At 48.9% G+C, this 70506-nt stretch overlaps 2 protein-coding genes across 6 annotated transcripts in view; one reads left to right on the forward strand and one right to left on the reverse strand.

Annotated features, from left to right (window-relative positions):
* The first annotated feature begins 14919 nt into the window (after positions 1–14919).
* Positions 14920–50069, forward strand: SMOX (spermine oxidase). 5 transcript variants are annotated; one of them, XM_033095055.1, is made up of 8 exons: positions 14920–15127; positions 38368–38601; positions 41158–41384; positions 45244–45417; positions 45583–46342; positions 47025–47185; positions 49035–49124; positions 49580–50069. In XM_033095055.1, the coding sequence occupies exons 2-8, from the start codon at positions 38394–38396 to the stop codon at positions 49715–49717; spliced, it is 1758 nt and encodes a 585-aa protein (XP_032950946.1). In that variant the 5' UTR covers positions 14920–15127; positions 38368–38393; the 3' UTR covers positions 49718–50069. The 5 variants fall into 5 exon arrangements, with proteins under 5 accessions (XP_032950946.1, XP_032950950.1, XP_032950949.1 ...); XM_033095057.1 differs by lacking the exon at positions 14920–15127 and adding an exon at positions 20062–20199 and having other exon boundaries at positions 49580–50040; XM_033095056.1 differs by lacking the exon at positions 14920–15127 and adding an exon at positions 21245–21513 and having other exon boundaries at positions 49580–50040.
* Positions 50070–65805: 15736 nt separating this feature from the next.
* Positions 65806–70506, reverse strand: part of ADRA1D (adrenoceptor alpha 1D) — a 23552-nt gene continuing 18851 nt past the window's right edge. The window contains exon 2 of the mRNA XM_033095337.1: positions 65806–69770. Within this exon, the coding sequence (XP_032951228.1) occupies positions 69169–69770 (602 nt within the window). The 3' untranslated portion in view covers positions 65806–69168. The remainder of the gene's footprint in view (positions 69771–70506) is intronic.

Consider the following 70506-nt stretch of genomic DNA (forward strand, 5'->3'; position numbering starts at 1 on the left):
CTATATAGGTCTTTTCGATCAAGCTTACTAATACTATTGTTCAAATCGCCTATGGTCTTTAAAAACTTTTAATTACCTATTTCTCAATTATTGAAAGAAGTTTGTTGAAAATTTATGTGAAGATCATGGATTTGTCAATTTCTTTTCATAATGCTATCAAATTTTGTTTTACCGTATTTTTAAGTGCACATTTCCCCCCACATTTTAACATTTCTGTTATTGGGATATATTCACAATTGAGAGTAACTTATGATTAGTTTTAGCTAGGTGAAGGTCATGATAAAGTTGTCATTGCATGAGCATAGATGAACTTGGTCATAGTTGTTCATATTGTCATCATTTCATTTGAGTGATATACATATTGGCATATCACATGTGGAAGTTATTGACCATTGTACATTTCCCAACAATATTACATTAATGCAGCATTGAAATGAAAGTTATGTACATTTTATGTACAGAAAGAGAACAGCAAAGCAAAAGCATCTATATAATGTTGAAGTTATTAATATTACTCTAATTCTATTTGTTTTTAAAACAGAGCAGCTACCAGGGATTTTATGAAATAAAATAAAGAAACCCATAAAGAGATGAACCTGTGTTATAGCTAAAAAGCTTGCCTGTCACTCATCAAGCAATACAACTAAAGGCAGGAGACCTTCCCAAAACCCTCAAATTGGATGAAGGACACTTCAAAACATTGAGAAGCTGATATGAGTGATATGTGATGTGGGAACTATTGCCGAAGCTTTGAAAATCAGTTGCCCAGAAGCTTTCTTTGACTTTGAACAGAAGCTGTTTAATTTCTGGTGACCTGATTCAATTGGGGAAAAAAACTGTACATTTACTCAAATAGAGAAGGATGACAAAATCACACATTGTTTCAGTACTTCAAAATTGTACTGTTAATTTTAAAAGCACTAAAGAAAATATTGTAAGCACACGTGACCAAAAGAAGCAAATCACTGTGATGATATACATATGTAGCTGCTACTAACAAAAGATGCCATGATATGTAATATGACTAAGGCGTTCATATACCGTGTTTCCCTGAAAATAAGTCCTAACCAGACAATCAATTCTAATGCGTCTTTTGGAGCAAAAATTAATATAAGACCCGGTCTTATTTTACTATACTATAAGACCGGGTCTTATAATAATTTTTGCTCCAAGAGACCCATTAGAGTTCATTGTCCAGCTAGGTCTTATTTTCGCGGAAACTCGGTAGTTTAATTTCCAAAACAGAATACTTATGAGAGTGAAAGAGGGAGTTGTAGATATTTATGTAAGGATAGAGGGACTGTCCTAAGTAAACTGAGTCACCCTAATTTTCAATTATAAAGCAATTTCTGAGAATGACATTTCCCCCCCAAATGTTATTGTGGCTGTGTAAAATACTGGATGGATGCTAGCTGGGCCAACGAAGGATTAGCTAAAAGTCATCTAGAGTAGATGTAAATGAGCCATGGGCGACCAATCTACCCAGTACATTAGTCTTGATACATTTTGTGGGCATTTATTTAAAAATGAGATGATAAGCTCAAGAGACAAAAAGAAGGAAAACACAGATAAGAGGGCCAGAGACTGAGAGAACACAGTGATAAGTTCAAATACATATTTAATCAAAGTTCCAGAAATTGAAGGGCAAGAGAGAAGATGGGGACAAAGCAATATCTGAAGACATAATAGCTGAAAAATTTCTGAAACTATTCGAAGATACCAGTCCACAGATTTAAGAAGCTCAATTCCAAACAGCATTCATAAAAAGGAACCTGCACCTAGACACATCATAGTGAAACTACAGAGGACCAAAGACACACAGAAAAATTTTGACAGCAACTAGAGAGAAAAAAAGACAGATTATTTTTAGTTAGATGGCAATGGAAGTGAGAAGAAAATGGAATGATATTTTCAATGTGTTGGAAAAAAATCCATAGAATTCTACTCCTAGCTAAAACATCTTTCCATTAAAAAAAAGTAAATATGTTAATGTGTTTTTTTTCCATTGTATTCATTTCCCAGCACCAGACACAGTTCCTTGTTATGGCTATGCCGCTTGCCCAATTCTCAGGAGCATCTGAAGTGGAAAATAAAACCAATGCTACCAAATGTTTTAGGGGGTTGAGAAAAAAGTAATTTCAAGCCTGGAGTATTTGCTACCATCAGGAAGACTATGACTACCTTTATTTTGAAATACATGACGGAAACCACAGCTCTCTGTGGCTTAAAGGAAACATGATGAAATCATTTCTAGGCTCTTCTCCTGTTTAAAACCTGGGATATAAAAAGAACTCAATGATAAAACAAACAACCCAATAAAAATGGGCAAAGCATTTGAACACACGCTTCACAAAAGAAGATATACAGATGACAAAAAAGCACATACAAGATGCTCAACATCATTAGTTTTTATGGAAATGCAACTACAATGAAATGTCACTATACACCTACTATATGACCCAGTAATCCAACTTCTAGGTATTTGTCCAAATGAAATAAAAACTTACGTCCATACATAAATCTGTACGCAAATGTTTATAGCAGTTTTATTCAGAATCTCCCAAACAAGAAAACCCAAATGTCCTTCAACTAGTGAGTGGATAACCTGTGGTATAATTACATAATGGAATAGTACTCATCAATAAAAAAGGAATGAACTATTAATATACCCAGCAACATGGATGGATTTCAAATGCATTAGGCTAAGTGAAAGAAGTCAGATTCAAAAGGCTACATGCTGTATGATTTATTTTTTCCAGAAGAGCAAAACTATAGTGTCAGAAAACAGATCTGTGATTTCCAAGGCTGGAGGAGGCAGAAGGGCTGACTACCAAGGAGCAAGGGGGAATATTTTGGGGTGGTAGAGCTGTTTTATATATTGATTACTGTGGTGATAACACAACTATATGGGTTTTTCAAAACTGCACACTAAAAAGGGTGAGCATTACCATATGTAATTTATACCTTAAAAAAGAAGAAAACAAAAAAGAAAAAAAGTGAAAAAAAACAAAAAGAAAGAAAAGAAAAGAAAGAAAAAATGCAGGCATCCTCAGGGTGTTTTATAATCTCACTCTCTTTGACATGTAAGTAAATGCTGTACACATACACACACACACACACCCAAAACATTGGTGGTTGTCATATCAAATTTCCAGGACCATTTCCTCCAGACTTCTTTCTCTTTTAGTAGATGACTTTCCTGTCTATATATCCAAGAAGTATCAGATTAGATGAACACACTTGACTTTTCTCTCCTCTATCTAAATTATCTCTCCTTATTCTTATGAGGATTCAGGATAATCTTTTAAGCATTTCAGGGCATCTGCATTCTAGTGTGGAAAATAATGTTTAAAATTATTAAAAAGTTGAATAAGTTCAACAAATTATAGTGACTTGGTGATATGACCAGACACTGGCATCCCTTGATGTTTCAGGGATCAACCTATTTGTGGACGAATTAACCAGTTAAGGCTAAGTGGAAGAAGCCAATGTGAAAAGCTTTATGATTCCAACTATATGACATTCTGCAAAGGGCAAAACTATGGAGACAGTGAAAAGATCAGTGATTGCCAGGGGTTTAGAAGGAGAGAGGGGAGAATCGATGGAGCACAGAGGATTTTTTGGGCACTGAGACTTATTCCGTATGATACTGTAATGGTGGATACATGTCATTATACATTTGTCAAACCCATAAAATGTACAATTCCAAAAGTGAACCCTAATGTAAATAATGGGCTTTAGTTAATCATAATGTATTAATATTGGCTTGTCAGTTATAGCAAATGTACCACAATAATGCAAGATGTGAAAAATTGGGAAAATTGGGAGGGAGGGTGAAGGGGTACATGAGAACTCTGTAGTTTTTGTTCAAATTTTTCTGTAAACCTAAAACTGTTTTAAAAAAATCTATTAATTATAAATAAAGTGATGCGGAAGAGTTGAACTTTAGATGTGAAATTTTCAGAATACTTAAGCAATTTTGTTTTGCTTGAAATTTCCTTTTATGTATGCACAAGAGTGATAAGCTATAATTTATTGATCCTAAGACACACAATTTAAAAAATCTCTGAATTGGGATGTGTCTTAAAATGGATGACATTTTAGATTTGATAAAATATATATGTTTAAATAAGTTGAAAGGAGTTCTTTCAATAAGTATTAAATAAAACCTAAGATTAGAAAGTGTTGTGTCATAGTTTAATAGGTAGTGTTTTTCTTTTTAAGTGGTGCTTAAAATAATAGTGCATCTTATAATTGATGTGTTTCCGATTAGATGAAACATAAGTACACACTATAAAAATTGGCTAGATGATGCATATTTAATTTATCTGTTATTGCCTTTGGTGATGAGAGTTAAAGGGTGATGACAATTTGAATTGTAATGCTTTATTTATTGTATTTAAAAATGATACAGCAACTGATATAAAATATTAACGATTAAATCTGAGAAATAGGAGCATGGTGTTATGTCTTTCTTGGCTACTTTATTTTCTACATTTAATATTTTAAACAAAACAGAAACACCTGAAAAAATAAAATGGAAGAACAACAGCTCAGAAACTTATTTTATTTGCTTGGGAGTATTCTTGGGCAATTAGGGGATGGCAAAACTAGAGGGAGGAAAAAGCTGGGCAGGCAGACACAAAAAGACAAATATTACATGATTCCACTTATATGAGATACCTACAATAGTTAAATTCATAGATACAGAAATCAGAATAGTGGTCACCAGGGGTTGATGGTGGGGAGGTGGAGGGAAGGGGGTGTTTTTATTGAATGGGTACAGCGTTTCAGTTTGGGATGATGATAAAGTTCTGGAAATGCATGGTGGTGATGGTTGCACAATATTGTGAATGTACTTAATGCCACTGTGAACTGTACACTTAAATATGGTTGAAATGGTAAATTTTCTGTTATGCATATTTTAAAACACACATACACACACGCACACACACACACAAGTTGAGCAGGGGAAATCAAGAGTCTTATTTTGGGCATGTTGAGTTTGAGATGCTCAAAGGTAGTTGGATAAAAATCCAAACGCAGAGGAGTGATCGTGGGCTATAGATGCAGATATGGCAGATGCCATGTTAGAGCTGTGGTTGCCAGAAAATATGGGGACGGGGAGGCAGTCAGTTCCAAGACCAGGGCTCTCCAACCCTCAGAGGAGGTGCATCCAGTGAGGTAGGAGGAAAACCAGGAGAGGTGGGGCCCAGGAAGCCAAAAGCAGAAAGCCTTCCTAGCAGGAGACAGTGGTCAGCAGTCTGGACTCTTTCTGAGAGACGTGAGAGAGGTGAGGACCCCTGGATTTGGATTTGGTAGTGACGGAGTTGTTGGGGTTTCAGTAATGTGCTAAGGAAGGAAGGCAGACTGAGGTGGGTTGTGAAGGGAGGAAGAAGTGATGGAAACTATCCACATATTTTGAAATTTTGCTGTGAATATTAGGTGAGGAATGGGGTGGTAGCGGGAGGCAGATAAGGAAGTCCAGGAGAAAGTCTCTTTTTTTTTTTTTTTAAAGATGAGCAATGATGGAAGACATTTGTATGCTTGTGGAAATGGTCCACTATTCCCAGAACAGAGGGAGCGAGGGAAGAGAAAGGAGAGAAAGGAGAACTGAAGGAGGAGGGATAAAAGTGGTGTGAGTGGCCTTGGGAGGGAGCAGGATACCTCCATCTCGGAGAGGAGAAGGGGTAGAGAGAGTGGGCCCCAAGTATGTGGGTCTGAAGTTTTGGTGGTGGGAATATGATGGTGTCTGTTTCTTCAATGAGGAGTGAAGCAATGAAGAGGATGGCTTCTGTTCCCTCACCAGCTGAGCTGGGCACAAGAGGAGGTGTTGGAGGTTTGAGGACAGAGGAGAAAATGCGAACAAGTCATAGCAAAGAGTAGGAAAGGCTACACCCATAGGAAGTGCGGTGGGCCTGTGAGCCCTGGATATAAGGGGAGGCCAGTGACAAGGCTGAATGACTTTCTCTAGTGGTGAGTACAGTCAGGTTGGTATAACTCAGTTATAATTCTTAAAGTATACTTCAGAGACCAGTATCATCTGGGAACTTGTTAAACATGGAAATGTCAGGTACCACCCCTAACCTATTAAGTCAGAAACTCTGGGGTGGGGCCCATCCATCTGTATTTTTCACAAGCTCTCCAGGTGATTTGGAAAGTCTGAGACGCTCTGAACTGGAGTGAAGGAACCAAGGGCATTGGGGATAATCTGCAACTTGTAAGAGCCAACAGGTGCCATTCTCCGGGGCAGAAGTTCGAAGTGCTATGAGCTGTGGGTGTGTCTTCTCCCTGGATTAGTGACAGATCTATAAGCACACCCTGGAAACTGCCCAACAATGGATTGACACTTACAGGAACTTGGAGCTTTCTAACGAAAGATTATTTTGAAAGACAAATACCATCTTTCAAATACACCTTTTTTTTTTCTTTCCCCTGAATCTGAATTTGAATATTGAGTTTCCTATGTCTTGGTCTCTTCTGCCCACCATGTTGTGGAGGACCCTGGACTTTCCCTGCTCTCCCCAGGTCACATCTTCCAGGGTCGTCACAAGGCCCTTCCTTGGGACTGCTCTGTCTTTCCACATGGCTCACTTCTAATTTTCAAGTGTGTGGAGAAACAAGGATGAACTAACTGGTCATTCTCCTATGTGTGAAGACGTTTCCTCCTGAACTAAAATAAAGACAGGGATGAGTCAGCCTCTCCCAAGCTCCAGGATCTCTCAGTGACTCAGAGGAGGGTCTGTTTAATGGGCGAGTGCTCCTCCCAGGAAGTTGGCAGCCCCAGCCTCCCCCTGTCTGAGTCACCAGCCCTGGCTGCTCCTTGCCACACATTGCCACCAGGATCTGGGGAGACAGACCAAGAAAGATCAGAGATAAGTGGACCAGGAAGGAGGATGGAGTTGAAAGGCTAGTCTATAGGAAGCTAAATTAGTTCCTCATTTGCTGGTGGCCTTGGGTGAACCCACAAAGGGCTCAGTGTCCCTTTTTAGAAAGTAGGAGAAATCGTGTATCCTACAATGTGAGTAGACCCAGTAGTGGCCAAAAAGGAGAGAAGATGAGCCCTCTGGGAATATATCTGGTTGGCGACACACTATGGAACTTTTCTGTGCAAAAGGAAGGGAGCCGTAGGGGTGGTTCATCCTTGAGGATTTCTAAGACAAACTGTAACTTGAGCATAGTCTGTAGGATGGTGCAGGAGCCTCCATGGGAGGAGGGGCAGGAGGTCAGATGTGGGGAGGCTGGCCCCAGACAGGGGAGCTTGGCAAGTAGAGGCACCAGTGGGACACCTGTGGGAACGTAGAACAGCTGGTAGAAACACAGCAGCCCAAGTCCTTGGTTTTGGTACTGCCTGAGTTGCTGGCTCTGGCTTTCTTCTCTGTCTCTTTCACTGTCTGTCTGCCCATCTCTGTTTCTCTTTATTTGTCTCCTCCTCTGTCTCCTACATCACAGAGAGTAATGAAGGCCCCCCTTCTTCATGGGTCAAGTGTTTTCTTTCCTGTTTAGATGGTGACTGGCATTTGCTTGTGGAGGCAGCAATCAACCCATCCTGTTTACTTATCACTGACACAGCCTGTTGTGGTCAGAGAGGCTGTCCGCCGCAGCCTCCCAGGGTGGGGCGAGGACCAGGATTCTGACACACACAGGCACACACACTCAGCCATGCCCAGGTCAGTCTGCCCCATAGAGCCAGCAGGTCCTGGGCTGTCCCACTTTGATGTCTTGGATGCTGTGAGACAGTCAGCTGGGCTGAGGTCACCTACTCTGCTGCTGACGTCCGATGGCCCAGCATGCTTGGCACGGACTCAGGTTTCAGAAAAGATCTGACCGAAGCTGAGTACACAGTGCACAGCTCCTCAGAGGGTGGGGGAGTTCTCAGAAGGGAGAAGGGCAGCACCCGGAGGGCAAAATGTTAGAAGGCATCTTGCTCAGAGTTCCCATTTCTACGTGAAGGAATTAGGACCACATAGAAGGCAAAGAGCTTGCAGAATCGGTTACCACATCCCCTCTCTGCTCCGTCTCGCCTGGTTGGGCCCCTCTTTCTTTAATTCATGTGTTTTGAAACACTTTTAAGTTTGTTTTTCTTAGTTTCTCCAAATTCTGTGCAGTGTGTGCTGTTCAGAGTTAGGCTGGAGATTGACAAGTTTTCCGGAAATTGGTGGTATGAGTGGGGAAAGGGCGGGAGCAAGGCCAGATCTGTGGGGGGACAGATGGTGGTGGTGATGGACATTTTAATAGAGGGAAGGAGGAACCAAGGCTGAGAAGATGGTGCTTTATGTTATCAAGGGCTTACCTAAAACCTGGCTCATAAACTCAGAGTCTATAAGGGCTCAAGCAGACAAAGAGTGTCAGTGAAAATGACCAAGGAACATGGAAAACCTACATAAGCCGAGAATCTAGATGGATGACCTTTGATATTTTGAGGGTTTTTCAGAATTCCTGTGGTCATGTGGAGTTTGCCAGGGTCTGCCTCATGGCCTGATTGTACTCCAACTGTGATGGTGAAGAGTCAGATAGACATGGGCTTGGTGGCGGGGCAACTCTACCTCTCCATGCTGTGTGACTGGGGCACATGCTTTACTAGGACATTATTCGTTTTCTGAAGTTCAGATTGGACTGAGTGTCTTGCATTTTCATTTACTAAATCTGGCAACCCTTCTAAGCCCTCCAAAGGTCAGCCCCCACACCCGAGGCCATCAGCAGCAAACCCAAATTACTTTGAAGTCTGAGATTTCACCTGAAAAACTCACATAAAGTTTAAGGGTATCTCCAAGTTTCTATCCTTATTTTGTTATAAAGCAGGTATTAAATTATCCTGGTTAGAAGGCAAACATTTCCCACCTATTTATGTTTGATTGTGGATTAGTTAAGGCCCTGCTTATCCTGATGGCTGACTTTCCAGGTGGATCGTAGGAGGATCTGGGGGTGGAGTCCTGGGGGTGTTTGCACTGGGCACCAGTGAGCGAGGAAAGGAAGAGTTGGGGAGTGAGATTTTTACAAGGTCACATTTGTTCAATTTAAAGGACTCCATTTTTGCCTTCCATTTTGCCTTTTTGGTATGTGTTTGTCTCTTCTTTCACAAAATGAAGAGTATTTTAGTTAAAAAAATATAAATTCTCTTACTTTGTAAAATAAAGGGTGGGCAGGAAGAGAAAGCCAGAGCCTCTGGAAAAGTGGGGAGGAGGCAGGAGGGTACAAACTCCTGAAAACAGCAAAGGGTGTTTTCAGAACAGTAGCTACATGTTGGAATAACTAGGAGGCCAGGTGGCACCCCAGACCCTCTGCATCAGAAATTTTGGGGGTGGCAGTGCTTTTTAAAGCTTCCCAGTTTATTGCAATGTGCAGCTGAGGTTGATGCCACAGCTTTGCTACCCAAACTCTGGCCTGAGGACCAGTGGCATTAGCCTTCCCTGGGGGCTGGTTAGAAATGCAGAATCTTAGGCCCCTCCTGCTGCATCAGAACCTGCCTTCCAACAAGGTCCCCAGGTGCTTCATCAGCAGTCTGAGAAGACCCGCTTTAGTGGACCAGTCAGGAGCCTCATCTTGATGGGGTAGTCTCAGCAGGAGCTGGCCTATTCACTGGGGACCTGAAGGCCACGGGTGCTATCTCTCCATCAAGCCTGCTACAGTATCTCCCATTCCTGGGTGTATGAAGTTGAAGCCCTGCCCATAGTATTGGAACTTGTATCCTTTCTTTGGGTCTGTTAGTGTCTTTTCACCAATACATCATTTGTTCCATCAAGACAGCCATACAGCAACCAAGGATGTTGGCTGCAGATCAGGGAGTCCTGTTCTGGTGGAGAAACATAAGCACACCCGTCAGGATATGTGGAGAGGACTAGAGGGAGTATACAGTGTGGCCTTGACTTCAGATGCAATCTTTATTTACTGCATGGCCATGCAGGCCTGGTTTTGAGCTATGTACTCTCTTGTTTTCTACCTCTTTCTTCAATCAGATGGAATTGACATAAATTAGGAAAACACTGGGTGAGCGAGGATACTTTTTATTTGTCTTTATCTGTCAGATGTTGTCACAACAGTGCTTTGTAACAACCGTGAAACCTCAGTGGCGTACAACAATTAGTATTTATTTCTCGTGTGTGTGGTTTGGCTGGGATGGCTCTGCTGATCTCATGTGCTTACAGGGTGGGTGGGTGTTGGCTGATGTAGACTGAGATCAGGTAGGGTCTTTAAGACAATGGTCTGGGTGAGTTTGGCTCTGAGTGCTGGGTTGAACTCTGGGCTGCTCCTCATGTGTTCATTCTATGGCTCCAGGCTGAAGGGCAGCAGCTATCTAAGGGAGCATTTCTAATGGAGATGGCAAAAGCACAATAAGGAAGTGGAAATGTGCAGGAACTCTTAAAACTGAGGCTCAAAATGGACACACTCCCACTTCTCCATTTCATTGGCCAGAGGAAATCACATGGTTGAGCCCAACATCAGTAGGTGGGAAAACATACTCCATCTCTCTGAGTCCATGGTAAGACTATGCATGCAAAATGCTACACAGAGAAGTGAAGAGTCGTGGCCAGTAGGTCAACCTACTACATCCTCCCACCTGGAACACTTCCTTGGGGATATATGACCCATTCCTTCTAGAACTTCTTTACAAACTCTCTCATGGCAGAGACTGCAGCCTGTTACTCCCAAATCACTTTCCTACCTTTCCTGTGTTCATAGCTAGAACACATTTCCCAGCCTCTCTTGTAGTAAGGTATGATTATGTGACTGGTTTTGGCCAATGGTATGTGAGTAGAAATAATGTCATTTTTCAAGCTGAGGCTTTCCAATGCTGCTGGCTTTCCAATAACTACAGACCCTAATGGTTGCTGGAGGCACAGGTTGGAATGAACCTAGATCACTGAATATGGAGGAAAGCCGTTATCAAATGGGAACGCCTCTTTATTGTGTGGATAAGAAATGAATTTCTATTATGTTTGAACCATTGTATTCTTGGATCTCTTTGTTACAGCATTACTATAAGTAACACACTTCTTAAAGCCCTTATTTGTTACTCTGCCCTCATAGCGTAGGGCAACCCAGCTCCCTGTGATGGAGATTGTGGAAGTGCTTTGTAAACTGTGAAGTGTTCCACACACGAGAAGTCTGAATGTGATTAGTGCTTTCCTAATGTTTTAACAGAAAAATGGGATCTAAGTCAGCTATACTGATGTAGCAGAGACGGATGCTAATAATTACTTCTAGAGGGGGTATGACATCACTTTCCACACACTTTATTCTTTTTAATCTTCATCGGTTTAGACATCACTTTCACACACTTTATTCTTTTTAATCTTCATCGCAATCCTGAGTGGTAGGTTTTTTATCTTTACCTCCGTTTTAAGGATGACAAAAGGGCATCTGCCAAACTTGCTCAGGGCCTCACAGCTTGTCAGGTGCCTGAACCTGACCTTTCCCTCCTTGTTGTTCTGGGACGAAACAATGAAGGATTGTTTTAGCTCTAATCCGTTTCGCACCAATCAGGCTCCAAAGGGTCCCTTGAGGGGATAGGAAAACAGGTTTCACCCAAGGCTGCTGACGCTGGTGATGTGATTTGTAAGAAGTGTTTAAATTTGGGGACCTAGTTGAACCTGCCTACCTCAGGAGTCTGTTCTTAAGAATAAGAGGGAGGTATTCTTTGGTGTTTCTACTTTGTGGTCCATGGCTAACGAGGAGTCCCTCCTTTCCTGTGTGCTAATTTATTATAGGTTGAATCATGCCCGCCTCCCCTCCCCCGCATAGACAGGTTGAATATGTTGGAGGTATGTTGGAGTCCTAACCCCCAGTACCTCAACATGTGACCTTATTTGGAGAAAGGGTCTTTATAAAGGTAATCAAGTTAAAATGAAGTCATTAGGGTGGGCCCTAATCCACTGGTGGGCTTTTAAAAAAGGGGAAATTTGGACACAGAGCTAGGGACTTGCACACAGGGAGAACTCATGTGAAGATGAAGGGATGAAGGCAGAAATTGGGGTGATGCATCAACAAGCCAATGGACACCAAAGATTGCCAGCAAACCACCCGAGCCAGGAGAGAGGAATGGAATTCTCCCTCACAGGACGAACAACCCCAGATGACACGTTGACCTTGGATTTCCAGCCTCCAGAACTGTGAGACAGTACATTTCTGTTGATTAAGCCACCCAGTTTATGGGACTTTGTTGTAGCCGCCCTAGCAGACTAATACCACACTCCACTCTTCCTAACAAGACATGGAGTCAATTCACCCTCTCCTTAAATCTAGGCTGGCTTTGTGACTTTCTTTAGCCTGTAGTATGTGGCAGAAATCATATATTGGCAGTGCTGGGCTTAGGTTTAAGATGCCTAGCAGCTTCCAACTTTACCCTCCGGGAAGCAAGGCTGCCATGTAGTAAGAAGTCTAGGTCATCCTGTTGGAGAGTCACATGCAGAGAGAATCCATTTGGACTATTCCAGGCCCACCCATGTTTCCAGTTGTTGTCCTTAGTCAACGTCACATACAGCAGAAGAACTGTCTAGCTGAGTCCAATCAACCCAAAGAGTTGTGAGAAATAAGAAATCATTGTTGTTTTAAGGTACTAAGTTTTGAGGGTTGTTTGTTGGGTAACAATGGACAACTGAAATGTATTTTGGCAAGTACTCCAGCACCTCTGTCACTGTTGAAAGTTCTCCCAAGAAAGAAGGATGTTCCAAAGATACTGGGCATCCCTGAAACCCGACGAAGGTCCCCAACAATGGCCTATATATTTTTTGTGAACTTACTGTTTGTTTGGCACACAGCTCTGGGTCCATTCACCTTCTGATTGTATACAGTACCCTGATACCACCCTTCCTCACTCTCCATCGCTGTGGTTTGGATGGGAGTGACGTCAGGGTTGGGCATGTGATTCAGGCCCAAACAATGATATGTGATCCAGTCAGAGCCAACTTGGTGTAACCTTGGCTTATTGCTGGGACAGCTGAAAGAAATGTGGACTTGGGCTGTGAAGATGGAGCTGCTGGCAGCCATCTTGCTGCTGCAAGAAACAGAGAAAAGAGATGAGGAGAGGAAGACTAAGTCTTGGTATTTTTTGAGCCTCTTGATACCAGGATCAGTCATACCATTGGAGTCTTTGCTTCTGTGAGCATATAAAATTCCTGTTTGCTTACACCAAGACAACGTGAGTGGTTTCCCATCATTTGTAATCCATCAAGTCTATACTGATGTTCTTATTTAATACTCACAACTCTTTGGAGTAGGTACTACTTATTAACCCCATTTTACAGATAAGGAAACTGAAGCACAGGGAGGGCACATAGAGGCAGAATTCAAATCCTGGAAATGTAATCCTGAGAGCCCACTCATAGACATTTTGCTTTCCTTGGTGACGGGGAAGGATTCACAGAAGAGGGTGTGACATTTAACTCCAAGGGAATACATGGGCTTGTCAGGAGCAGGGAGGAAGACTTCTAGGTGGAGGGAATAGCTTGGACAATGACAAGGCTTTTTCTGCTGAGAAGAAACCTCAACTGGAATTCACCATACACGTGCCCTACAGCCTATTGTGGAGGAGAGACTGTTCTGTGATGTGACTGCTGCCAGACCCACCGGATAGATCTGAAACAGGAATTGCTTCCTAAAAATCCCCTCAGAGAGCTCTCCCCTTCCTCTGTGCCCCAGATGTGCTGGTTCCGGAACAGGCCTTTGCCCTACCAAGTACATAAGGCTTTTCCCACTGTCCAGAGCGAGTCACGTATCAGTACCCTTATCTTTTCTGCCCCATTCTCTATATAATTCTTAGGGCCTGCCATGTCGCCCAGAGAATATCCACGTCATTTTGCTGCTGCCCACGAGGAGCCTCATGTGTAAATTCCCTTGCGTTTGCCTGGAGAAAATTTTCCAACACCTGAACCCAAGTGGGTCCTTTCTGCGGGGGAGCATCAAATTCCAGTACTGCTGGGACGCCTCTGTCCTCCTGGTCTCTGGACCCATGGGGACCTATGCTCTGTCCTGGGGCCTGTGGGTCCCCTGTGGAGTCTGGGTTAGGTGAGGCACTTTCCTCAGCCTGAAAGACAGTTCAGGGCAGGGGCCTGGCTTCCACTGAAGACTTGCTCTCCTAGGACTGGGTCTCTATCAGCTCCAGGAAGCCCTGGAGATGCTCACTGGGTTAAATAGAAGGCAATTGTCAGAGACCGAGCGATCCCTCTCTCCCTTTACCCCCTTAAACTAGAACAAATGAAAAACGGTACAGGGACCAGAGCAGTGCTTGCAGAACCTCAAACCGAAAACAAATAATTTTTATTATTTATTTATTTTTTTTTTAAGGAAAAGAAAGGGACCCTCACACTTGTATTTGCTTCGGTTTTTATTCGAGGATGAGGCAGTGGGTGCCAGTGAAAGATATTTTCTTAAAGAGGCTACTTCCACTGACAGCCCATGGGCTGCGAAGGGACAGGCTGTGGCGATTTGAGTGCCCTCCTACCCCCTGCTGTTGCCGGTTTGAGATTGATTCTAGGAGGCTAGGGGGTGGGGTGGTAGATACGGCAGCGCTGTTGGGGAGAAAATGAGATTGCGGGTGGCCCCAAACCCTGGTCTGAGGGAGTGAAGACAACTCTGGGACGAGAGAGGTGCGCCCCTTCCTTTCGAAAGGGCGATTCCAAACTCTGCGGGTAAACTGAGGCCCCCGTCCTAGCGCTGTTGGATGCCTCGATCCAACCGCTGTTGGATGCCCAGGGTGGGCAGGGCTGGGTCCGCTACTTTTCTTTCCGGGATGGGTGGGGACGTTTGGCGCTCAGCTTGACGGCAGTAGAGGGCTGTGGGGCCCTGGTGGGAAGCGCCACGCTGGGGATCGGAGGCCCGGGCACCATGGTCCGCGGTCCCGGCGGCCACCAGCTTCCCCGCCTCCGGCGGGGCGGGCCCGGGGAGGAGCTGGGTGCGTTCCCGCCCCGAGGCGGAGCGGGGGCCGGGCCGGAGCGGACCGGGCGGGGTGGGCTGGGGACACTAGGCGGAGCGGGGCCCCACACAGGCCGCGGCGGCTGGCTCGGGCCCCTACGGTCCCGGTGGCGGCTGGAGGAGGAAGCCAGGCGGTTGAAGAAGGAGGGGAGGCGGAGGAGGCCGAGGCTGGAGCGCCGCTCGCGGCAGACTCACTTCCCGGGCTCAGCAGGGAAAGGTACGGCGCGCCGGCTCTCCGGCCCCAGCCCCCGGCACCCGGCCCTCGTTGGGGGTAGGCAGGGGCTGCGGCAGTGACCGGGGGTGAGGGCCCCGGAGCAGCCCCGAAGGCTCGGCCGGCCCGGGGCTCCGGCAGCCAGCGCGGTGCTGGGGCCGGAGGGCTAGGTGCGCGGCGTTCCCCGAGGCTTGCGGAGAGCTGTGGGCGCCGCGCCCACCTCGCCGGCGTCGGGGGAGGCGGTGGTCGGACCCCAGGGACCGTGATCTCGGGAGGGGGCTGCGCGAGCCCGGCTAGCGCGCCGGGGTGGAGGGCAGGCCGGCCCCTGCGAGCTACGTGCGGCTGGGGAGCGCCCCGGGCGCTCGGCAGGCGCGCTCCGTGGGCGCAGACAAAGCCGGGCGCCGACGCCCCGCGACGACTCGGGCGGTCCAGAGGGTGGGCGCTGGGGAGAGAAGAGAAGGCTGCGGGGCGACGGCTGGGACACGGGTTGAGGCTGGGCGGCCCTCCCTCCGGACGTACGGGTAGTCTCCTCGCGGGCGCTGCGGTGGGGAGCAGCTCTCTCCAATGGGCCAACTAAGGGCTCACGGGCTGCGCCAGGCTTGGTGATAACCACGCTCGGAAAGGGATAGTGTGTTCGAGAGCTCACTTTGGGGGAGGGGCTGAGGGAGGTCACTGCTCTGGGTTGGGGGCTGAGGCCCTGATGGAGCCGGTGAGGGTCCCGTGGACCCCTTCCGAGCTTGCACCAGGATGGGGCGCCGCCTGATGAAGTAAGCACAGTGGCTGGACCGTATGGTAAGATGTGTCCACAGGTTGTTTGCAGAACCTGCTGGTGCTGGCACATCCCATGCCAGTCCGTGGGAGGGCCACTTGTCCAAGCAGTGAAACAAGGCAGGTGCCTCAGGGGTCACTGGAGTGGGCACGAATGGAGGGTGTAGGCGTGCATCTGAAAACGTGTACAGTGAAGGCCCCACATGTGTATTCTGCTTCCTTGGCCCCGCTTCCTCTCTCCTTCTCCCTTGTTAGGGGTAGGAAGCATCCCAATTCCTGCCACAGGCCCATGCCTCCACTGGGCCCCAACATGGTCCACTCCCACTCCCGTTTTCTTCAGTTACTTCTCTCTCTCGTGTAAGAAGTGGCTTCTTTCCCTCTTAATCATTCACAACAGTATAAGAACATACTTTGGCGCCCCCCTCCATCCCCACCCCCTATTTCATAGTCCCCTTTTTGCCTTTGTTCCTCATTCTCCCCCAGCAACAGACCCACTTCTCCACTCCTCACAGCAAAGCTTCTCCAGGGAGCTGTCTGTACTTGCTCCTCGGAAGCACATCCCTTTGGTGCCTCAGCCTACTTGACCTGGCTTCTGTCCCACCACTTCACTGAAGCTGCCCCAGTCAAGGTCTCGAGTGATTCTCTTCCCACTCCCACCAGGTCTTCCTTGACCTCCCTTTGTCTTGTTGGTCATTCTCTTCTTCTAGAACCAGTAATCTCTCTCGGCTTCTCCTGGTTTTCTTCTCTTTCCCTGGCTAGTTCTTTCTTAGTCCTCTTTGGGGACAACTTAACTCAGCTCCGAATGTTGGAGGATCTCAGGGCTCTCTCCTCAGCCCCCTCATCTTTCCTGGCTCCCTTCTCTTACATATCCCACATGTTCTCATTCTTTCTTAGGATTTTTAAAATCAAGCATTAATTTACAACAATACAGATCCTAAATGTCCATCATTTTCATTCTTCTGATTTTAAGTAGCAAATTTTATCCCTAGCCTCTCTATCCAACGACCCATCTGATGATTTATGGTGTCCTGGATGTGTCATAGGTATGAAAAACTTCACACGGATGAAACAGAAGCCTGACTGCTCTCCCCAAACATGACCCTCCTCAAGCCTTCTCATCTCAGTAAACACACTCAGCTTTAAAGACAGGAAACAAGGTGGCATCAGCTCCCCGCTTTGTCTCCCTCCTCACATCCAGTCCAACAGCAAATCCTTTTGGTTCTTTCTGCAAAATCTATCTCAGGCCTGTTCATCAAACTCTGACTCCACTTCTACCACCCTCGGCTACTGCCACAGGCCAAGCTACCTTTTATGTCTTGCCTGAATGTTGTTAGTAGTTGCTGTCTGCTTTCCCTAAGTCCGCACTTGCCCTCCTCTAATCCATTTCAACAGAGAAGTATGTAGGAAAATATTGATGAGATAATCTCATTCCTCTAAATAGCCCTCCATAACTCTCTGTTGCACTTGGAATAAAATTTCAAAACTTTCCCAAGGCCTATCAGACCCTCCATGATCTGGACCCTTTTGACCTCTTCCAGCCTTGTCCTTTTGCATTCTTCCTGTCAGCCACACCTGAATCACTTTGCCTTTGAACTTCCGAAACCTTTTCCTGCCCTAGGGCCTTTGCTTGTGCTGTTTTCTCTGCGAAGAATGTTCTTCCAGAGTTTTCTACTGGGCTAGCTTGGCTCCTCCTTATTTTTCAGGTCTCACCTTAAATATGCCTTTCTCATATGCCTTCCCAGTCTTGGTAGAGGGTCCCTCTCTGGCCTGTAATTAATTCATCATAGCACCTGCTTTACTTTCTTCCTTAGATTTATCACAGTCCGTAACCATTTGTTATAGTTGTCGTTTTACTTCGTCCGGCTTCTCAAGGGCTAGAACCTTGACCGAACGGCCCACTGCTGTATCTGGAGCATCTAACACAGTACCTGGCACGTAGCTGCTGTTCAGGAAATCTTGCGCCAGGTAGGAAGGTCTCGGCTGGGCTGGGCAAAAAGAGGGGGGTATTGCCATCAGCTCAGGAGCCCCCTTTAAACCTCAAGTGACAATGAGGATTTTTATTTTTTTTCCACAAAAACAGTTGTGCAAATGGCTGCAAGAATCCGAGGGGGCCAGTCGGGTGTGGAAAAGGGAAGTGAAGAAGGTACAAGTGTCTTGAAGGCAGGCCCGTATGCCTAGGGGGAAATTGGGGACCTGGGGGATGTGGAGTGGTGTGGGTAGCTGTGGGTTGGGAATAAATGACTTCCTTTGCTTTCTTTGGTGGAAATCCAGGCTGGGTTAACAGAGGGGTGTGTGTGTTCTCTAACTCAGGAGATGAGAGCGGCCTGGGCAGCTGGGGATTTATTTCAGGCTACTTTCTTGGGTGACTGCTGGGTGCCTAGCCTTGGGGGACAGGGAGTTGAAAGGGAGGAAGAAGCGGGGACTGGGTATCTCTCTATAGACCCTTGTCTTTCTACCTACAGCTCTCTTCTTTGCATAGAGGAACCAGCTGAGAATTGAATTGTGTGGCTGGTGCTGTCAGAATGGAGGGCTGAGAGCCAGGAGACCTCAGATCTGGGAGGGAGGGGAACTGGGTGCTGGCCAGGCAGACTGGTGATGGACCAAGATGGTGAGCACTGAAACTAGGGGATGGAGGTCCAGATCTAGAATTGGGCTGGCATGCCTAGGAAAGGCTTTGAACTGGGACAGGTGGGAGCAAGGAGGGTATCCTGGGTGGGAGAAATCAGGTAGAGGCTAAGAGGCTGGGCCAGGGCTCTCGTCTATTCAGTGGGTGCCAGACAATGTTCTAAGGACTGTGCAAGTATTAACTGCTTTAATCATCTTAACAGTTCTCTAGGGTAGGTCTTATTCCCATTTAACAGACGGGAAGACTGAAGCACAGTAATACAACACAGTAGCGACAGAGCGAGGATTTGAACCCACTCAATCTGGCTCCAGAATCCAAGCTCTAAAGCACCTCATTCTACTACTACTCTCTTGCCTCTCAGATACGGCCCAGCTGAAGTCGTCTTAACAAACAAGTGGTTTTCCCAGACTTCCTGAGATGCCTGGCCTTGGGGACTGGGGAGGTAGGAAAGAAGTCATGCCCTCTAAAGTAGAAGGGGTCCTTGCTCAGAGTGGGCAGCTGAGTTTCTCTGTTTCGTGTACTACCTTTTCTTCCAAGAGGGGCGTAGGCCCAGGCCGAGTAGTTGGGTATCATGCACATTGTGATTTCAGGGTGCTGGGGAGGTCAACTGCTTCTGGTACAAAAACAACTCTGCTTGAGATGCTACCATTACCATGTTTCCCTGAAAATAAAACCTAGCCAGACAGTCAGCTCTAATGCGTCTTTTGGAGCAAAAATTAATATATTATATTATATTATATTATATTATATTATATTATATAGACTGGGTCTTATACTAAAATAAGACTAGGTCTTATATTAATTTTTGCTCCAAATCATTAGAGCTGATTGTCCGGCTAGGTCTTATTTTCGGGGAAACACGGTAGAATGTCACCCCTCTGGGTATAGCATTGCCTCACTTCTCTCTTCGTCTGCCTCCAGCGAGCCAGGGAGGTCAGGTAGGAGCTCTGCAGATAAACTGGCCTGTTTTGGATTCCGTCTAGGATATCGTGAGGTTAAATTTCAGACTTGGCCTTGGGAAGCCTGGATGGGGGTCAGGGTGGGGATGGGTTGAATGTGGGAGCTGAGCTGGGGGAACAGAGAACTGGGACCTGCTGAGAGCTTACTGTACCTCACTGGTGGTCCTGTCCTTACCTCTTTTAGTCTGTCTGTAAAATGGGATTAGGAGGCTTTCTCCCCGTTTTCCCCAGAGGTTGTGGAAGCCGGGAACTCCTTAAGGTGACGTGCTTGAGCGTCTTCTTACAGACCCAGTGTGAAGGACTTCGCATGGGACACCAGCCCTGAGGAACAGGGCCAGGAAGGAGGGAGCCAAGAGGAAGGTGTGGCAGCCCTGTCCTGCGAGGCTTTCCTGTTTGGTCACGAGAATGCCTCTGGGCAGGTGACTTGGGCTCCCAGGGGCCTGGCTGGCGGGCCGAGTGACGATTTGCTGAACACACAAGGATGGAGTCTCTTCGTTCCACATTCTGAACCCAGAGTTTAAGGGATCTGCTTATCTATCTTGATAGATTCTGCCAGCCCTCCAGGAAAAGAGGGAGACAGAGTTGGTGGCTTCTCTTCTGCATTTTGGGAAACTGAGGCACAGAGCAAGGACATTGCTGCTGGAAGCTCAACTGGCCCATGGTTCTGGCAGGGAGTATGCAGGAGGCTTAGCCACGCTGCCCAAGTCTCTGTCTGCTGCTTTGAGATGAAGGTTGTGGCAGAGCTAGAAGCTGGCAGGCTAGAGCGGAGGGTGGGCTTCTTGACAACTGGATGCTGGGCCTTGTTACCTTTGGTCATCATCTGGCATCTCTAATGCCCCGGCTTGGTACTCACAGCCACTGGGAACACAGGACAGGATCCCCACTCTGTAAGAAATAAGAGTGAGCCATGCTGGGTGTGATATAATAAGGTGCAGTTCAGACCAGCTTCCTGGAGGAGGAGGTAGTGCTTTTAGAGGGTCCTGAAATCTTGGGTGGCTTTGGCTGACAGTGGTGGTGATGACATTCCCAAGACAGAGGGGAAGCCCAAGCCTGAAGAAGTGGGTTAAAGCCAGGCTGGGGAAGGCCTTGACTGCTAAGCTGCTGAGTCTGGACTTGATTCACTAGGCCCTAGGGAGCCATTGAAGGTTATAGGCTCCGGGTGCAATGACTTGATTGGAACAGTGGCCTATAAAAGTGCTTCTCAAACTCTAACATACACAGGGATGACCTAGGCAGCTTGTTAAAATGCAGATTCTAATTCAGCAGGTCTAGGGTGGGGCCTGAGACTCTGCATTTCTAACAAGCTCCAGGGTGGTGCGATGCTGCTGGCCCATGGGCCTTCTTTGTGTAGCAAAGGTTAAGGCTGGCAATTTGAGGGCCAGGCAGGTGCAGGTCGGGTGGGACCTGGAACAGGCAAAGAGGCCTGTCCTGGCTCCTATGGACTGTGTTTGGGGAGGTGCACAGACTGTTTGTGTTGGGCCTGAGGTGGGAGCAGGGCAGAGGGGAGTGTGTAGAGGGTGTGGGAAGCAGGGGGCTGCTCTACTGGTAGGTGGGGCTAGGTGAGGGGTCTCTGGGCCCTTGGGTCTCAGGCCAGGAGACAGGCTTGATTTCCGGGGCACCTGACTGTGAGGAACTCACAAGATAACGGGAGGGTATCTTAGGTAACTGCCCCAGGGCAGGATGACAGGCAGGAGGCACATAGGCCATCTTATCTTTGCCCACAGCTGAACCCAGCCCTGTGGGTAGCTGATCTGGGGTGAGCACTCTTCCTCCAGCCATTCACGGTGGGGCCAGGGAGATTGGGTAAACAGCTGACTTTAGCCCGACATGCCATCTTCTAAAAGCCCCCAAATTCTACTCAGCTGCTGAGCTGTACCCGGTGTCCTTTACCCCAGCCTGTGTGAGTCCTTGTAGCCACTGCCGATGGTTACCTGAGCCACTGTTGGGATCTTCTTCCACCAGGCAGCCTCCCTGGTACACCTGGACGTGGGAAGGCCCAGATGCTTCTCTCTGCTCTGCCCCTGGCTGGGCCACTACAGGCAAGTGACTGCTCCCTGCTTAGGCCACAGTTTCCTGTAAATTGAGGGATTTAGTCCTTGACCTGGGGAGCAGGGGAGAGGGTCATAGGGTTTGTTGGGGGGGGGGGAGGGGCACTGCTTCTTCCCAGAATGGCAGCTTAATACTTTTTAATTTTGTTTTAATATTAAAACTTGAATGCTAATGATAGAGTAGAATGAGCAATTTGCATGGAAGAACTGTCTAGCTTGCTTTGGGGTCTCCCAAGGTCCCTCGTTCTCTGAGCTCAGCATGGCCTGGGGAGTGGTATCTGAGGGCACTGGAGAGATGAGGTCCCTCTAGACATTGGCAGGAGAGTCGGCAGTCACCTCACCCCAAGTAAAGTGGGAAGGGCAGACACGAGGGCAAAGGTTCTGCAGCCCTGGGCAGTGCCAAGAGGGGCTCTCAGGCTAAGTTCCCCAAATGTACCACACGCCTACTAAAAGGACCGCAGGGCCCAGTGCCTGCCTGTGTGGCATTTCTCAAAGACTGTTCTGAGAAACCGCAAGGGTTCAGAGAAGAAATAAGGATAGAAACTGGGAAATTCACTCCACTGCTGGGTGGGAGATTCAAAATGCTTTTAAGAGAATTAAAGGCTCTGACAAGCCCTGCAGAAAAAAAAAATTATTTGATGTTTCCCAAATTGATTTGACCATAGAAATCTTTTTTTTTTTTTTTAAATACTTCCTAATAATATCTCTCTGACCAGGAAAACACCCAGGGGGAAGAGTTGATGTGGAAGGATGCTGCCCCACTAAAGACCACAAACGAGTGATGGGTGGGCCCAGAAGTGCCAGGGAAGGAAGGGAAGGTGGATGGATAGCTTCTTGGGGGAGGTGGACTTGGTACGATGGGTACCATTTGGAGGGTCAGTGGAAGAAAAGGGCACTGCAGAGGGAGGGACAGCCTGGAGAGGACTGGGGCCCAGAGCCAGCCCTGGGTTCTTGTGGCAACTGTTCGGCTTCACTGGGTGGGTGAGGAGGGACCTCAGAGGACCTGTCTGCTGCCTAAGACCCAATGGTAACCAGGCCCTGATCTTTGGGATTCTGGGAGTGCCTCCCACCCCACCACTCCTACCATCTCCTTGCTCTACAAATTCTCTCCCAGCTGTTCATCTCAGAGAGCAGGGTTGTGACCTCTCAGTGCCTCAGTTTCCTCATTTGTACTGTGGGAATAACATTATTTCCCTCGTAGGGTCATTGTGATATCAAATATCTCTATTGGCTGCTCTTAGTGTGACTGACATGGCTGCAGGTGGTGTCTCCAGGAGGGACCCAGGGAACCGGACAGGGGTCAGAGTCATGAGAGGCATAAAAGCCAGCCGAGAGCATGAGGAGCCTTGAGGTGGGCCCTAATTAGACCAGAAGAGTTATCTTCTGGAGAGGAGAAGAAAAGTGTGGGCGGGGGGAGCCAGGACTGACTTCCTAGAGGAGTGGCTGGCAGGATCAGGAGATTTGGGCAGAATGAAGGAATTTCTCAGGCCACTCTGGCCTCTGTGGGCCTCGTCTGAGTGTGGATTTCAGAGCCTCATGTGGGGTGCAGAAGACCGAGAGACTGAGGGCAGGGAGGAGGTGTCAGGGCTCTACCTTCATTCATTAGGCCATGGGGAGTCATCGAAGGTTTTCGAGCGGGGCAGTGGTTTGATGAGAGCAGCGCTTTAGTGAGAAACGTGGCAGGGCTGTGACGGTGGATGGGGGGGGGGGCAGGACCTCCATTGGCCTTCCTCATAGAATAGTTTGTGCCCCTTCACAACTCAAAGCACGGGCCGGGGTCGGGTTGCTTATATGACCCTTATCTTTAGATTCTCAGAGCTCTGAGTCATTTTCTCCCAAAGGTTGGGAATTTCATCCTGTTGCCTTCCTGGCAGGGTGTTGCAAGTGCAGGAAGGGGGTGGGGGGAGTTCCAGGGCCCCTGCTCCGTTCCCCACCTCCTCCCCTGTGGCGGAGGGCCTCAGTGAGTCCACCGCGCCTTGTCCCTTGCCACACCTCATTTCCTCTGAAGTGTGAGGACTCTTTGTTCAGCAGCTCAGGTGGGGGTGACAGCGTGTGGCATTTCAAACAGTGACCCAGGAGAAGTTGCTCTCCTGGTTCAGAGTTGGGCAGACAGGAGGGCCCTGGCAGAGGATGCTCAGTGAGCTTGCTTAGCCAGCACAGCTACACTCTGCTGTCCTCCCTCGCCCTCCTCCTCGTTTTTCTTCCTCTTTTCTTCCTCAAACAGTTGGAGCCCAGGGCTTTTCCTGCTGTCTCTAAAAAGGCTGGGAGGACAGGGGAGGAAGTAAAGCATTTGGGTGAGCCAGAGGAGGGTGTCCTGGACTGGGGAGGGCAGCACCCCTGCACCCTCAGTCCAGATTCCTTTATCTTCTAGCTACTTCTTGGAGGAGGGTGTTAAGGAAGGTGTGATTTAAGCCCAGGAGAAGAAGCACTTGGAAATGAACTGTAATTTATTAGAAAACAGAACAAAGAACCTAGCCACTCTCTGCCAATTTGGGGCCAAGCCTTGGCAGATCCATAGTTCCTGCCTCAGAAACTATGGCCCCATAGAGCCCGAGCTATTACCCCATTTCATAGACGGGGACACTGGGAGTGCCAGCGAATGGAATGACTGGGTCTCCAACCCCAGTTCTAGGCTATCTGGTCAGGGGCCTGTTCTTCACTTCACAGACCCCTCGGAGCCTCCCCACCACGACCAGAACTTCCCCCCCAAGCCAGGCCAGCCCAGCTCCCCGAACTCCTGACCTCAGGGAGAAGGTGCTGATGGGTGCTTTTGGACTGGCAAAAAACTAGACCTTGAGTCAGCTAGATTTTAAGATGACTCAGGCAGAGACACTCAGGACCATCAATGGACGAACGTTCTCAGGAAAGATTTTTAAATGAGGCCTTTCAATGTTAAACATACAGATCCCTTCTACTCTCTTTGAAAATTTTGGAAAAATTGATTTAAAAAATCATACACAATCAATGGAAAACTTTTGACTTAATCTGGAAAAGTAACTCAAGACAATGAACTTACTTAACTCATTCCTTGGTTTTAAAATAATGTGAAGTCTGAGCCTTAGTATTTTACTAAGTGAATTTTGGAGCGCCTTATGTCAGATGGCAGGTATGGGACCTCTCTGAACCTTGGTTTCCTCCTCTGTAGGATGAAGGTATTGACATGAGGATTCACTGATATATTCCACGTGAAATGCTTAGCTCTCTGTTCTGTACCTCAGACGTTCTCAGGGAAAAATAGTGATAACAATGATGATAAAATTGTAAGAACAAGCGTTTCTTGACTTCAAAAGCTGGCGAATTATTGAGTCTCTCTGTGAACTCAACCAAAGGACTTGAAGAATATATTTATTGTACAGGCTCAGTGTCTTAACTGTAGGTGTTTTATAGATTAAATCGTGGGGTCAGGCCCCACGTGTGCGTTTTGAAATGAACACCATTGGCTTTTCAGACTTGGTTCCAGCTCTTGCTGGAGTTCTGCTTCAGGGTTGAACTTGATGGAGAGGCCTTTATTGGGTGATCCTACGTTAGGAGATCCTGTGTTACCGTGTTTCCCCGAAAATAAGACTGGGTCTCATATTAAGTTTTGCTCCAAAAGACGCATTAGAGCTTATGTTCAGGGGATGCCCTCTTAAAAAATCATGCGAGGTCTTATTTTCCGGTCCGGTCTTATTTCCGGGGAAACACGGTAGGATTTGTTAGAAGAGCACAGTGACACCATCCTGAAGTTACCAGGTGGGTAAAATCTTGGGCCACTGAGAGCGGTGACAATCTAGAGGGAAGTATGAGTTAGTTGCTCTTAGAATTTGTGTGTGTGTGTGTGTGTGTGTGCAGGCACAGCAATTAGACCACTGTCCCTGTCCCTGTTTATGGAGGATGAAGCCAAGGGCAGAGGCCTGTGGCCTGGCGTAGTGTAGTGCCTGGCAAGCCTTGAGCCAGTCCCCATGGGGCAGGGAGACTCGGGTGGCCTGAAGCCGACCCCACCATCACCCTGAGCAGGAGGCAGGTGGCCTCCCCTTGGCAGCCCTAGGTTTTGGTGGAGCAGCCAGGCTTGGGGACACCTCATGCAGGGCAGCCCCAAGTGCTTGGCACAATGTGTGTAGTGTCAGTGTGTGGGGAGGGGTGGGACAGGAGAAGTGGCAGGCCAGGGCTTTCCTCGTGCCTGCTGCCCCTGGAGGCTGATGGGGGCCTGAGAACCGAGGAAGTGCTGGGGAGAAAGAGACGAGCTCTCAATGTTGTCCAGCCCTGCTCTGCCTTCACTCTGTCCGGGTGGCCTCCATCACATAAGTGAACCTCTGTGAGCCTGTTCCCTTCTCTGTAAAATGGGTCCCCGGGTGTTTGGGAGTATTAAATGATGGCATGAACAGAGGCTGCTCAGCACGGGGCCTGGTGCAGGAAGGACTCAATAAACAGAAGTTTGCTATGAGGTTCATATGGTACCTACATTTTGGGGAGATGCTTTTGTTTTCCTTTTTGCCTTTTGTTATCATGCGTGCCACCTTCACTCTGTGATAAACTGTGCTGAGTGGGGGCCATAGGAGAGGGAGCTTTATGAGAAAAGAGTTTACAGTGGAGGGGACCCCTTCCCACAAAACCTGCCTGGAATCAGCAAGCCTTGGACACTCAGCTCTCCAGTCAGGGCTGCAGTGTCTCGTTGGGGGCAGGGAGCACGGGTCCTGGGCTGGGCAGAGTGGGGACCCCGTGGCTCTGGAGAGAGGATGGGCTTGCAGGAGAGCTCCCTCCTCCTGGGGGCTGGAGCTGAAGCACAGACAGGCTTTGTGCAGAGTCACGAGGGGCCAGCAAGGGGGAACTGCGCCCGGGCTTGAGTTTGTCTCACAAGCCTCAGTTCTTGTCAGTGGTTTTGAAAGAGTCGGTGGAAAGTGCTGACTGGGCAGCCCCCTTCACCCTGGAATTGTGGGGCTGTGGCTCCTGGCAGGGAGAGGGGAGAAACCTGGCAGGGAAGCCACCTCCTCCTCTGCCAGCTTACACCTCCCTGGCTTCAAGTGCTCCAGGTGCAGAATAGGTGGGGACGCTAACCCAAGTCATGGGCCGGTCAGGGTGGTGCCTGCAGGTGATGCCGGAAGAAGGGGGCTGGGCGCGGGGCTCTGGACCATGTGTTTGGGGGTGTGCTGGGCACTGCAATGAGAGGTGGCCTGGAAAAGCATTCTCAATGCTGGTGATAGCCCTGAGGAGAGAACTGGGCTCTGGAATTAGACCACCTGGGCCCTCCTCCCACCTGCAGGTTTTATACCAAGTTATTTGGCCTCAGTTTCTCGTCTTTCTTACCCCGCAGGCTTGTTGTCAAGGGGAAAAGGGGATAACCAGTTGACACAGAACTCGACAGGGTTTGTCCTTGAGGTGTCATGACTGGTCACCCAAGTCATCCTGACCCTGCTCTTGCTCTCACCCCCACATCCTGTCCTTCAGCACGTTCCCAGGGGGTCACCATAGCACTGTCACCCTCTGATCCCCTCCTGCCTGTCACTTCCTCTGCTCCGTTGTCACCTTATCAGAGAGGCTTCCCTGACGTCCCCACACAGAGCAGCTGCCTCTCCCCTCAACCTGCTTTTCTTGTAGCACCTGTCATCCCCGAGCTGTTAGATCCTCCATGGGGAGCCCTCTGGCTGCTGCTGTATTCTGAGTGCCCGAGTAGTACTCACTAAACTTTTTGTTGTTGTTCTTGTTGTTTCTATTGTGGGAAAATGTACATAACATCACAGTTACCATTTTAACCATTTTTAAGTGTACAGTAGTTCCCCCATTATCCACAGGGGATATGTTCCAAGACTCCCAGTGTTTGTCTGAAACCAGAGATTGTACCAAGCCGTCTGTTACTATGTTTTTTTTCCTTATACATACATATCTATGATAGAGTTTAATTTATAAATTAGACACACTAAGAGATTAACAACAATAACTAATAATAGAATAATTATAACAAAATATTATCATAAAAGTTTGTGAATGTGGTCTCTCTCTCCCTGTCAAATATCTTATTGTGCTATACGTACAGTGTGGATGTAGTGGACAAAGGGATGATTCACATCCCAGGCAGGATGGAATGGGACGGCGTGAAATTTCATCACACTGCTCAGAACAACGCACAATTTAAAACTTATGAATTGTTTACTTCTGGAATTTTCCATTAAATATTTTTGGATTGCTGTTGACCATAGGTAACTGAAACTGGGAAAGCAAAATTGTGGATAAGGCGGGACCCCATGATGTCATGTGTCCACCCAGACTTCTCACTGCACTGTGCACTGGCCCTACAGTGCCTGCACTGTTTGCTGAGTGACTGTGTGACCGTTCTGCCCACCCCCTCCCACTTTGTCTGGAGAGTTGGGACTGCAGGTGATACCTGATGAAATGGGGTTGGGAGAGGGGCCACACTCCACACTGCACTGCCTGTGAGGTCTTGTGTTCTCTGGGGACCTGGGGCCACTTTGCCCTTTCTCCTGGGCGTGCCCCTACAAGGGTGAGCTTACGTGTGTGGCTGACTTACTTGGGGAAGCTCAGAGCAAGCCCTCCAGGCCCGCACTGTAGCTTGGGTGGTGGCTGCTGCAACTGCAGAGGAATGTCAGGTGAGACTGACATTCAGCAGGTTGAGTCCTGGAGGGAGGGAAAAGCGATGTTGAGAATTGATCTTGTAAGCAACGCCTCTGAGCCTTTGCACATGCCATTCCCACCGCCTGGAACTCATTTCTCATGTCTCTCGTGGAAATCTCATCTGACCCCTCTCCCTGCCCCCATTAAGTGCCCCTTCTTATCTTCCTCCACATTCTCTGTCACAATCCATCCTTATCAAGTCCTTATCACTATGTTGTACTTATGAGTTAACTGGCTGTGGCCTTGTTTGTTTAATTCATTGCTGTATTCTCCCCAGGGCTGTGTCTTGGGGGAGACAACACATATAAATCTTTCTAAAGATACCTAGGACCCCAGAGAGCGCAGAGCAGGTATGATGGCAATTCCCATTTTACAGATGAGGAAACAGAGTCTTCCCCAAGATCACTCAGAGCTAGACCCCATCCTGTACCCGGAGTCCTCTCCAAGGGCAGAGGTTGTCCCTATCTGGCTTGAGGTGCATTACAGGTATGGAATGAAGAGCGCTTAGGGAGCTGGGCAGCTGCAGGGGAGTAGGGATAGAGGGAGACCCTCAGTTTAAGGGGATTGGGGGAGTGGACCTTGGGCACTTCCTGTCCTGCTGCTCTCTCTGCCTCCTCCTCTCCTGCACAGGCGAACACCTTGTTTTTGGGCTAGCCTGGAGCCTGCCTTTGGAGCCTGCTGCAGAGTAGTGATTCTTAACCTTGGATATATGTCACCATCATCTAGGGCCCTTAAAAAAATATCCACAATAGGACCCACTCCCAAAGAGTCTGATTTAGATGACTCAGAGTGGGGGTTGGGTATCAGTCTTTTATACTAATCTCTAGTTGCGTCTAATGCACTGGCTAGGGAAGGAGCTCCTGTCCTCTGGGCCTTGTAAGCCTGGCCCAGGCCCTCTACTCACTCCACCCCAGTCCCGAATTTCAGAAAAGAGGGAGCTGGGCCCTGAGTGAAATGGGGGGTTTACCTGAGGGTCCCCACCCTGGGGGGTTCCCCAGGGAGAGAGAACTGATGACTGTATAAGTTACCTATTGTTGCGTAATAAACTATCCTAAAACTTAGTGGGTTAAAATAGCAATAAACATTTATTATCCTCATAGTTTTTGGGAGCAGTTTAGTTGGGTGTTTCTGGTTCAGGGCCTCTCAGGGGTTTGCAGTCAAAATGGTGGCTGGAGCTGCAGTCATGTGAGGGCTTGACTGGGGCCAGAGTGTTTGCTTCCAGGGTGGTTCACTCACATGCTTTGCTAAGTGGTTTGGCTGTTGGTTGGAGGACTCAGTTTCTTGCCTGAGGAGCATCTCCACAGGGTTGCTTGAGTGTCCTCATGATGTGGTGACTGGTTTCCCCTTTAGCAAGCAGTCGAAGAGAGCAAGGTGGAAGCCACAATGTGTTTTATGAACTAGTTTCGGAAGCCACACTCCATCATTTTTACAACATCCTATTGGTTACACAGGTCCGTCTGGAAGGAGGCTGTATTAGGGCACAAGTATTAGGAGGCAAGGGTCATTGAGGGCCATCTTGGAGGGTGGTGACCACACAGATCATCCTGTCATTGCACTTACAGCGTCACAATGTTACCTGGGAGGAGCAAGCACCCCCAGTTAATGGAGGGGCCCTTCTTTCCTAACCTCTGTTCCTCCCCTGTCATCAGACCATAGCAATGTCACTGCAGGGTGGCTGGTTTCTCCGGGGCCTTCAGGTCTTGCTCTGGAGTCATCATGCGGCCCAGGGGGTGGGGGGGAGGTGTCTATGACCTCTTAATTGGCTGGATTTTCCCTAGCCCCTACAACATCTGGTGTCCTGGTCCAGCCCTCCCCACAGTCACCCCACGAGTGTGCAGAGTTGGGCCTGTAGGAATATAAAAACTACTGCGGCTACGTGCCTGGCTGTGGGCTAAGCACTCTGCATTGTCACACTTAACCCTGAGGCCGGTACTCTTTATCTTCATTGTACTGATGAGGAAACTGAGGCTCAGGTCACTCATTTAATATGTGGTAGAGATTCAAACCACTGGTGTTCAAAAACAAGTGATCTGACCCCAGACCCTATATGAAAACCATTGTGCTATAAAGTGTCCCCAAAGGAGGGGACTATTTATCAAGCAGGATCATCAAGCAAAACATAGCAAAGTATGTTTTTGTGATTATGTTTGTGTGTGTATGTGTGTGTGAGAGAGTGACGTGTATCTTTCTGAGATTTCTCAAGGGCCATGGTCTCAGAACAGGGCTGGTACTTTGTTTTGAGGCTGTTTTATTTTTCTCTAGGTCCAGCCCTTTTACGGGAACTTCCTCCCAGGGAAGTGAGTGACTGAGAGCTCCATTTCCCATCGGCCCTCTCCTGCTCACGGCCTGGTCTGCTATCCCCAAGGGCAGTCTCACACCAACATAGTCACCAGGATAATGGCCAGCTCTGTGGACTCTTGTAATTCTGTGGTTGATGACTTCCTAGAGGGGAGTCAGAGTTGGGGTGTCAGGTCCTGCTTAGAGTGAGGGAATCTAGGTCATGGAGTCTCATCCTAAGGGTTGCTAAAGGGAGCCACAGTGAAACCTGTGCCTTTAGGACTTTTCTGGGGAACACAGGAAGCTGGCTAACAGGGTCTGGGCTCGGGCCTCACTCAGGGTAGGGGTAATTATTCCCGTTTTACAGATGGGGAAACTGAGGCTCAAGTGCCAATGGACTTTCCAAAGGCCACACTGATTAGGGGCAGAGGCTACTGGCTGGGCAGTTTCATCTTCTCCAGGAGTGTCCAGGAGTGGCATAGTTATCATGTCAGACCCTGACCGCTCTCTGGGCTGAAAGGGCCTGGGGTCTGTCTGCCTCTGTAAGATCTGGGATTGAGGGGAAGAATGTGGGCCGTGCTGGCTAAGGGGTAACTGCCTACTTTGCCAGACAGGACATATGCAAGAAGACAAAGATGGGAAACCAGGGCGTGGGGTGTGACAAGCTGGGGTTGGAGATGGAAGCGGAGCTGTGCGGCTGGCCCAGAATTTGAAAGGTTCATAGGAGGTGTTTAGAACCATTATGATTGCCACCTGGTCTGATCTATTGTCAGAGCATGATCTATTCACTTGTTTTTGCTGAAGGTGGGATCTCTAAGGTGGAGTGTGGGGTAAAGCTGTTTGCGGGAGGCTATGGAGGCAGGAATGCAGTCCTCGGCTCTGTCCTGGCCCATCTCCACCTCTGTTTCTCTTTCTGGCTGCACAGTCATCAAAGCTGCCAGCTGAGCATTATTTTTGCCCATCAGAAAGACCTTACCTTTTCTCTGGCTTCTTTCTGTATTCTCTTCCCTTCTCCACCCCAACTAACCTTAATAGCCAGAGGCAGGTGGTCTCCAGGGTCTCTTCCTGCAGGCAGCTGGGGTCCTGGAACAATCCACCTGGGTCTGTTCCATCTTGCAGAGCATCGTGGGAAGTAGACGGTGCACACAGTGCTCACCTCTCCAAGAATCCCTCCCCCTCTGCCACCAGGGCCTGTGTGGGCCAAGCGTTGGATCTGTCCCCTCAAATACCCTGTCTAGCTGCGTCTCTCCATGCAGTGTAAGCTCCCCTTTTCTGAAAAGGCTCACAAAGCCTTTAAAGTTGTGCTTTTAGGGACTTTACGCATCTGGTTGTGGGGAAGAGATGTGTGGCTGACAAAAATGGAGAGAAGTCTAAGTTCCAAGAAGGAAGATGGGGCCGCCCAGAGCCCTTTCCTCACCTTGGCCCGTGAGGGCCAGTGAATATTGCTGGTGGGAGGCCTCTGAGGAATGAGGCACCCATGCCTTGTCCCTTTTATGAGCTTGGGGATGGCTGGCTAATGGCCCTCATCTCTGATGCCTGTCCCTACCCCCACAACTGGGTAGGATGGTCCGGCTGAGACAGTATTGAGGGCAGTGTGATGGACGTCAGGGTCAAAGTCCAGTCTGATTTTAGGGCTGGGGCCATGGCTGAGGCTGGGATCTGAGTTCAGGTGAAAACTGGGGTTCTTCAAACGAACTGGAGCTCTGGGCCGTGGGAGAGGTGGCACCCACATCTGTACTAGTCTCTCTGGGTCACTTCCTCCTTCTCCTTCCCTTTCTGAGGTGGCTCTCGCAAGTAGCCATACCTTCTGCTTGTGCTATCATTTCATCTTCCCAGCAGTCCCACCAGGTAGCTCTACCTGACCCCATTTTACAGATGGGAAAGCTTGAAGTCTAAAGGAGGCCGTGAAGCATCCTATGGGGTTTAGACAAGTGAGTCCAGGAGGCGGGGTACAGATGCTGTGTCCTTGGAGTGGGTTCAGAGGTTTTGGCCAGGTGGGGCCCAGAGAAAGGGTCATCTGTCAAGGAAGCGACTGAGCTGGGACCTGGGACTCTGGGCACCCAGGCCAGTGTTCCCTCTCCATCCCTGTGTCTCTTTGGCTGGCAGGCTGCTCTTGTCCTGTCCCCCACCCCCTGTGACCGGCCAGGCCTGGCTCTGCTTTCCTGCCTCTTTACTTCCTGGCTGGCTGGTCTGGGGAAGGAGGGCTGGGGAGGGTCTGGCTGGGAGGAGTTCAGGCCCAGCCCCTTCCTGGGGCTGAGGGGTAGGAGGAGCCACGCTGGCAGACACAGAGCCCCTTTGTCTGGGCTGCCCGTGCAAAGCAGCTGGTCTGGGATTTCTGGGCGTTTTTTACATTTGAAGAATAATTGCATTGTCTGGGGGGCCCCTTGAGAATCCAAATCCCTCCCCAGACCAGCCAGGCAGTCCAGAGAGATTACCCCTGAAATTCCCCCTCCCCTTAGATATCTGAGGCAGAGGGGTCCCTCCAGGGAAACTGAGGTAGGGCTGCTGCCCTCAAGCACTAGGAGTATCTGTTGGGAGGAGAGACTTAGTCCCCAAGGTTGGTTGGGGAGGGTTCAGGTGGCCCCCAGAGCCCTGAGCAGGGCTGAGAGGTGGGGAGGAGCCTGCTGATTGGAAGGGGTGGGCTCATTTTGGAGCGGAGTCTGAACCCTAAGGAGTGAGGTGAGGTGAGCCAGATGGGCTAACCGCCTTGTCATACTCTTCTCCTCTGGGACATGGGTCATTCACCTGGGTGACCTTGAGAAAAGGAGAAGGAGGCAGACACATTGGGGAGTAGCCTGTGTTCAGGGGTGAGCCAAGAATGGGTAGAAGTTTTTTTGTTCCTTGTGATGGGTGACTTTGGAAGGGGGTGGGGCATCTGGGAAGCTGGCCCTTCGTGGCATCATTTTTTGTTGTCATGGCGACTGTTGGGGAGGGAAGTGACCTGCTGCTTGCTGGGTGAGCAGAAGTGGACTCCAGTGCTGAAGAGGAAGGGGCACTCGTGCTGAGCTGGGCCACTGACCTTCTTTGGAGTTCAGTCCTAGGCTTGGCGAGGGGTCACCAGGCTAGCCTGGGACCCTGGCCCTGCTCAGTGATCATGGCGCTGCAGTCTCACTCCAGAATAATAGGCAACAGGATTTCCTGGGGGCGAGATGCCTATGCTTTGGGAACAGGCAGTGTCTGGGCGGTGGTGGTTGCAGAACAGAACCAGTGAAGGAACTCACACTGCCAGGGTGTCTGTTGCTTCAGGAAACATCAGGGGAACAGGCCTTCCTGGTGGTTCAAGCAATAGACAGCCGTGCAGTCACACAGCTGCACAACCACAGTACGCTACACAAGGGTGTGCGTTTACGAGAACCCAGCCGGCTTCTCTGACGTGTGTGGGACGGGTGTTTCCCATAGGCCTTCAGCGGGGCTGCACTGGGGATGCTCAAGACTACTGAAGTTGGGGTATTTGTGCACGTTTGAGGGGGTGTGAATAAAAACTGAAGCCAGAACGGTCAGCTAGGTCCAGAGGGTCAATGGCTGAGGCCTGCCTAATACCTGGTACGTTGTAGATCCTCCGTGAATTGCTGGATATTATTCCCGGTCAATGAGGGGCCCGGCCAGCGTTGCCTTTGAGGGGGTGGCTGAGCAATTCTGTAGGGGTGCAGTTCAGATGGAGGAGGCAGGCCGCTGCCTGGGGAAGTTGAGTGTAGAGGCAACAGTGATTTGGGCTGTGGGGTTGATGTTGTGACCCAATGGATACGGGCAGGTCTTTCACGAAGGATGCCTTCAGTTTTGAGCCCGGGAGTGCTTGGTGCTCCAGCCGTTTTTAATGGAGATGGGGAAAGCATAAGGAGATGCACGGTGCCCCCAGCTCAGTTCTGGGCATTTCCAAGAGGGGCTGAGCAGGGTCATTTGTGGGAGGCCAGGATTGAAACGTATCTCTTGTATGTGGCAGTTAGGAGGTACTTTGTGAAGAGTAAATCTCAGGGTGTCAAATGAAACAAGTGAGGATGTTGTGAAAACGTGGGTGGGGAAGTGGACGCGCTGGGGTGCCGGTGCCCACTCCTGTGGCATGGCCTCCTCGTCTTCATCCATTCTTCTTCGGTGACTCTGCCATGGGACAGGATCTTTCGTCCCTCTTTGCGTCTCTCCCCTGCTGCCCTCTTCTTTTCAGTTTGGCTTCTTGGGCAGCTCAGTCACGGCATTGTTGGCTCTGTGCAGCAGGGGGAGGCCGGGGCCTGCAGGCCGGAGTGGGAAGGAGGCTGGGGAGGGTAGTGGGGCATCGTGAATGGCAGTGAGACACTCATGCCATCGCTGACGTTACCAGGCTTGGCCTGCCTGGGGACGTGGGGGCCCGAGGCTCCCACCCCCATTTTGCCATGGAGGCAGGAGCAAGAAGGCAAGTGCTATTGCCCTGTCCCTCCTGCCTCCCTCCTCCCCTACCCCTTCTCCTCTCTGTCCTCCTCCTCCTCCTGCCCCCTCCCTGCCTGGCTGAGCCAGCACTTTTTTCTTCTCTCCTTTATCTGCTAGAAAAGTACAGGGCGTTCTGTTTCTCCTGTGCATACAGATCAGGGAGCGGATGTTATTTATTTATTTATTTCCCAAAGTTGAGAGAAGGGCAGGCAGGCACCAAGGAGCATTAAGAAAGTCTTCCTAAGTCAGGCATTTTCTCATAAAACTAAAAAAAAAATGTTGGAAAGGAAAACATGACACAAACCAATAGAAAACAAGTTGTCTCCCCAATCAGATAAAAGCACCTGAAGATCCAGTTCAGCATTTAGCTGAGGGCCCCGCACACAGTAGGTATCGCTGCACATGGCTTTCTCCCTTTCAGTTTGGATCCCAAGGCCTGTTGGCTCCAAGGGCCGATATGGGGGGCATGGCAGACACTTCATCTCTCTCTGCCTTCTGTGGGCTATGCTAGTGGCTTCTGTGGCTTCTTGGGGGCCCCAGGGGTTGATGGGCCCATCTGAGACAAAGCCTGTGGAAGGACAGGCCTGGGGGATTAGCTGTGAGGGCCAGGGGCACCGGCGACCTACATGACCCCACTTGCTGCTTCCACGTTGGCACCCCATGAGTGATGTCTGTCTCTGATACTTGGGAACTCGGGGTACTTTTCTGTGTTCATCTGAAAGGCAAGCTGCCCGCCTATACTTCTCAAAATCCATTCCTGAACCCCTTCCCAAAGACAATGTGCTCATAATTTAGCTACAGAACTTCACAAATGATGTTTACACGCACAGCTCTTGAAAAGGCCGACAGTCTTGTGACATCCACATAGGGCCTTATTGGACTTCACAACGATGTAGTGAGGACAAGCTGACCATTTGCGACAGAAGGAAGTTCAGGAAGGGCTGGGAAAGTGCTGCTGCCCCAAGCATTCTTTCCCTAGGCCTGCTTCCCAAGGTAGCTTCTTACATAGACCGCAGGTTTTTAGAGGTAATGCCCCAGGGAACCTGTGATGAGACTTCAGTGGGGGCAGGACCCCCGCTTCATCCAAGGCTTACGCTGGGCCCCACAGGAACTTTTTGAGAAGGGGTTCCACCAACAAAGTTGGAGAACCACAGCACCAATCCAACTCCCTTATTGTATAAAAGCGTTTGTTTTGGGGTGGCCTCAGGGTAGGGGTGGCACTAGGGATGAGATGAGCAGTGCCCAGCTGGGTTGGTGTCAGTGGTAGCTTCCAGCGCCCTGTGTATTTATAGACCTGCTGTAGACCCTTCCTCCCTGCGGACTGCCCTGGCCTCCTGGTGTGGACAGCCAGTCTCACCTAGATTTAGTGCGCAGGAAGGAGAACCTGGGGGAGGGAAGAAGGGAAGGGAGGAAAGGACTCAAGCCAGCCCTGATCCCCATGCTCCTGGGAGGCTGGACGGAACGTCCTGGGGAACTGGGGGTGGAGTGGGCGGGGCGTGGTGGACTGGACGGACAGGAGGACTGAAGCAGGAGGGAGGAGGAATGGGAAAGCCGGGACACAGGCTGTCCTGGAAGGAGGCCGGGCACCAGTCTGAGTCTGGGAGCCCCTATCTCTGAACCTGAGATTCTGCCTCAGGGATTCCAGGCCTCAGGCACCACCTTCTGGCCCTCTAGGGAACCACTTCTGCACTGAGTCTGGGCCTGGAGGGTTTGGAGGGAGTTTGGGGCAGGAGAGGGGGGACATGTTTGTCCATGTCCAGGTGTGGCATTGACAGGTGGGGTGGGTGGGGGGAGGTGCGAGGGGCAGCTTCTCAGCTTGAGCATATTTAGAAAAGGACCCCTTTGCTAAATGTGTGATAAAAAGATGTTCGAGGGTAAAACTGTAGTGATCAGTCCTTGAGATGTGTGGAGAAGGAAGTCAGGGTGTCAGCTTTTATTTTATTTTTTCATAGGGAGCCAGGAATGGATATCTGAGTGGTTGCTGAGGTATAAATGCACGTACACAGTAAATGGCATGAATCCTAAATGTCCACCTCTCTGGATCTCTGTATGTTCACTGTGTAACCACCATCCAGATCAAGATACATATTCCTTCCACCCCAGAAAGTTCCCTCCTGACCCTTTTCAGTCATCCTCCCCACCCTCGTTTCTCTTCTGTCATCACAGATTGATTTGACCTTTTAGTGAACTCCACGTAAATGGACTCACACAGGATGAGCTCTTTTATCTCCGGCTTCTTTTGTTCAATGTAATGTTGTTGAATTTATTGCCAAGAACTAGTCCCTTGCACGGATGTGCTACACATAGCCCAATATATTTATCCACTCTCGTGTGGATGGACTTGGGTTGTTTCTGTTTTTTGGCTATTGTGAATAAAACTGCTATAAACATTCTTCAGCATATCTGTTCGGTGAAATCTGCCCTATTAGGTGTGTGTCACAGCTTTTTAGATGCCCCCTGTCTGCCGTCCAGAGCAGCCACCTCACTCCCTGTTGTTAGGTCTGCAACTTCTGCCATTGAAACTTCAGCCATGGCAACTGGGTCAGGTAAGGAACAGGGACAGAATCAGAGCTGAGTGGCTCCCCTAGGGTGACCCACGGACACCTTCAGACCTTTCTGGTCACTCTGGGAATAGAAGGGTAGCTTCTCCCAGCCCTGGGGCCAGATTTCTGGACCCCCTAGGCCTCCCAGCCATCTACTTCTTAGCCTGGCGTCTCTGAGCAAGCTGGCTTAGCATAACTGTCAATTTGATGTCTGGCCTCTGGTGCCACAGGTCCTCATGGTCCACTGTTTCCTGGGCTCCTTGCTGCTTTGCGGTGACTGAGGGGCTGGATGGTTGGAGAAAACAACCAGAGGTCGACCCGGAATAGCAGAGGCGCGTCCAATACCGGCCTCGTGGCATTTCTGGGGGGAGGGTGGGACTCTGTCCTGCCTACCAAATTGCCACCTCGTTGAGGCTGTGAAAGACTAACAGAAAGCCAGAGGAGAAAAGAAAGGGCAAGGAAGAGAGAGTACCAGGGAAGAGCCAGGCAAGGGAGAGAGAACAGAAGGTCCAGCGCCGTTGTGTGCAAGTATCTGGGGTTGGTGCGAGCATCCTGAGGTCTGTGCAAGCGTCCGGGGGTCAGTGTGGGCCTCCTCGGGTTGGTGTGAGCTAAACCACAGCAGCCGTGCTGGGCCCAGCTGGTTCAGGGTCAGCAGTGCCAGAGTCAGTTTCTCCTGCCTTTGGCCTTCTTGATCATCCTCTTCCTGGCCAGTTTCTTAGCCTTGGGGAAGAAATAGTGCATTGTAGGTTTGGGATGGCATTGATGGCTTTCAGGGACTCAAGGTGGGCTCCAGTTCTCCTGCTTGTGATAGGGTCCAACAGTACATCACTTCCTTCCTCTCTCCTTCCCTGTTTCTCTTCCTCCCTCCCCGGATCCTTTGGAGATGGGTCGTTGCTCAGGTCCTGAAGGAGGTGGGGGAGGGCTTGAGCCTCCCCCTTGAGGGTGGAGCCTGTGAGTACCTCTTGGAGTAGGTGGGAAGTGAAGGGGGTTAGGTGAGCTGTGACACCCCTGCTTTCTGCAGGTTCCTAGGAGGCGAGTGCGGACGGTATGCAAAGTTGTGAATCCAGTGGCGACAGTGCGGATGACCCTCTCAGTCGTGGCCTACGGAGAAGGGGACAGCCTCGTGTGGTGGTGATCGGCGCCGGCTTGGCTGGCCTGGCTGCAGCCAAAGCGCTTCTGGAGCAGGGCTTCACGGATGTCACTGTGCTTGAGGCTTCCAGCCGCATCGGAGGCCGTGTGCAGAGCGTGAAACTCGGTGAGTGCCACCTTAGCCCAGCCACCTCTCAAAGTTACCTCTTGTTCCCCAATACCTTGGCCCTGCCTGAAATCTCATTACTTTAGTTTCTTCTCTGAGGTAAATGTTCAATCATGTATGCTGCCTGGATGTTTTCCAGAAGCTCCCTTTGTGCCTCTCAGTAGCCCTCTGAGGTAGGCGGGATGGGGTTCTGGCCTCCATTTTTGGAACATGACCTAGGGTTCATAGTATGTAGGAGAGAGGGAACACCCAGAACCAAACTGTCTTGGCAGTGGATGGACCAGTTTCTATTTCCCAAGAAGGGGAATTCTGTGAGCTTCTATTAGTCATTAACTTTTGAGTATGAATTAGTCTGTCATGAGTGAGAGTAGCTGGGGCAATAGAAACTCAGGGCAGCAGAGGAGGAAGGGGATTTTGGGCCTCCTTGTGGGTGACGGGCAGGTCTTAGGATTGTCTAGGAAGACGGCCTGTCCAGGTTGCAGAGTAATGGGGTAATGAGGGCTCTGGAGAAAGCAGCTCGGTAAGAGACTTACCTCAGGGGTGGGCAGATGATACCAGGGGTTCTAGAGGGTAGGGAATTGCCTGAAATGCAGCTGGAGGTCAGGGCTTCCCAGGCAGGCGATTTGACCAATGAGTGGTTGAGCAAGTAGGGACCATGAAAATGGCCCAGAGGGACCATGCACGATGGGCTGCATTGACTGGAGGATTTTGTTTCTGTGACCATTCCCTCACAGGCAGCAAGGCCAAGCAGATTCTGTGTGCTCATTTTTCTTTTTAGTTTTCTTTCTTTTTTTTTTTAAAGGAGGGCGCAGCTCACAGTAGCCCCTGTGGGGATCGAACTAGCAACTTTGGTGTTATTAGCACCACCCTCTAACCAACTGAACTAACCGGCCACCTCTGGTGTGCCCATTTTGGATGGATAGGGCAAATGGCTCAGAGAAGTAGGTGGTCAGGCTTAGAATAAGTAGAGGTTGAGGACACATGGGGACCTTGTCTCTTCTTTCAGAAGCTTTGATCACATTAGGAGTCTTCCCTTATAGCATTTACTGGAAGGCATGCTTGAAGTTGCGTCCGTCTTCTCCTGGCACACACAGGAGAGTTTGTTGGCAGTAAGACTGAAAGCACCATCCAAGGCGTTTGGAAACCTGGGGACAGCCAGTGGGGAAGCCTGGAACTCTTTGCTTGATACCTGATTGTCTGGGCTGGAGCCTTAGAGAAGGAATGGCTTCTTCATTTGTGGTTCTTGAGTCTTGATAAGACATTTAGGGTCTGACACAGAAGCAGAAGATGGGAGGACAAATGGCCCAGTCTCAGTGGTAGCTGACAGCCGAGACATGCCGTGCAGTGAAATGATGGTACAGGCAGCGAGGAGGAAGAAATTGGGTTGCAGGAGGCGGAGGGGATACCCAACTGGACAGGAAGCCTTCCCCAGAGGGAGGGAGGTTAGATGGGTCTCAGGTGATGGAGGGAATTGGGTAGTAGTGAAAAGAGGACGGGTTAGTACTTGTGGAATAATGTATGTGAGGAAGGTAGACCTGCCGGGAGAAGGGAGAGCATGTCAGAGCAAGGGCATACGTGCGTGTGTTGTGTGTGCAGACACGCAGGACTGAAAGCCCAGGTAGCAAATGGACCTGCTGCAGTGTGAGATGGTAGCTGTGAATCTCAGTGGTAAGAGCAGGGGTTCAGGGCCAAAGGCCCCAAGTGGGGGAAGACATGGAAATATTAGGTTGGTGCAAAAGTAATTGCGGTTTTTGCAATTTTAACCTTTTAAACCGCAATTACTTTTGTACCAATTAGTACCTGATGTCCTTTGGATGTGGGGGTGTAGCAAGGGTCACAGAAGCAGAGGGCCATACGGGAGAGGGCAGGAAATATCCTCAGACTGGGGCCTGCTCTGGGCCATACAATTTCCTGGCAGAGCCTGGGGGGGTAGGGGTAGGGTACTGACCTTGCAGCTGACCTGAAGGTGCTCCCCTTGTTCCTGCTTTTACTGGGTGTCTAGAGCCAGGAAGGGTACCCCATGCCTGGACATCACTTCCCAGTGGCTATATGACTTGGAGCTCCCTGCTGTGCCCTGGGGAGGGTCCCTAGGTTTACTAGGGCCTCCAGGGTGCCTACTCCTTCTGCTCATTTTGGGGTCTCAAACCAGGCAAGATTCTTTGGGGAGCCCTAAGCCTGAGGCTCTAAAGGAAGATTAGTAATAAATGTCCCCAGTACCCACCAGGAACCCACTGGAGGCAGGGCACTGAGCTTTCAGTTTTTGGTGCCCTCCAGTCTGCCCACTTCTAATTAGTCTAGTGTGGTGACTCTGGAGCAAATCACAGTCATTCAGGGTGGCAGTTAGCTATAAAGTGGAATCCATTTTGTGCCATGTGTGGTTTCACTGAAAACGTTCCACTGAGACTTTGGTAGGTTGCCAGAGTGGGACCCTAATCCCTTTCCTGCCCTGTTATGAGTGTGGAATGATCCTCCTGGAGGAAGGAGGGTGAAGCAGTATTATAGCCCTCTCGGAAGAAGTCCTCGCCCCTCTCATGGGCCTGTTGTTTTCACCATCAGGACACGCCACCTTTGAGCTGGGAGCCACCTGGATCCATGGCTCCCATGGGAATCCCATCTACCATCTAGCAGAAGCCAATGGCCTTCTGGAAGAGACGACTGATGGGGAGCGCAGCGTGGGCCGCATCAGCCTCTACTCCAAGAATGGCGTGGCCTGCTACCTTACCAACCGTGGCCGCAGAATCCCCAAGGACGTGGTTGAGGAATTCAGCGATTTATACAACGAGGTGAGGTGTTGGCAGGGCAGCTGAGCATAGAGTAGAGGGGCAGGAAGTGCCCTGGCAGTGTTGGGGGAGTCAAGGGACTCGCTAGGGTCTTCTAAGATCCTGCTCAGGTCCTTGCACACTCTGGGCACTGCATTTGGAACATCAGGACAATTTGTGGATAGAATGAAGATAATGAGTGGAGAAGTACTAGGTAAGAGATTATTGGTACACAGGATTAAATATTTCTCCAGAGAGACCTTAAACATCTTTTATTAGATTTACTACCAGATACTTAGGTAGCGATTGTTGTTATTGATTTTTAGATATTTTTGTAAATGGTAATTTTAAAAAACTTTATTTTCTAGTTGTTCCTGGTATGTAGAACTATAACTGATTTTTATATATTGATTTTTGTTACCTTGGTAAACTGTTATTCTAATTCTAATACTTTATATGTTAATATGTTATATTAATTTATATTCTAATAGTATTTTAGAATTTTATGTATATAATCCTGTACAAAAAATGTTGTTTTTTCCTTTCTAATCCTCAGACCAGAATTGTCTAATAGAACTTTCCACAGTAATGGAGATGTTTTAGACCTGCACTATCCAGTATTGTAGTCACTAGCCACATGTGGCTCTTGAGCTCTTGAAATGTAGCTAGTAAAACCGAGTAAGTAAGTATTTAATTTAATTTAATTTAATAATTTAATTTGATTTTAAATTGCTACAGGTGTCTAGTGGCTACTGTATTGGACAGTATAGCTTAAGACTATTTCTTTTTCTTACCTTATTGCACTGGCCAGTATCTCCAGTACAGTGTCAGAGAGAAGTGGCATACATCCTTGTCTTATTCAGGTTCTTAAAAATATATTAATATTTTTAGTGTCTTTTCAGTGGTACTGTGAACTGCACTGAACAAACAAGGAAACATGTAGGCCTTGCTTTTTGATACCTTGTCATTTATAGTGTGATGACCCTTCACTCCAGGTCCATAAATTGGCCAACAAACACATATTGTACATTTTTTATGTCTCTTGGGCGTGGAAAAGGAGAAATGACCCTTGGTTTGGGGTAGTCCCTGCTCAATGAGGCTGGCTCAATGTGTGTGCATCCACGAGGTATATTGTGTGCAGTCCCATGGTATTGTGTGTTCTCACTCATGTGCCAAAAGACTGCGTTATTACTGAGCAGATAAGAACTAGTATTCTTCAAAGTAGAACTTCCTGGTCTACTGGGAATCAGTCATGTGCTGATTCCCAGGTTAGTTTGTGTTTCAGGCATGGATGCCTCTTGAGAATGACTTTCAGGTTCCATGACTTACTTGTTTTTTTAAATATCCTTAAAAGTAGATCACCATAAACTTCTGCTTGTGGGTTTGATTTTTGAAAACCAAGAGTGAGTTGTAGAAAGTAGGATGGGTAAGGTGGGTTATAGATCTGGGTAGTGATGCTTTGGATCAGAAGGAGAAGGTATTAAGCATGAAGTCCAGAGATAGGTTTCCTTGTGTGGCTCTTAATCAATGCTGGAGGCCATTTTGAAGAGGTGTGTCTAAGCAGGTGAAGTCCTGCCTGAGGGTGGCTTCATAACAAATATGAAGCCTCCTTCCAAAGGTGATGACTTTGAAGGGGGCTACTCATTTAATGTGTTATATTTGTTAATAAATAAATGAGTTTATTTATGGAGCAAGACTACCTTGATTCAAATACAAGTTGTACCATTTATTAGCTCGAGTAAGTTATTGAGCCTGAGTCTTACTTTCCTCATCTATAAAATGGGTATAGTAATATCAACTTCATAGTGTCATGAGGATTAAATGAGATCCTTATGAAAGTGCTTAATGAGAATCGGGGTGGGTATTAGCTGTTATAGGCTTGTCCCATTTCCCTTGGGTCACATTGGGAAGATGTCATTTAACCCATAAAAGGAGACTGTACTCATAAGACAAACCCATATTCAGTTAAGGCTGTCCTAGTTGGTGACTGACACAGAATCATGTAGATGGACTAAATTTGTTACTCCTCAGCTGGGCATTTTGGCCTCTAGTCAACATAAGCTAAGGACTGGCTACCATGTTGGTTATCACTCAAGGAAGAAAATGCAGGTAGGAAGAGGCAAGTTGAAAGCCTGACTCCTTGGGAGTGGTACTGGGTGAGGAATTTGTAGAGGACTCCACTTCAGGCCAAACACCCAGCATCTTGTGACTTGAAGGGAGGAAAAATAAACAATTTAACTCATTACGTCTTTATGTTTTATATTTCAGAGACATGTTTAATTCATGTTTCTATCTTATGTGGAGGCCGTTCCGTTGAGTGGAATGGTTCAGGGTGGGCAATGCCACCTTCCTCCACTCTGTAGCCCCATGGTCTACACCAGGGCTGCGTGACAGGGCGGATGTCATTTCCATGAATGTGTGCTAACCAAATTCAAACTCACTTTAGGAAGGGAAACACAGCGTGGACCGGCATGAGCCACACATGTTTGACCAAGGAGCCTGCATTTGCCAGTGTCCTGGGAGGGACAGTGGCATGTGGTGACGCAAGGGTCTTGGATAAAATCCAGAGCCCTTGACAAGACCCTTAGTTCTTCATGCCCAGGCCCTTGCCTGCCTTTCTAGTCATCTCTTCCAGTTTTCTCTCTCCTTGCTGCCCACTTCAGCAAGACTGAATCACTTTTGAATGCAATGCATCTTATATTCTCTCTCCTCCCTCTCTCTCATCTTTGAGTATGCTATTCCTTCGGCCTGAAATACTTTTCCTCTCCCTCCCACTGCCGTCCTGGCTATCTCCTGACTGTCCAAGATTGTCTGGGTGGATGATCTCACAACCCCTGGGTTCTTTCCTGTCTGGGCACGTTATGTAGAAACAACACCGTTCTGATGTTTCCCCAACTTGAGTGAGGGCAGGGGTTCAGGACTGTGTCCGTCTGGCTCAGTATTACAACCTATGTCAGGCGCGCAGTCAGTAAATGTTTGTTGAGTGAATGTTGAGACTCAGACCTTGCCCTTTGGGGATCCCATGCCTGACCCAAGACTGGCTTCCTTTCCTCAGGGAGATCTGCCTGGTGATTGGTGGGGGTGATATACCAGACAAGCAGGGGAGGCAGAAGGACCCGCTCCAGGGGGCCATTACTTTCTGTCAATGAGATGTGGGTTGAAGTTCTTGCTAAAATATGCCGGTGAAAAGCATTTCCCTTCCTTGGCACACTAGGGCCGCCCTGCTCTGCCCGTGCCCTGCCCCAGCATGGCCATCTTCCTTACCTGTGTCTGAGTCTTGCAATAAAGGGAGTGTCTTGTCCAGGCAGGGTCTGCTGGGAGATCAAACTTCAGGGCCCCTTCAGCTCCCCCTCCCCTAAAACACTGGCCAGGCCACCCCTCCAGACTGCCCTCCTGGGAGACAGCGAAGCAGACACGCTTGGGCAGAGGTGGCAGGGAAAGGGTTTGTGCATTTAGTTCTTGGAAAAGGCAAATGTGTGCAGATCTGTGTTCTGAAGTGGGTGGTCTGCTTGGCCATGTAGAGCCCATAAGGGGAGGTTCCTTTCCCATAGACTGGACAGGCACCAAGCATTCCACTTTCCTAAGCAAAGGCCCAGCAACAAAGCCTCTAGGGCGCTCCCATTCCCATCCCCGTCACTGGCCTTTGAGAGTGGCATCTGGAGGAGAATGGCTGCCCAGGGGAGCTTGCTATCCCCGAACCATGAGCTGTGGGTGCAGTCTCAGCTCATTGCCCGCCACATTGATGCACCAAGGGAGAGGGGTCGTGGGCTCAGTATATCTGGGGACATCTGGGAGGTGGCAGCTTTTACATTGGAGGTCTTCAGTCTGAGATGGAGATAGGATGGGGGAGTATGTTTTCAGTCTCCTCGGGTCTCTCTGGCAGGTCTATAACTTGACCCAGGAGTTTTTCCGGCATGGTAAACCAGTCAATGCTGAGAGTCAGAACAGCGTGGGGGTATTCACCCGGGAGAAGGTGCGCAACCGCATCAGGGATGACCCTGACGACCCGGAGACCACCAAGCGCCTGAAGCTCGCCATGATCCAGCAGTACCTGAAGGTATCTTTGATGTGTGGGAGCTTAGCTGAGTACAGGTGCCAGAGTGAAGAAGACTCATTCTGGGGAGTCTGGGTCCAAGGAAGACATGCTGCTCTGAGGTGCTGTTCTGACCCCTGCCCTGCCCTGCCCTGGCGGTCACCGGCTTCTCTTTGGCTCTTCCCACAGGTGGAGAGCTGTGAGAGTAGCTCTCACAGCATGGACGAGGTATCCCTGAGCGCTTTTGGGGAGTGGACGGAGATCCCTGGCGCCCACCACATCATCCCCTCAGGCTTCATGCGGGTTGTAGAGCTGCTGGCCGAAGGCATTCCGGCTCACGTCATCCAGCTGGGGAAACCTGTCCGTTGTGTGCATTGGGACCAGGCCTCCGGCCGCCCCCGGGGTCCTGAGATTGAGCCCCGGGGTGAGGGGAACCACAATCACAATGCTGGGGAGGGTGGCCAGGGTGGAGGGGAGCCCCTGGGGGACAGGCGGGATGAGGATGAGCAGTGGCCGGTGTTGGTGGAGTGCGAGGACTGCGAGGTGATCCCAGCGGACCACGTGATTGTTACGGTGTCGCTGGGCGTGCTCAAGAGGCAGTACGCCAGCTTCTTCCGTCCTGGCCTGCCTGCCGAGAAGGTGGCTGCCATCCACCGCCTTGGCATCGGCACCACCGACAAGATCTTTCTGGAATTCGAGGAGCCCTTCTGGGGCCCCGAGTGCAATAGCCTACAGTTTGTGTGGGAGGACGAGGCAGAGAGCTGCACCCTCACCTACCCACCCGAGCTCTGGTACCGCAAGATCTGCGGCTTTGATGTCCTCTACCCGCCTGAGCGCTATGGCCACGTGCTGAGCGGCTGGATCTGTGGGGAGGAGGCCCTCGTCATGGAGAAGTGTGATGACGAGGCGGTGGCTGAGATCTGCACAGAGATGCTGCGGCAGTTCACAGGTGCGACCTTGTGCCACCTCTGTCTGCTTCCACCTGCCTCTCTCCATCGTCCATGACCCTCTGCCAGACCCTCTGAGTCCCCTGAACCATGTGGTAGCTCTTCCCTCCATAGATTGTGAAACTGAGGTGGCAGGGCCATTGGGAGAGCTGCCACAGGGTGCCACGTCTCAGCCTTGGGCTCCTAAATTACGGGCCCTCCCCTGTCTGGAGCTTGAGACACGCAAACCCATGGGTCCTGTGTTTCTTCTCTCTAAGGGCTGATGGTAAAAACTCAGATGTCACCGCAAAACCTCAGATTGCTTATATCCGACTCATATTACCTTGCAAAGAGATGGATTTGTGTTTTACTGTCTGATTCTTTTAGTTGAACATCTTTCATCCATTGTCCTGAGAAAGCCCCACAAGAACCCCTGAAGTTGGAAGGAAACATGATTATCTAGAATGTTTTTCTGATAGGAAAATGAAGGCCCAGGGAGATGAGGTGTTTTGCTGGGGGTCACAAGGAGGCATGAGGGGTACACAGCTTGAACCTCAGCCTCCCTCCATCCTCCTCCATCCTCCATGCCTCCCCACAGCAACCTGGCCTTCTTGGAACCTCAGGGGTGGATAGGAGAGGCTCGGGGTGTCTTCTGTGTGTGGCTGTGTCTTATCCTTTCTCTTGGCTCTTTTGACTCCCCAACAGGAAACCCCAATATTCCCAAACCCCGGCGAATCCTGCGCTCGGCCTGGGGCAGCAACTCCTACTTCCGCGGCTCCTATTCGTACACTCAGGTGGGCTCGAGTGGGGCAGATGTGGAGAAGCTGGCCAAGCCCCTGCCATACACGGAGAGCTCCAAGATGGCAGTGAGTGTGGGTGTGCTCCATAGGTGGGGGGTGCAGGGTAAGGAGGGGCCTGTGAGGGGTGGGTGTGTGTATTTTGTATGTTTGTTTGGTTCAGGGAGAGAAAGGGAAGGGTTTGTTCACTGAGGGGTACCAAGGTGAGACAGGCATGGAGTGTCCCCTAAAATGGAAGAGAAAACAAGACAGTGTATACTTAACATCTGGGAAAAAAAGAAGGAATAAATTGAGATGTTAAATGCTTTCTGGAGATTAGAAAAACTGAGCCATTTAGTGCTGTGCCGTCCAATATGGTAGCCATTAACCACTATTAATTTAAATCAATTAATTAAAATTTAAATTGATAAATTAAAATTTTAGTTCCTCAGTTGCACTGGCCACATTTCAAGTTCAATCGCCACATGTGGCTAGTGGCTACCATGTTAGACGATGTAGCTATAGAACATTTTTGTCATCATGGAAATTTCTAGTGGGCAGCACTGATTCAGTGGAAATAAGTTTCCCCACTATGTTTTATTGACTTTTCTTCCCCAATATATTTTAGAACATAAAATTGAGAACACTGACCCTCTCCCAAATTCTATCCACTATATAACAAATAACAGGTAGAGAAAAATAATAAATACGAGAGAAATAATTATATTTCTGTTCCCATAAAGTGGATTTTGAGTCCCTCCCCCCAATCACACGCATACAATAAATGTTAAAACCCCAACAGAATTATATTTAAAACAGTTCTTTGGTGGAATTGGTGGTGTCACCCACCTCTCTCTCCATCTGCCAACTTGGAGTCAATCAACCGGCAAGGTGTGTTGTGCCTGCCCCAGCTGTGCTCACGGGGAGAGAGGAAAAGGCCCTCAGTGCTGCTGCAGCCATCCTCCTCAAAAGCAAAGCAAAACAGAAATAACTCTGGCTTAAACAAGACGGAAGTATACTTCTATTACACAAAAGGAAATCCAGAGTAGGCATCAGGACCTGGTATGATTAGCACCTGGCTCCATTTTCAAGGCCTCCTTGTGGTCCAAAGAGGGCTGCAAAGGCTGCTCCTCTCACATCTACGTTTTAGGTTGGAAGGAGGAGGTCCCTTGGGGCTGAATGAGTGTATCTAAGCGATAGTCTTGAAGTGGACTGGCCAGAACTTAGTCACATGACCACACCAGCTGTTGGGGAGACTAGGATATGTCATTTTTATTCTGGATGGCAATGGACACAGTTAAAAATCAGGGCTTTGTTACTGAGAAGAAAGGATAACATGTAGGAGTAGGCAGCTTGCCCCCTGCCAGAATATGCATTCCCCCTTTCAGCTTAACCACCTCTGTGGGCTCCTTGTTGGTGGGTTAAAGCCTCACTACTCAAAGTGCGTGGTCCGTGGACCAGCAACCCCAGCGTCATGTGGGAGTGCATTAGAAATTCAGACTCAGCCCACCCCGGACGTACTGAATTAAAAACTTCACTCGACCAGCTTCCCAGCTGGTATGCATTCAGTTTGAGATGCCCTGGGCTAAAGTCCAAACTCAAGCTTGGAATGCGAGCACTTGTGCTTTGCCTGGCCTCACCTAGATAGCCTGCTTTCTTGAGGTTGAGCCCTGGCTGTCTCAAAATTGTCACTCCCCTAAACAAGGCCTGCTTTGGTGCATTTTTGCTCCCACTTTCCTTCTTCCTGAAACGTCTTTTGCCTGTATATACCCAGCGTCTTCCAAGAAGCAGCCCAAGGTCCTGTCCTCTGGGAAGCTTTGTGTGTCCCTCTCCCCAACTATGAGCCTCTTTTCTGGGTTCTCAGCACCTTACCCAAACACCCGTCATGTCACATATGACACCATTAATAATTGGGTTTCGTGTCTGGCTTCCCCACCAGCAAGGAAGCTCCTCAAAGCAGCAGCCTGGTCACCTTTTATCTTCCAAGTGCCCAGAACAGTCCCTGGATCCTAATAGGGGCTCCATAAAGGTTTGTTAAATTACCGCCTAACTTTATCGAGTGCTTATGTTCTTCCAGGTTCTAAGTGCTTTAGATACATTATTTCACTTAATCCTTATAAGCACCCTCAGAAGTAGGTAGCATAAACCCATTTTGCAGATGAGAAAATCAAGTCTTAGGAAGGTTAAACTGCTTGCCCGGAGTTCACTGGTAAGAGGTGAACAGTGAGCTTCTGAGACTGCAGAGCCACGACTCTAAAAGCCTCAGAGTAGACAGAACTGAGGCCTGGATGTTTGGGGTAGAAGCAGGGCAAGGTGGCCAGGTGGGGTGGGCAACTCGTCATCCTCTGGAAGCAGAAATACCTGCATCTTAGATGCCTGTTCATTCTTCTGTGACTTGCAGTATTGATGGAGGGTTCTGGGAGAGACAGATAGCCTCTTGGCCTCTCTTACTCCTTCACCCTCACTTCTCTGTCTCCCGCCCAGCCCATGCAGGTGCTGTTCTCAGGTGAGGCCACCCACCGCAAGTACTACTCTACCACCCATGGTGCTCTGCTCTCTGGTCAACGTGAGGCCGCCCGTCTCATCGAGATGTACAGAGACCTCTTCCAGCAGGGGACCTGAGGGTCTTTGTCACTGCCGAGCGTGTTCCTTAAAGAACCACTAACTCGTGACTGCCAGCCCTGCCCCTTGCTGCTGTATACTCCTAATTCCTAATCCTCTGTAGGATGGATTTGTATCTTTTGTAGAGCTAGACACCCTGACTAGCTTCAGACCTGGCCCTGTAGCTTTTTCTTTTCTCCATGCTGGGTGGTGACCAGGGTAGGGCCCTTTGATTTACCTCTGTGCTCTGACCTCTGACCTTTCCTCCCCTCCCACCTCATTGTTGTAAGTGCCTTTACTACTTTACATTCTGGGATAATAAAAGAGGCTTGCCTTTCCCATGCTCCCCACCTCCTCTGTTCTGTTTTCCTCAGCCGTGTGTGTGTGTGTGTGTGTGTGTGTGTGTGTGTGTGTGTGTTTGTGTGGTTTTGTGTTTTTAATCACATCCCCTTTGAGTGAGGGAGTAGTGGGGGGAACCATGGCCTGGCTGTGTCCCCAGAAGGGAAGGTGCCTGCCTTTACTGGAAGGGATATCCCCTTTCCTCAATCTTTTTGTGTTGGTTTGCCTTCCTGTTGGTGAGGACCCTCAGGGATAAGGGCCCCTCACTGCCCAGCCTCAGTTCTTTTAGGACAGGCCTGGGCCTACTTGCTGGCCCTTTGCTGAACTTCTCAGCGTCTAATTGGGTGACATGGCCACATGGAGTGAAGGTGAGTGCCATGGGAGGGTACACCTGTTGTGGCTGCATGCCAAGCTCAGATGTATTAATTATTAATCGGTGTCACCTCTCCATGGGGCCCTGGGTCTGGCCCTTGGGGTGGCTGCTGTTGACTTCTGGGAAAGTGGATAGTCTGACCATTTTGGGGGCAGGGAGATATCCCTAAGTGTTGCCCACTTGCTGTGTTCCAAGGGCCTGCCCCTTATATGGGTGTGGTCTTTTCTGCTCTGTTTGCTAAATGAAACACACACACACACACACACACACACACACACGCACCTTACATATACTCACCCACATACACACCTACATACACTCACTGCCACACAGATAGATACACCATCCCACATCCTTCTACTTACATACAACTATATCTACATACACATGCATAGAACCTGAAAGAACATTTGCTCATTTTCTTACTCTGGATTTCTAGTGATAAAGTTCAAATTCTGTAGAATTGAAGGGTTGAATGGTGGAGGAAATTGTGAAAAGCCAGGTGGGCCCCCTGGTCTAACTCTGTATGAGCTTAGGTTGGATCTCCTTCTTGGAAGTTTCGGGTACTGTCCCTTGCTATGACTTTATATCCTCTTCTCCCCTCGCCTCAGGTTGTGATGGAGCTGTCCAACGTGTAGACACAGCTGTATACATGCCTGCCTGCACCCACTACATGCACACCCATCCACATGGACGTATTTAACAGGTATCTTGCTTTGCCATGGTTGATCCACCAGACGTTTCATGGAGTTCATGTTCAGGGATTCATATTCATCTGATGTATAACTTCTAAAAATTACAAGTATAAAAAGTAACAATATTTTGAATAGAGGATCTATTGATGTGGCTCTTCACGCTCACAAGTCATATACGTCTACACTGAAACATCTCCCGTTGCCGCTCTTCACTGCCCCATGTTGTTAGTCTTACGTATCCATTTTAGATACGTCAGTGTAAATATATACCCTTCTCTGTCCTTTCAATAAAAAATGACAAAGTATTCATAATGCATTTTGCTAATTTTAATTAACATTATGTATCTTGGCAATCTTCCTATAATAGTACTTAAACAGACGATGTAAATTTTGACCTGGCTTTGGTCAAAGAGTGTCTCCTTTCTGGCCCCAAGTTACTTTGCGGGAAGCACTTTCTCTTAACTTCTCTTTGGGGGGTCCTGATCCAATGCAGACCCTCTCCGCGTCTGGGATTTTCCCCACTAACTGATGGGATGGGCAGAAGTGGCCTGTCACATAAGTATGCAGGAAGAAACTTACAGAAGATTTTCAGGTGTGGGAATTTTAAAGGACTCCGCAGGGATGAAAGGGCCTGAAATTTTTATTTGGTGACCGCCTGTTGGGAGCTTCAGGTGTGGTCAAGAGGGAGAGAGAGAATATTTGCTTACTGCTCACCATCTGCCAGGTAGGATGTCAGTCATAAATGCTGGGCTCGTGGTCTGTTGATTTAACAGGGATGCCAACTCAGGCTGGGGAGGGAGAGTTGTCCCCACAGGGAAACAAAACCTTGGAGAGTTAGGTACCTAACATCACTCAGGTGATGCTGAAACTTGAACTGCAGTCTGTCCAACTCCATACTGCAGGCTCATGCTATTGCATGATGAAAAGAGGCTAGTGCCATAACAACAAACAAACAAACAACAAAACAAAATACCCTAGGCCATTGCTGGAGAGAATGGGGTGAGTGGCCATGACTGAGAGACTGTGTGACCGATTCTACTCAAGCTGATCATGTGTCCACCAGGTTTTCCACTCCTGGGTATACACGCCCCAGAGAAATGAGTGCATATGCCCACCAAAAATACATCTTAGAATGTTCATAGCAACCCAGTTTGTGATAGATAAAAACTGAGAACAGCCCAGATGTCCATCAATAGTAGAATGGACAAACTAGTACATTTATGCAATGGAATACTAATGTACCAATAGAATAAGATGACCTGATGTTTGCAACATCTATTAATCTCAAAAATATGTTGAGGGAAAGATGCCAGACACAAGGCTACAGATTGTACATTGTTATATTGTACTTTTCTTTATTGTGCTTCATAGATGTTAAGCTTTTACAAATTGAAGGCAAGACCCTCCACCAGCAAGAAGATCACAAGTCACTTTATTGCGGTACTCCCTTTATTGCGGTGGTCTGGAACTGAACCTGCAATATCTCCTAGGAGGTACAGTGTTTCCCCAAAAATAAGACCTGGCTGGACCATCAGCTCTAATGCGTCTTTTGGAGCAAAAATTGATATAAGACACGGTCTTATATTATATAAGACCGGGTCTTATACTAAAATAAGACTGGGTCTGATATTAATTTCTGTTCCATAAGACACATTAGAGCTGATGGTCCGGCTAGGTCTTATTTTCGGGGAAACACGATACTCTATGATTTCTTTTATAGAAGTTCAGGAACCTGCAAAACGAATCTATGGTGTTAGAAATGAGGGGATGGGGCAGTGCTCGGGAGGGAATGTGGACGTACTTTCTGGGTTACAGAAATGTTCCATAGCTTGATCTGGGTTGTGGTTGCGTGGATACATACATTGGTAAAAATGAATTGGATTACACACTGAAGATTTATGAACTTTTCTGTATGTATGATTGTGGGGACAGAGCCCCAAAAAGCAGTTTCCAGGCTCTCGGCCTCACATAGAAAGGTGCTGGCTCAGGTAGTAAATGGCCATCGACTGTGATCAAATGGCCAGCAGCTGTGGCTAGTTGGCCGTCAGCTGTAACCAGTGAGCCATTAGCCATGAATATAACTGCCGTGGCTAGGCTAGTAGCAAAAAGAAAAAAGGGGGGCTAGCAAGAAGATGGTGGCTGAGTCTGCAAGCAGCGCAGTGAGGGTTGAGAATTGTGTGGCTCTTGTTTCCTGGTTCTCCAACCCAGCCGCCAGCGAGAGTATAGTGGTATGACTCCCCTACCTATGGCTCCGTGGGTGTTCCTGTTTGGCCTCACCATGTCCTGCGTTCTTATGTGGGGAGTGGGACCAGAGACCCCGCCTGACACCCCGCACGACACATGGCGTAGTCAGCAGGATCCCCTGCACTACACATGGTGCAGCGAGCAGGGTACGGTGCCGGCCAAAGCCCTCCGAAGGGCAGAGGAGCAGTCTGTGCATATGAACACTCAGTTGCAGGAAGACCAGGAGGAGCAGCTGCCTGAGAGGTGGACCCCTGTGGAGGGGTGGGAAGACATCTACGGTTCCCCAACCAGCAGAGGCCGGAGAAAGTGAAGGTCCTTGCGGCCCTGTGGGCTGGGAAGTGCTTGCTGAGGCAGCCCGGATGCAGGACTTGTAGTCCCAGGAGGAAACACTTGCTGAGTCCTCCATGGGAGCTGAGGGTGAGGTCAAGGTCATCCCTCACCCCCAGGACAGCCCTGGCGAATGACTATGGACTATGGGGAATTGCCTTCCATCCCTAATTTAATGGACCACTTGACTGTTTGGGAACATACCACAATGTAGTGGAACTGGTGGATGTTTGCTTTTGTGTCTTGACCGGCCGCCATCGAGAATATGTAAGCACCTTGACTGTGAGTCGCTGTTGTTCCAGCACGGTACCCTGAGAGGCCCAGAGAGAGTGGCAGTGCCCTGAGAGCCCTGGCTGAGTCCAGGAAGTCTGGCTGTGTCCAGAGAGAATGGCAGTGCCCTGAGAGCCCTGGCTGTGTCCAGGAAGTCTGGCTGTGCCCAGAGAGAGTGGCAGTGCCCTGAGAGCCCTGGCTGAGTCCAGGAAGTCTGGATGTGTCCAGAGAGAGTGGCAGTGCCCTGAGAGGCCCTCGTGTACCCGGGGAGACTAGTGGTACCCTAAGAAGTCCAGGAAGTCTGGCTGTGCCCAGAAGTACTGGTGGTGCCCTGAGAAACTCTGGCTGTGCCCGGGGAGACTAGTGGTACCCTAAGAAGTCCAGGAAGTCTGGCTGTGCCCAGAAGTACTGGTGGTGCCCTGAGAAACCCTGGCTGTGCCCGGGGAGACTAGTGGTACCCTAAGAAGTCCAGGAAGTCTGGCTGTGCCCAGAAGTACTGGTGGTGCCCTGAGAAACCCTGGCTGTGCCCGGGGAGACTAGTGGTACCCTAAGAAGTCCAGGAAGTCTGGCTGTGCCCAGAAGTACTGGTGGTGCCCTGAGAAACCCTGGCTGTGTCTGGGGAGACTAGTGGTACCCTAAGAAGGCCAGGAAGTCTGGCTGTGCCCAGAAGTACTGGTGGTGCCCTGAGAAACCCTGGCTGTGTCTGGGGAGACTAGTGGTACCCTAAGAAGGCCAGGAAGTCTGGCTGTGCCCAGAAGTACTGGTGGTGCCCTGAGAAACCCTGGCTGTGACCAGAGAGCTTGGCTGTGTCCAGGAAATAGCATTCACCTCCAGGCTCCTCGCACAGGGCCCCTCGCGGAAGACGCTTGTCGCGTAGATTGTGAGGCGAGACCCTGTAGGGGTGGAGTGTGGGGACAGAGCCCCAAAAAGCAGTTTCCAGGCTCTCGGCCTCACATAGAAAGGTGCTGGCTCAGGTAGTAAATGGCCATCGACTGTGATCAAATGGCCAGCAGCTGTGGCTAGTTGGCCGTCAGCTGTAACCAGTGAGCCATTAGCCATGAATATAACTGCCGTGGCTAGGCTAGTAGCAAAAAGAAAAAAGGGGGGCTAGCAAGAAGATGGTGGCTGAGTCTGCAAGCAGCACAGTGAGGGTTGAGAATTGTGTTGCTCCTGGTTCCTGTGTTTCCAACCCAGCCGCCAGTGAGAGTATAGTGGTGTGACTCCCCTACCTATGGCTCCGTGGGTGTTCCTTTTTGGCCTCACCATGTCCTGCGTTCTTGTGTGGGGAGCGGGACCAGAGACCCCTCATGAGACCCCGCCTGACACCCCGCATGACACTTGGCGAAGTCGGCAGGATCCCCTGCACTACAATGATATAACTCAATTTAAAAAGTTTAAAAAAGAGTCTGACAACGGCCCTTCCCTAACCTGCCCATCCCAAAACATACAGCTGTGTTGGCCCAGGCAATTTTTTCCGTGCAACAGAGATGACCCATCATGAGAGCAGATAAAGGGAGGAAGGACCTACTTATGCCCCACTGGCTGCCCAGTGATGAGAATTGGCCTTGCATGTACATAGGAGGTCACCATTTATCAGAACCCTTGCCTGTGTCCCCTCATCTGGGCAGCTATCTGCAGCCATGTGAGTGAGGTGGGGATTGTTTCACAGCAGAGGAAATCAAGGTTCTCAGAAGGACTGGTGTGGGGCCGTGCAAAGCCCCACAGCTTGGAGAAGATGCCATCTCAGAGGGAAGAGAGCAACTCTGGGAGGGAGGTGGGGGGAGCCTTGGAGACAGGTGAGGGCAGGTGAGGGAGGCGTGGCCCTGGAGAGGTTGCCCAAGCAGTCAGCCGTCCCAGGCACTGCCTCCATATTAAATAATTGCATAATGTGGGTGGCACTTCACAATTTGCAGTTCCAAAAGCAGATTCGAGGCAGATACAAAAAGAAAAGCAAGAGTCACTCAGAAGTGAGGAGAGACTATACGTACCATGAACCCAGCATGAGATCCTTGCTGGGACTATTTCTGAAGCAGCCTCGGCATTGATTGAAACCCGAAGGACTTGAACAGGGGGTGGAAAATGTGACATGCTTGGGCCAACACCCAAACCAATACCTGCTATCCAATTCCTATCGCCTGTCGAAGGTCACTTGAGAGGAAAGTTCTTTCCTGGCACAGAATTCTATGTAGAATTGTTTGCATCATTTCTTGTGCTGTTGGCATTAGTGAAGTCACAGGCCAGGTGTTCAGTTTTGGTTTTGTGGAAGCTGCAGAAATGTTCCCTTGGAGCCCTGAGGTACTCAGCAGGTACTGTCTCTTTCTAGCTTTGCTGCTACCGGACTGGTGGGCAGCATGTTGCTCCCACTTCATGGGAGCGGCTTGGACTGTCTGCCCTGCCCACAGACAAATGCCGGAGTGAAGCGTCTCTGGTTTGAGTCACCCTGCATTCACTTGGGCCTGTTGGGATGAGCCCAAGGGTAACCCCAAGGTGCAGAGTGTGGTGAGCAGCTGCTTCAGTTCTAGAGAACTGCCTGCCTAATGAATGGTCTGCCAAACATAATGGTAGTGTTACATGAGGCTATGCTTTCTCATAATGACTGGCTGGGCTGTTTGTGGAGGCTACTTGTGATTTGTGTAGGATAATCAAATCTCAACAAACAGGAAGAGTTGTGGTCCTACCAAGGTGACATCTAGGACATCTAAGTTCATGTTACTTATTTCATATAAGAAATGAAGGGGTAGGTCACAGCTCTGCTTCATACTATGTAACGGGAGATGATGGTTATAAAAGCTGTTGTGGGGACAGAGCCCCAAAAAGCAGTTTCCAGGCTCTCGGCCTCACACAGAAAGGTGCTGGCTCAGGTAGTAAATGGCCATCGACTGTGATCAAATGGCCATCAGCTGTGGCTAGTTGGCCGTCAGCTGTAACCAGTGAGCCATCGGGCACTAATATAACTGCCGTGGCTAGGCTAGCAGCAAATGGGGGAGCTAGCAAGAAGATGGTGGCTGAGCCTGCAAGTGGCGCAGTGAGGGTTGAGAATTGTGTGGCTCCTGGTTCCTGTGTCTCCAACCCAGCCGCCAGTGAGAGTATAGTGGTGTGACTCCCCTATCTATGGCTCCGTGGGTGTTCCTTTTTGGCCTCACCATGTCCTACGTTCTTGTGTGGGGAGCAGGACCAGAGACCCCGCAGGCCGCCCCGCGTGACAGCTGTTCTCACCTCCCACGATTCTAGTGGTGGTTGTTGAACACATGATTTTGCAGGAGTGTTCAAAACCGGGATCTCTGCTAGGGGATCGTGTCAGGCATATTTTACTTTAGTGAGCTCAGTATTTGAGTGATTTTGACCAGTTGGTTTGGGTGTTCCTCCTCCATTTCACTGTAGAGCCCATTTCTCCTTTTTGTCTTGGATCTGTCACCTGCCCCTCTTATATGTGGGGCTTCTGGGGTCACAGTCATCTATCCATGCCCAATTCAAGGCCATGATCAAGACCAGATGTCTTGTAGCCCATTTCTGAGCTACCTCAGTGTCCTTTCCAGCTACATGATACATTGGTTTCCCTTTGGTTTAATTAGCTTGGGCTAAGTAGGTAGTTTAGCCCTGACTAATTAAACTTGGTTCCAGGTGTCGAGTTTTCAATTATCTATCATTTCACTTGGTCTCTTTCCAATATCCTTAACTCTCTTGCCATTTGTTCTGTTAAAGCCCAGTCACGGATCCATTGTCTGCTTTCTCCACAGTTGTGTCTGAGTCACCAGTAGGTACGCTGGAGAAAAACGCAGAGTCACACCTCCTGGCCCAAACAAAACAAAACAGAGCAAACAACGCAACACAGGCCTACAGGATCTTTCCATGGACTTAACATGGAAAGCAGAACTCTTTGATCTACTCCTTCCCAAATCTACTCGGTTTGAGTAAGCGGTCCCAGGCAAACACCTGAGTCCTGGGCTCCTGTTTTTCTTTCCTACTCCACATCTTATCATCAAATTTGCCATCAGCAAATCTTGTTGGCTCTCCCTACACGACACATCCTGAATCTGATTGCCTGCTACTTTCTCCCCTGTTCCTCTTATCTCTGTCATTGGTGGCTGCATTAGCCCCCTGCATGGTCCACGCTCGTCCCTTAGCCTGTTCTCCACACAGCAGCCAGTGTAATCCTTTTAAAATATGAATACAGTCATGTACTTTCCTGGTTTCCAACGATCCCCACCACACTGAGCATAACAGGTGATTTCCAACGCCATGTGTGATCTGTCCCCTGACGGCCACTTCCTGCTCCCTTCCCTTGGCTCTGGCTTTCCCCTTTATCTGGAATGCTTGTCCCCAGATATTTGCAAGTCTCATTCCCTCACTGTGTTTGGATCTCTACTCAGTGTCACTGCTCCAGGAGGACTTCTCTAAACACCCCATTTTCATAGCACTGCCAGCACTCTGTTCCATCCCCTTGCCTGTTTCTTTATAACCCTTCTCTTTTCTCATTTTTTGTTTGTTTATTTATATGTTTATTTATTTGTCTGAATCCCCCCGAATGTAAGTTATAGTGTCCAAAATAGTACCTGTTGTAATAGCTGGTTATCAAATATTTACAGAATGAATGAACAAGTGAAGGAAGAAGCCAAGCTGAGTGGTGCCCACTTCTGGACCCACCCTCAGTGCTGGCGGGCAATCCCCCTAGGTTTCCATCATCAGCACTCTCCCCTTCAACTTCCAGCCCCTCTTACCTCCTCAGTGTCAACAGGCAACATGATCTCCTGTGTCATAGACAAAATAGGAGCCAACTGAGGCACCTTTCTCAACAAGTCTACAGATAGCCAGCCTTTACACCAGTCCTTTTAGACCCCCTCTACATACACAAAGGAAGTGAGTGACTCTCCACTTGTACATCCCATGTCCCAAACTCAGGGGCTTGCCTCACCCTTTCCTCTTTTCCTTCTCTCTATGACATCCTTCTCATCCACACTGCAATATGCTCACGTCATTCCCATCACCCACCCTCTTGCTACTACCTCCCCTTGCCTCCCTTTCATAGTCAAGCTTCACACTAGCATTTTTTACACTTGCTCTGTGTGCATCCTCACTATCCTTACCCTAGCGGTTGTCGGTGGGGAGCCTCAGGTTGCAGAGGGAGACATAGGAAGGGTTGGGTTGGCTCCGTTTCCCACCATGGCTGGGAGAGGCTGAGAGGAGCCACAACTGACTCCAGGGCATTTGGGAGCAAGAACAACCTCATGGGCTGAAGCACGTCCTCTGGCACCATCTGCTGGCCATATCGGACTACAGCCCTGGTGCTGCAGGGATAACATGTGTGTTCTGGATTCTCTGTGAGCTTTTCTGAATTAAAAAAAAAAAAAAGACGAAAAACCAAACATCACAGAAAGTACCTTTAGTTAATGTTGAACAACTGAATAAATTAAGATTGTAACTTATTCTAGAGTATCACTTATTTTTAATTCTTAACAGTAAAGAGGTCTTTGCCCCCAAGATGAGATATTTTCTTTATTCATTCATTCACTTATTCTTTTGATCATTCCCCAGACTTTTAGTGATTTCCTTTTGCATGCCAGCCTCTGTGCTAAAAAAGTTTAATTATGCTTCAATAAATAAGTTTAGTAAATAAATAAATAAGTAAATAAGAAATTAACTTATTTTGTTCCCCAAATGAAGCTGGACTGTATGGTTTAAATTTTTTGATGTTTGTTTTATGGCCCAGGATAGAGTCCATCTTGGTAAATGATCTATGGTGCTTGCAAAGGGTATGCATTCTGCTATTGTTGGGTGGAGTGTTCTGTAGGTGTTGATTATACCTGTTGGTTGATGGTGTGGTTGATTTCTTTTACATCCATGCTGTCTAGTTCTACCAGTTGTTGACAGAATAGTGTTGAAGTGTCCAACTGTAATTGTGTATTTATTTATTCTTTTAGTTTCATCAGTTTTTTTTAATCAGTAGACTTTAAAAGCAGTTTTAGACTTATAGAAATAGTAAGTATATATAGACCCCTCCACCATTTTCCCTATTATTAACATCTTTCATTAATACGATACATTTGTAAAAACTAATGAACCAATATTGAAACATTATTAGTAACTAAAGTCCATAGTTTATTCAGATTCCCTTAGTTTTTATTTAATGTCCTTTTTCTTTCCAGGATACCATATTATGTTGAGTTATTGTGTTTCCTTAGGTTTATTCCCTCTTGGTTGTGACATTTTTCTCAGCTTCTCCTTGTGTTTTATTCCAAGTAATAAAAGTAGTATTCTATATTTTTAAATAATTCTTAAAGTTTTATATATTTAGATCTTTAGTGACTTATGGTAGGAGGCAGGGATCCAGGTTTATGCTTATTCCTCATTGTTGGCTGGTCATCCCAATGATACTTGGATGATTTACTTTCCCACTGATTTAAAGTGGCATCTAGTGATTATTGCTGGGAAATAGGAAGGATGCCAGTTTTTGAATATTAATTTAGACTTGGTTAAATTGCAAACTCTTTTATTAGTTTGGATTATTTATCAGTCACTTTTCTTGGGTGTTCTAGGTAGATCACATTACTTGCAAAGTTTGATAGTCATATTTCTTTACTGTCAATATGTCTATTATTTCTTTTTCCTTTTTTCTTTTTGCGTTAAATATAACTACTGGTACAATGTTGAGTAAAAGAGTGATATGGGGATCGTAGCCTTGTTCCTGACTTTAATGGGAATGTTTCTAAAGTTTCTAATAAGTATGCTGTTTGCTCTAAGTTTCTGATGGGTACCTTTTATCAGGTTAAAGAAATTCCCTTCTATATTTAGTTCGTGTTTTATTAAGAATGAATATTGAGTTTTATCAAATGCACTTTCTGCATCTATTGAGATGATCATAAGGTTTTTCTTCTTTTATCTGTTAATGTGTTAATTACATTGATAAAATTTTCCTTGTATTTTGGGGGCAGTCTTTGCCTTAGCTTAGGCTAGGTTCTGCTCTGATAGCAAACAACCCCCAAATCTTAGAGAATTACAACAGAAGTTTATTTCTTGCTCATGTCACATGAACACAGAGGATTGATTTCATGCCTTATTAATTTTAGTACCTACATTGATGGAGCATCTCATGGTAGATGGCAAAGAGAAATACTGGAGCATCTTACTGTTTCTGCTCAGAAGTAGCATATGTTACTTCTATCCACATTTCATTGGTCAAATCAAGTCAATGCCTGAGCTTACTGTCAGTGAATAGGCAGGCATGCACTCCTCCCTCAGGAAGTGCCTCGCAGGTTGGGGCAGTGAATGTTTTGTCAATAATATAATCTATCACACTGGTCATGATATATTCTTATTTTAATGTGTTGCTGGATTTCATGTGCATGTATTTATTTAGGCTTTTGCATCTATGTTCACAAGCGACCTAATATTTTTTCTTGGGCTTTTTTCCCTCCCTCTTTGGCTTTTAAAATAACTTGGGTAGATTTACATCTTTTTACTATATACATTGGATAAGTGTGTATAAAATGTTAATTATCTGTTTCCTAGAAATTTAAAGAACTTAATGCATTTTTTTGGCAGGGAGGGGGAGGAGTAGATATTTGACTATTGTTTTAATTTCTTTTATGGTTAACACTCTGTTAAGATTTTTTGCTTTTGGGGGTGAGATACAATTTTGGCAATTTATATTTTATTAGAAAATTGGCCTTTCCATGTTGGTTTAAACATTTACTGGTCTAAAATTGTACACAGTATTCTCCTTTGTGACTTTATATATTCACTTTTTGTTTCAAAATTGTTCTTTTTCATTGTATTTACATTGATTGGGTTTTGTCAAAGGGTCCTTTTTTAAAGAAGAGTTCATGCATATTTGGGAATATCTACCTTTTGCCTGTATATATGAATAACACCCTACTTAGCTTAGAAAACCAGCCTCTCCTTAGAGCTCCCTCTACTCTTCAAAGCACATGTACAACAGGATCTCATTTGATTCTTATAAGAAAGGTGTGAGCTGGGCCCCAGTGATAGCAGGAAATCTAGGCTACAGGAATGGGTAGTTTAGTCTGGGCCAGTGCTCGTTCTAGCTCACGGTAAGAATTAAACTGGTATTGCACTATGAGAGGTGATGGCAAAAGTGACCTCAGTTCTTCACTCCTTTCTGTGACTGCATGCTTTGACATATGACCTTGCATCTCCTCACACTAAAAAGGTTGTTGTGGGCTAACTTATGTCGCTCCTCCCCCAATTCATATGTTGAAGTCCTAATCCAGCCCCCGTGAGATAGACTGGAAGATTATTCAGCAAATATTCAATCACTTCTCTTTTCTTCTGGGAGAAGAGTATATTTTCCTGCCCCACTGACTTTGGGCTTGGCCATCTCAGTTGTTTTGTCCAATGGAGTGTGAATAGTTGTGATGTAATATGAGCAGAAGCTTTAAACATGCTTGTACAGTTCGGTTTGGCATCTCATGTACTTGCCATTTGTCTCAAGAAGAACATATCCCTGATAAATGATGTTTCAAGGAAAACATGGAGAAAGGGGGAATAGCTCTGAGCCCATAGAAGCCTAGAATCGAACCTAGGACCTGCAGACCGACGCAAGAAATACAAATGTTTGCTCTTGTAAACTGTGAATTTAGGGGTGGTTTGTTTTATAGCATTGTCACAGAAATAGCTGATTGACACACCTCTGTTCGGGGGTGTCACCCATCCCAAGAGGGATATTTCTGGGCATTAGTGATAGAGTGAGTGACGGACCCATAGACAGGGAAATCACTCAGGGTACAAGGGTGGCTCAGTCCCAGCAGAGGGACCTGGCAGGAATGGGCCAAGGGATTCAGGTCTGTGGAGGATGCATTTTGTGGCTGGGCTCTGGCTCAAGGAGCTGGAGGAGACAGAAACCATTGGGCATTCTTTTAGTTCTGTTCTATTAGACTGAGGAAAATCCTCTCAGGTAATGAGGCAGAACTTTGTTCTAAAAATTCAGAGCTGCTGACTATTCCTTTTCCATCAAATGGAGCACCTGAGAAACTATGCTGTCCTCCTCTGCTCTCAAGGTCCCTTCTGACCCCAGATCCACAAGCCTGGATAGTCCAGCGAAATAAAGTCTTTCCTGACAGTAGAAAGTTACTTCAGGGAATTGGGAGGATGGGGGCCATTACTGTGTCCTCAGCTACTCAGAAAGCAGCTGTCGGGCAGTAGGACAGTGGCTGGAGGTTAGAAGACTGGACAGACTCTTCGTGGACTTAGGGGTGGAGAATGGAGGGGGGGTCCGTAGTGGAGAGGGTAAAGCCTTTCCTTACCCACCTCCAAGCCAGGGTGTCTGACGTGGAGGCAAAACTCTGGCAGGGCCTCTGAGTCAGTCTTTTAATGCAGCTTCCCCAGCTCTGGAGTCCCCACTGTTTGCAAATGCTTGGTTGATATCCTTACTCTTCAGATCTGCTTTGAATTTCTATCCTCTTTTTAGGTCTTGGTTGGTGTTTTAAGGGGAGGGGTTTTATAAAGGGCTTGGCAGGATGTCATCTTAAGTTGAAAGTACCTGTCCTTGATGAAAACACAAAACGACTTTCCTACACCAGTAGTGTGTATGAGCTTCAGTATTGAGTCAGGAGGAAATTTGTGTATGGACAACCGGAGTCAACTCTATATGTGTTACCAAAGTAAAGATGAGGTAGGGGAGATGGTGTTGGTGCTGGAAATGTGGGTTTGGGACATGGTTGCTCCTATGGGTGGCACTGGAAGAAAGAACAGAAAAAAGAAGGAAAGAAAAGAAACCTGAGAATAGAACTTCAGGAAATGCCTGAATTTAGGGGGACGTGGGAGAAGGGAAAGAAACAAAATCTTTCCTGAGGTGATAAGGGCGCCTCATAGGGCAGGCAGTTCTTGATGGTAGCTTGGGGATGCTGAGCAGGGGTGGCTCATGTATATGCCATCTCCCAAATCTCCAGAATCTAGCTCTTCTCATCATTTATCTCCATCCTCGTGGCCAACGGCCAACTCTCCACCACCTTTTGCCTGGACTGTTGCAGTCACCACTCTCTAACTGGGCGCCTGCTTCTGTTTTGGTCTCTCTCACTCTCACACATGACAGCCAGAGTGACCCTGTTCACCCAAAGTCAGGTCCTGTCACTTCTCAAGCCCTCCTAAGGGCCCACCTCATTCAGCGGGAAACCCAGAGTCCTGCGATGGTGTACACAGCCTTGTACACTTTGGCTGCCATCACCTCCTCCATCTGGCATCTTCATCTTCTACTCCCCTGCTCTGCCTTATCTGCTCTGGCTACAAAAGGCTGGGATCGAAGCATGAGCCATTTAGATGGGAGGATGGAGTGCACCAGGCAGTGGACTTGGTCCCCAAGTCATGGCTTCACATCCCTGTGTATTTTGCCCCTGTTTCCATGGTACATCTTTCTTCATGTTTAATAGCCCATGTTGAAGCAGCTGTTGATCAGCTCCCTTATGACTTGCAGCTATGGTGTCAACAGATCCAGCATGCTAGAGATATCAATCATTACCTGCCCCGCCCCTCTTCCGTCTAGGAAAATCACTCCACCCACAGACACTGGTAACCAGACGGCTGGGTTTTGTACTGCACGATCTGTCCCATTCCCGTCTGCCAGCACAGCTGTTCTGACTGGTCCCCAAATTAGACAATCCATAGGCTGGCCAGTGACCAACCTATGTGGCTTTGTTCAAAGATGAGTGGGACCTGCATGGGTCTCTCTCTCTCTCTCTCTCTCTCTCTCTCTCTCTCTCTCTCTCTCTCTCAGGAATGGGAATTGGGACTCTTTCTTTGGTTTCTGACAGGACAGAAAGAGTTGGACACAGATATCATGGTGGAGTCACATGAATGAGAACCCTTGGAAGGAACTTCCACGGGTGTCACGGGTGAGGCCTGGAGCTACATTTCTCCCTTTGGCTCCTGGCTCTGAAAGCTCAGCCTGTTGTGGCCCCAGTTCCTGGACATATTCTTGATTCCAAATTCTTCCTGTAATTTCCACTTCATTCGCCCCCAGAGCCCCAGACAAGACCAATTTGAGAATGTAGGCTGGGATCCTGTTCAGAATTCCCTTTGATTTTCCTGTTCCTGCTAAGGGGAGGGGGAGTGGGGGGGTGGCGAGGAGAAAAATGACAGCCTGGATGGACAGGAGAATGAGTGCAGCTGTCTTTCCAAAGGCCTCACCTCCAGCACCACCTGGGCCCACCAGGATTGCCAGAGAACTATTCCAAGCAGAGAGGCTGCGGGACCGGTTTAGCCTTTACAAGCATCTGGTTTTGTGCTTTGCTGGAGTTATAAGAAGAAAAAAAAAAAGAAATAAAGAAAGAAAATTCTTTCCAAGTAGACCATGAACATGTAACCCCCTGGGGGTGTAATAGGATGGGAATAGAAACAGGGTCAGGAGGGCACTAAGGAGTCTGAGCTCTGACAGGTCACTGAGGGGAGGGCCACGGAGGTCCCGAATGTTTCCTCAGGACCTATTAGCATCTGGAGCAGTGGCGGTGAGGAAGGACCTGCAAGGGATGAGGCTCCAGGTGGGAGGGTTTGCTGGGCTGGAAGACATGTGGAGCAGGTGTCCCTGCTGAAGTCCAGGGCACAGCTGGCTCTCTGGCTGGGGGAGCATGGAGCCTCTAGCCCCTTGAGGACTGGTGGGACCAGCTAGGGTGACGGTCTCACAATGATGGTGGTGTTGAGCCAGCTACCAGGGGGGCACTGGGGTAGTGTCCCAGGGAGAGGTCCCTGGATCCACAGATCCAGTATTTAACGAACATGCACGTCCAGTCCTGAGCAGCCCTGGGGACAGAGAGCCCTCTCCATCTGGTGGACACAGATATGGGTCCTATCAGTGGATTCTAAGTGAGGGTGACCTTGGTGTGAGCTACCAGGGATGCTGAGGGAAGTTCAGGGCTTGGGTCTGGGCAGGGGATCTAGGAAGGGGGTCTTGGGAAGATGGTGGAGTATGGAGAGGATGGGCAGCTCAGGGCCTCAGGGAGCCTGAAGCCTCAGCATCAGTGACCTTGTCATTTCCACATGAAGTAGAGGAGAGGGCTTTGCAAGTGATTGGGCTTGTATTTACAGTGCTGGGGGTCACCCAAGGGGATAATGAACACACATTTGGAGCTAGACAGACACTTGGGAGCCATTTATGTACGAGACTGAGATGATTTGGAGTGGATGAGATTGTGTGGAGAGTTGAGAAAAGGAAAAAGAAAACCCTGGGGGACATTTAAGGACAGAGAGAGGCGCTTGCGCAGGAGTCGGAGAGAGAATGTGTGGTCAGGGGACCAGAAGAGATCCCAGGGGCGTGGCTCGGGCAGGGAGAGGAACATTTCAGGAAGCAGGAGTGGCCACCAGTGTGGACTGCGGCAGAGACAGAGGGGAGGAGATCGGGGAAATGTAATGTCCCAGGTGACTTGCAAAACCAGCCCTGTGGGATGCTGGGGACAGAGGTCCCGAAAAGAGTGTGGGAAGCAAGGCAAGATGGGTGGCAAGAGCTCGGCTTGAGAGGGAGGGTGGACTAGAGCCGGAGGTTTTGGGTAGGAAGCAGGAATGAGGCTTTCTAAGGATGGGGCGTGGGGCGGGGTGGCAATTGGGCAAATGCCAATGAATTTGGAGGCTTGCTTTTGTCCCTGTCACATCTCACAGGACCATCCTCTTCCTACTGACAAACTCCTTTAGGCCTCACCCCATTTCTTGAGGATTGTGCAAAGGAACTCCTCCTACTCCCATTGTGATGGGTGCTGGGAGAGTCTTTCTTCCCCATTCCCCCAGTCACCTTGCCATTTCATAGATGCTTTCTAGAGACGACAGCCCCATTTTTATATGCACTTCAGGGACAGTCTTTAATGAGATCCGTAGGCCAGGCTGGGGGGCTGGGAAACCCGAGGACCCAGGAAATGAAGCAGTGAATGCACTTCTTCCAAATTCCCCCAAATCACTTGCAAGCCCAGAAGGGCTGCTACTCCTCCTTCCATTCCTCTTAGCCACTGTATGACTTCTTGGCATGTCCTGAGACCAAGGTCAGCAGCTCAGTGCTTTATTGATGATTAGAACCAGGTCCCTGGATGCCCTGGCCATGGCATGGCCTCTCTGGGGACTCTGCAGCCCTCCTCCATCTCCTGAAGGCTCTGTACCTGGTATGGGGGGTACAGGAGGAGGCAGCTGTGTGCAGAGGGCCCCTGTGCCAGGAGACAGGGACTGAGGCTTGAACAGCAGACATGTTTTAATGACTGATCACTGCGCCTAGAGAAAGTATTGGGCAAGCTGCCAGCACTGCCTGCCTCCACACCTGCTGTTATACAGGGCAGGGAGGCCCCCCTAAAATCCTCCTGATGAAGACTCCCTTGCTCCCTTGCCCCTATTGTTGACCTCCTGTGGGTTCAACTGTCCTGGCATGTGGGAACCAACATTCACCCTGCTCAGGGACCCTCCCCTGCTGTTGAACCCCTTCTCAGGAACCCAATGTTTAATCCTCTGACATGGGCGTCTGCCCCCCTCACTAATCCGATTTGACCGACAGCCCCCACTTCTGTGAGAAGACCACAGGGGCTGTCCCCTAGTGTCCCCAGCTTTAGGGTGGACAATGTGCTGCAAAGTGGGGCCCTCTTTGGGGTGTGCAACATGTTCCCACACCTGCCTTAAACTGCCCTTCCTGTTCCCTGGGGGGATGCCAGGCCAGAAGTCCAGGACCTGTCAAAGACTCACATGTGAAGTGGCAGTTCCCGAGCCCCGACATGGGCTGCCTTTTTACCCTGCAAAATTGGGATGAGGGGTCTGAAATTGCAGTGACCTTTTAAACAGACTCCCAGTACAGGATGAAAATTGTGGCTCGAAACACTGGCCCACGTTGGCTCCCGCAGCTGGACCTTCCGGTTTTGGAACACCCCCACTCCAAACACCTCACAGTTTTGTCTAATAAGCCCTGCTTCTGAGGGGCCTGCTTCTGGGCCACAGTTACCACACTCACGCTGGTTGGATGTAGGTGATTGATACTATACAGCTGAAGACTGACCTACCTGTAATCTCCTGGGACTATGAAGTGTCGGTCATTTTACTCAAAGCTAACAAACATGGTTCCTAGGTAGGTATTCTCTCCCTCACCATGTACATCTGTCTACTCAGGCTTGTATAGTTTTCCTTGTCATGTTTCAGCCACTTAACTGATGGCTGCCTTCCTCATTGAGGCCCTCAGAGCAATTACAGATACATCTGGGGAGACTGACAAAGTGAAAATTTGTGCTTATGATTCCTCTTTGGTTCCCAAGACTAATCATGTGAATTTTAAAAGCCAACAACCCTCCCTCCCCCAAGTCCTTTGGTCATGCTGAAAATCCCAAAGGATAGCAGCCATCAGTTAAAAAGATAGTTACGTTGAAACTAGAATGGTGAACGCATACCCAATCTATCCTGTTGTGGGCCTTTAGGACTTGAAGGATTTTAGAAAACAAAGAAGTAGTTCTTTATGGGTTATAAGCTAAAGAGGGACAGTTTGCACAGTTTGGACAAAATAGAAGTACTCTTACCAATAAATATGTCTCAAAATGACAAATAAAGCTCTCCCCATTTGATGGCTCTGGATCCCAGCAAGAGGTGACAGGCACAGGCACAATGAGCTATGTACAGAGTGTAAACAGTAAGGCCCCTGGGGGACGTAATGAAGGCAGGGCCAGGTGATGCGGTGTGCATGGAGAACCATCTGTACTGGGGAGTGGGCCAAGGATAAATACAACAGGCTTGTAGGAGGGTCATCCCATCTGCCACCAAAGCTTATGGGTGGCTGTGGCAGGCCCTCTGGGTTCCTCCAGTTGGCAGTAAGGAGCAATTATGTTCATTGCGAAGCCTTAGTCCCAGTGGCTTTTTGCTAGGGAGGCAGCCATGCAGTGCCTCTATGCCCCTTCCTCTCCGAGAGGAGGGGCAGGCCTGCCTTGGCCGTACTTGGGGCTGTCTACCCAGGGTTCAGGGAAAGGATGGGGCAGTGTTTCTCAAACAGGGATTGTGAGCAAATGGCCCCACGGAGTCTGCAGCCTCTCCCTCAGAAAGGAGGAGCTCCCGGCATCTGTGTCCAAGAGGGGGCCCAGAACTTTCCACCCTTTCAGGGCGCCATTCCCGCTTCAGTTCCTCGGGGCTGCCAGAGAGCAGTTGTCCTAATCAGTTTGGAGTTCCTGATCCGCACCGGCCTCTTGAACAAAGCCAGCCATCCTTCCACGTCCTCACCAGCATCCCATTGTATACCCCTCCTCCAGCCACACGCCGGCCTAGCTCCGGGGTCCTTAAATATCAGTCTCCCGGAGGTTGCCATAGTCCGCCAGCTCGTAGGCCTGGCAGGTGGCGCCCTCGACCACTTCGTGGGGGACGCCTAGGGACACAGCCTCCACCTCCGAGCGCAGGGCGCACGCGGCTTCCGCGCGCTGCGCGCTCCCGGCGCGGATCTTGTGCGACAGGCTGGAGACCTTGGCACGCAGCTGGGTGGTGGGTCTCCGGAACGGCCCCAGCAGCCTCCACTCGCGAAAGGCGCAAGGTGGCTTTCGGCGGCCGGCGACCGGAGCTTGCGACTCGGCTGTGCCTGGGGAGCCTGGGGCGGAGGGCGCGGTGAGGACCAGCGGGGCACCGGGGGGCGCGGCGCCCGGGCCGGGGGCGCAGTCGAGGCGAGGGCCGCCAGTCGAGGCCCGCCAGTGGTGGCCATAGACGCGCCAGAGGGGGCGGCGGCGCCGGCGACGCCTGCACTGGCAGCGCAGCAGGCGGAGGAAGGCACGCTTGAACTCGCGGCTGGAGCAGGGGTAGATGAGCGGGTTCACGCAGCTGTTGAAGTAGCCGAGCCAGAAGATCACCTTGAAGACACCCTCCGAGGGCTTCAGCTGCGGGAACAGGGAGCCTGCAGGAAGAAAAGACCTCCGTGGATTAGATGCTCTGGGAGGAGGACGCCCAGGCAGCCCCTGGGTGCAAAGGGGCGACCCTCCCCGCTCTCCAGGGGCCCTGGCTGAGTTATCAACTAGGGGCTCTCAAGGTGTCTGTCCTCAAGGGGTCCCTGACATAATTTGCTGGTGTCCGTGAACTTGGATGGGGGGAAAATCGTCATCTTCAGTTTTACTTACAGCTACCTGAAATCGATCATTTCCCTCAATGATGAGTAGGCCACAAAGCAGAGTAGAATTAGGCAAAACTATATGAAACCATCGTTTCTGTAGCTCAAAACTGGTGCAATATTAGCTGTTTCGTAAGGTTCAACCTACCATAGCAGGTCCTGTAGGTAGTTGTCTATCACATTCAGTTGCAGATGTTGCAAAAGAATTGTCTATGCTCCTCACTGTTCAGAGATGATGGTCCTTAGAACGCACCACTAGATCTGATTTCATGCCTTAACTTAGAAGCACATTTATTACTAAATCAAATTTCATCTAAAAATATTTTGACAAAGAGTTTCAATGAAATAGATCTCAGTTGCAGTCCTTTGTTTCGTATTTTATTTTGTGCCTTTGAAAGGATGACACTGAGAAGGGATCCTAAGTAGTCCCCAGTACAAAAAGGGATAAAGACTCCTGAATTAAATGTTGAGAAAGGCTTGCCCACGCCAAGCATTGCACTGGGCTCACATCACACAGCCCTGCTCC

Source organism: Rhinolophus ferrumequinum, chromosome 23 (genome assembly GCF_004115265.2).
Source record: "Rhinolophus ferrumequinum isolate MPI-CBG mRhiFer1 chromosome 23, mRhiFer1_v1.p, whole genome shotgun sequence".
In the NCBI taxonomy this organism is placed as follows: domain Eukaryota; kingdom Metazoa; phylum Chordata; class Mammalia; order Chiroptera; family Rhinolophidae; genus Rhinolophus; species Rhinolophus ferrumequinum.

Bases quoted from the DNA above. Each gene is read 5' to 3' on its own strand.
- SMOX (XM_033095055.1), top strand. From the start codon at position 38,394: ATGCAAAGTTGTGAATCCAGTGGCGACAGTGCGGATGACCCTCTCAGT. The intron at 41,385-45,243 runs GTGAGGTGTTGG...TCTCTCTGGCAG, and splicing joins TCAGCGATTTATACAACGAG to GTCTATAACTTGACCCAGGA. The intron at 47,186-49,034 runs GTGAGTGTGGGT...CTTCCCCACCAG, and splicing joins CGGAGAGCTCCAAGATGGCA to CAAGGAAGCTCCTCAAAGCA.